Here is a 60,948-nt window from a genome sequence, read left to right as displayed (position 1 = left end):
CACCCGACCCATCGGACCTATACGTCACTTTATAAACATGAATATACAAATGGCAATAAGTCTACGCATTGTTGTTTTTTATATAGGATAGATTGTCTGCACATAAAAGCTGAATATACAAATTTTACAGTTTGCCTAGGAAAATTAGATAAAAGAAAACCAGTGCAATCTAAGTCTTACATGTACATGTCTAGTAATCGATCATTAAAGCCAATGCTAGTTAAGAATTCGGTTCTAAGTTTTGAATAAGATCTACAATGGAACATAAATTGAAACTCGTTTTCAATTGCTTCTACAAAACATAAAATACATAGTCTATCGTTTACTTCCTACCCCTAAATCGCCCTGTTTCTATTCTGATAGTAAGACTATACCTAAATTGAGCAAGTATAGATCTGTAAGGTTTGGTATGTCCATTGTAACGTATTTTTCTAAATTAAAACCACGTTTAAAAGACCTTCAGACTGAAAGTTAGAGATAATTGTTTTCTTTAAAAGATTTTCGAAGAAAAAATACATCATCTGCGAATTACTAGGCCAAAAATTGGGGTTTAATGTATAAAAAATCGTTGTTAGAACTTGGTTGTAATGAAGAAGCCATTAGAACATTAGAATAAAATTTTAGATCATGCCAACTGATATGTTTGCTATAATTGAAAGTTCGCAGTAATGTAATTGATATTAATTCTCAAAGTAGAAGTCTGACCTTTTTTTTAAATTTCACTTAAACAAATACATGCATATTATTTTATTGTGGAAGCTGTTTACTGTTTCCGTTATGTAGAATCGCCTTTGAAGACTAGTGTCGAATGATTCTAAATAATAAAATGAATATTATAAAAAATTGAATCATAAAATAAGAGGTTTTTGTAAGGGATATCTGACAGATAGTATCACCCATCTGTAACGTAACTGTAGTTAATCAGTTTCTTCCTGGTTCATAAAATGAAAACATTGCGAACATATAATATTGGACAGCTGTGGACTATACATGTATATATACATATCGAATGTAGCAAATAATTAGATTTTTTTTAATTTTAAACTTACAATGTGACACTTATGATGTGAATCTGAAATAGCCCCAGTGCTGCATGCTGGAGGTACATGTATATCCTAGCTGATCTTATATATATGTTTTATAAAGGAATCGATATGATAATGGATTACCTCGGCGTCTTATCCTCAATTTTTAAGCCATTAATTAATAAAGAATTCAAATATTTTTTAACACCCCCCCCCCCCCCCATCCACTCACATACTTTTTTTTTTTAGGAAGCATTAAAATTATCGGTTTATTTGTTCTATAGACACGATTTGCAACTGATGGGAGTAGAAAATTAACCGAAGAATATTTATAGGGAGCCCCCCCCCCCTCTTCTTTGAAAAGAACTAAATGTGAATATTAATAATATTTTATTAAATACAACAATGTAAAATAATTCTATTCATGATTTAATGCATTGCAGCAATCGTATTGTCGAGGCTTATTTTCAAGAAATCTACGCGGTATTGAAATTGTATAAATGCATGTAAATGAAAATTAGTATTTAAATTTATATACATCTATATGTGAACTTATTTTTAATCTCTTTTTTAAATAATTGTCCTTACTTTCATGTATTCATATTTTTTTCTTTCCGTTAAAACATTCTTACAGCTGGATCGATTGCTCCCTCTCTCTCACCATTTACCATGCCACTCTTCGCGGAATTTTTACATCCATTCGGAAACCCTTCGTGTTTACCATGTGAAAATAGTAAAACCCAAACCGGAGAATGGCGATGGTCGGAATATGTTGTTAGTGCGAGTGTCGTCCTTCGTCAGACATAGCAGACGTGAATTACGGGGATTTATAACAGACATGGAATATTAGATAAACAAACAAACAACAACAATGGCTTCGGATAATCGAAACCAAGACAAAGTCAAGCTACGTGAGGGTGAGTGGAATAATTATTCATGTTTCTTATTTTTAATATCGATCGCATAAAATCCCTCTTTGTCTGGTGCCTTGTGACTCATACTGGTATTTTCGGTTTGCATGGGACAGTTTGTCGAACGAGACCAAGGCAGTTTCTATTATCCCCGGGTATTAGAATCCCATGGGTCGGTACCCTTGGGTCTGAAGCCCGGGTATAGGGTCACTGAACCGTGTCAAGTCAGTCTGGACAGGAAGCCCCTCTCAGCTGGGCCCGGTGACAGTTTTTTTGTGGGTCATAAAGTGCGATGTCTCACGGGTTTTCTTGTTTTGTGATTTTTTTTCTTAATGATGACATAACATGCAAACCGTTTGACAGACACAACATGATCAGCAAATGTGTTTTACCGTTCTCTATCAATATGCTGTGTGTTTAAGTTTGTAAAGATATCTCTTGATGGAGACTTATGAATTATTGCACGTGTTTCATCATACTTACTGTTCCTTGAACCAGGAAATGTCTTATGAATTAACAGATGAATGTATCCTGTCCTGTTTAATGGTCCATAACCATACAGGATAAAGGTCTAATATAGTAACGAAATGTGAGCAATATGCCCCAAATGTCAAGCAATACATGTAATTGAAATGGGTATAGAATTTGACAAACATGAGATTAATGTCTGATCTATCAACACAACCACTTTCATTACACTTCTCTTATCCTCTGACTGATAGTATTTCTAAATTACTTCACATGCCAAGAATAACTGTTTAAGTTGCTTGTTGGATATGTTTATATACACTCACATATAAAAAAAAAGTTATGATGTAAACAAATTGAAGACGCTTTGTATATATGTTTGGAACACTCAGCATCCCAGCTTGGCTGCGTGTGAGTGAGCTGTGAGAAACATTCAGCTGTATGCATGGTTACATACTGTACACCTCCACTAAATGTACAGTGTGTCAGCTCAGGTAAACGCTACATCATGCAGTTAAGCTTTACTGGACATTTCTTATGGCCTTGTGCTGTTGTACAGTATGTATACAAGGTTATGGGAGAAAGGCCTGATCATCTCAATCATACGTCCAGCAAGAAGGGGCTTGCTGAATTAAGTGGACGTTGATAATCCCCCTAATCTGATCCCCTCGTAGTTGAAGGGTCACTCATATGTAAGACCTCTGAGGTTTGGCTGGATATGTATGGCTACAGGATGTAAATTTACATACATATATGTCAAAGCAATTAAAGTTTTGGCATTTTAATAGGAACATTAAGTTCAGAAAAACTCGAGCAATTATGGTATGATTCAGCCATCCAAAGTGGTTGGGAAAGGCTATTGATGAAGTATGAGTTTTTGCAGTAATCAAAAACCATATGTGCATATACAGCAGCAATATAAAGGACAGCATTCCAGATATTAAAAATAATGGAGTACATTTACAGAAAATATATAATATAAGGCATTAGCTTATTGTATGTTCCCAGGCTTATATAGTATGCATGTATATTATGAAGTTTTAATTTTAAGTTTACGCAATGATACATGCAGATGGTGTATATGCCACTATACATGTATACACCCTGTTTGAACCTTTATGTGATGCACCCACAGTACATCATATTTATTCCTATGCTTTTGATGGATGTGTAACTATAGACAGACTACTGGCACTTAAACATTCAGTTTTATACAGAGAGGATTCTAGCTTCTAATTAAACACTCACTGGCTATTATACAGTAAGGATTCGCCTTCAGATGTCACTCGCTTCTGTACTGTACATTCTAGCCATCAAACAGACAAGTGTTTCCTTCTGTTTGTAGCACTCAGTCTTCAGTCAGATAATGCACTGAATACATACAAAGCAGAGAGTAGCCATTGGATAAAAGAGTCTTTATTAAAAGAGACTTCAAATAAGGTTACACAGAGAGAAAAATTACCCGGGGGAAACAAATAAGAAAAAAGCCATATACTGACTCATTGAAGCAGATAGATTAGATGTCAGAATGGTACACATACCAGACCATCTCTGTACATCACTCAGATATTCTCCAGTCCTCTCCAATTCACTGTAAACAACTAATCATATTTTATTGCTAACATTGTATGTTTATGCTGAAATTGAACCCCCATGATCTCTGTCTGTCCGTCTGTCTGTTTGTCTGTCCATCTGTCTGTCTGTTCTTCTTGACTGTTTTTTTACTATGACATTTTCCGTAATTGTCTGTTTGTTGGTCTGTTATGTTTCCTTTCTGTTCTATTGTCTGTCTGTTGGTCTGATGCATATCTTGGCTGTTCCATTGTCTGTCTGTTGGTCTGTTGTGTGTCCTTACTGTTTCATTGTTGGGCTGATATGTTTCTTGAACACTGCAATTCTTTAATGGTGAGAGTAGAATGAATGACTGTATATGTGAGTACAGAGACCTAATGGTCGTTGTTACAGAGTGCATTAGACCTTCCATAAACCATGGAGAGATGCTAAATAATTAATGTAGATACGTTCAAACCTCGTTATTTCGAACTAGATGGGACTGTTTAAAAACTTTGAGATATCTGAGTATTCGAGATATCAATAGGGTAATATACTTAAAAACAAGTGTTTGGGACTTAAAAATAACTTCGACATATCTATTGTATTCAAGAGATCGGTGTTTGAGTTACCGAAGTTCAACTGTATAGGTATAATTAGGTGTTAACCCTGTTACATATAAAAGCAGAGGGCAGTAATAGATTGATTGGGACAGGTCAACAGCTAAGTTCTTGTTGTATGGGATAAAGTGACCTCATTAAAGGACTTCATACTAATATGTTAATAGAGAAACTTCTTAGAATACACTATATGTACATCATAAACACTTCAACTACATACATACCATAGATTTAGTATAAAATACTGTCATGTACAGTATGATACCTCCTCTGTATAATTTCTACATGTAAAACATATTCTAGACTTGTAGAATGTGTTTGTGAACAGCAGTCTTATTATAATGTACATTCAAAACGATGCTTAATATTAAAATTACATTGTAAGTACAAAAAAATATATATATATAGAGTTTTAATATACCTGAATCAGCATTGCTGGAAATATTAAAATAATGATATAAATATAAATTAACTGCTTCAGGTAGCCTTACCCAGATTCTCCCTACAAGTGGAGTACATGCATGTACAATGACATGTAAAAGTTTATTATTTGTTTGACTTGATATTGAACTATTTGATAATTAACCTGAACTTTTTTCAGGGAAGGAGAAACGACAGATCAGTAAGCTGAAGAAGTTAAAGAGGAGGATATCTGCCAGCTTTGGCCGATTATGTAAGTATGGGGTGTAGATACCTACATAGGAACGCGGTCTATATAGACACACATCTGATGGGCCTTTCCCTAATCTGTTAATGTAAAAAACTAAGTAGATCAGTAATACATCAGTTGGGGCCAGACAGAGAAGATTTGCTATGGAAATAAACAATACCTGACTTTTACAAGATTTGTCACGAAAACAAACAAGTTTAAGACATATACTCGATATGAATTTTATCTCGTAATACATCAACACAAGAATGTCTCTCCATTAGTTATGAATCTGTGTACTTTGTGCGCAAAATTTTAATCTGAGAAAAAAAAAGATCAAAGAATACATCTAGATAAAGAAAATGGTGAAGTGATTTAAACCTTTAGAAGATGAATTTGAATCAGTTATTGAATGGCTGTTATATTTCGATAGAGATTGATACATAAATTCTGGTGCAATTACAGACATATCTGTTCATGAACCTGATATACATGTATTAAGTAAAATATGTAGAGTGTCGCTGACTTCTGTTGGTCTGTGTTCTGTACCTAGTCTGTCGTCTTCTTGCCAAACCAATGATGAACGGGGAGCTGTATCATTATGAAATTCAAACAAACATGATATTCCTCTCGAGTTATCAATATAAGAAAATGGCTGTTGTTATTCTAGATTTAGATTCTGCTGCCTTAGTTGTAAATTTTGAAATGTTTAAGATGATGGAATAATCTGTCCAAGTAGAGATGTCTGCTCTGTTTATTTTCTGTCAGGTTGTAATATTATAAGAAATTTAGGCTACGTTCGGCACTTAAGCTATGAAACTGTGAATTGTTTCGGAAGTGAACAAGCATGTTGATGGTAATTTGTTTTTACGGAAACATGTGCATTAAAAATTTCTAGCTATACTTAGAGTTGGAAGAAGAACTTCTGTATTTTAAGTGTCTTAGATATTGTGAACATCATAGATAGTTTTCATCATGTTCATCCTAACTGCTATAACCCGAACTGGTGAACAGACAAACTATGCTGGCAGTACAGAACTGAATTTTGACATCAGAGAACTTCGAGTTTGCATGTAATATTTATTTTTTGTGATAATGATTAATTAAAATGAGATCAGAATGAAGAATTTCTTTTTATAGCATATGTGTTGTGCTGAATTTGTGATTTACTACATGTACAATGTGTTTCTGTGATCAGGCTTAAATGACTTCTGTAGAAATGTTAATTGAAAAGAATAAGAATTACTGACAGATTTAAGTACCTACATGTAAAACTATTAAGTATTTCTTGGCAAGCCTGCAATATTTTCCACTAGTTTGTACTCCACGTAATACGTACTCCAAGTTACTCAAGTGTTGTTGGAAGGATTGAATCATTATTTTTCTATGCAGTATTTATGCTCAGTTAGTCAGTGTTGTTGTGACAAACAATTTGGCGTGTTGTAGCAGGAATTGTCTGTCTGTAACCTCCCTATCCCTCCACAAGTTCCAGATATTTCTCTTCCTTGGTCTGCCAACCCTACACATGGTTCCAGTACCATGAGCCACTGACTGGAATGAAGATTTATAAGAAACAATGAAGGTTGGGTTATTTTTTATAAGTTTTGTCAGCAGCTGTTTTTGTTTGTGTATGTTAGACCCCAGACTTCGGTGCCATGTAGATACATGGAAACTTGTTTATATATGATCAGACAGGCATGTGTATAGGCAGCATTACACATTGCTGGAGAAGTCAGTTAAGAAATGGAAAAATGATAATTCATTATATTAGCTGGAGGTTGAAGGAAAACATTAGATGTACATAGGTTTTTAGTTAATAAAAAAAGATCATTTATTTCCAATTTTGGGCCTAGAAGGCATACAAGTTTACAATTATTAGAGAGTGACTGTCTTAAATGAAAGATTGGTTTATATTTGTGATTCATTTTAAGTAAGAATCTTTATGCCTCCAAATATACTGTTAACAGTCTTTGATTGATGTTTCTGGCTCCATGTTTATAAGAAGAACTCTGGCAATACCCTTCCTTTATTTGATTCTTGTAATAGTCATACTAAGTTCATGAAAAAAAAAATATTTACATTGACTGTTTTTTTTTAAAGAGTATTTATCTTTAGGGCCTTTAGGGAAGAAAATTGATGAATGGAATGAAAGTTGATCACTCATTGCCGAACATTGAGCAAGTTTAATTGGTTCTTGTTGTCAGTGGCTGCCAAGTTGTTTTCCTCATTATAGAGAAAACTTTTTCATGTATATGTTTTCTTATTTTGGTTCAAACCATCAATCCAGCCAGTTATAAAAAGACTTGAGTGGCATGTCTTTAGCAGATAAGGAATTTTGATTATTGTGGGTGAGAGCTCTTGGTCTGCTGTGCAGAGAACGGTACTTGGTATATTGATGTTTGGGAGTCTTTTGCTGGGTCCATCACTCTACAGAATCAGATACAGACTGACAACTGAAGTCTCGAAGGAGCATTGATTTCAGAGAGACCAACATCACCCTCCATCCAAAAAAAAAAAAGAGAAAACGTTAATACGTTGTTTGCATCGGATAGGTAGCATCCTCTCTCTCCCCCCCCCCTCCCCAATATATCCATGGTCTTAGATATTAAACATTTGAGTGACTGATAATGTAATATCAGTGTATGTGTATAGGTTTAACTCTTTTCTCCTAGAGGTTGCCATCCTTTACCCCCTCAATGACGCGTTTTGACGACCCTGGCCATGTCATCAATGACGAGGTTTATGATAAGGTTTATAATATTTTGGGGGGTAGGGGGGGTGCACTAAATTTTTGACAGAATCCTTCATCCAACTACTAATACTCAATTATGCTTTATTTGAATTACCGGTACGTCTTATACAAATTGCATGTTACACTATAATAGTACATGTAATCTATATCAGATTGTTCATTATCAAGTAATGATTGAATTAAGGGGAAAAAGATGGCACAAGGAACGAAGCAGCAATGTTGACTTGCTGCATAATTACACTTGCTTTGCAGCTTCTGTACATTATTTGTATTTCTTCTGAAGCATGTTTTAAACAAACACACTCCTAGAAGAACATTGCAAAGTGAGATGAAGTTTTTAACATTTAACAGGCGAATTAAAAGAATTAATGTCTGCAACTGAAAGTATATCACAGTTGTTGGGGGTGGGGGGGGGGGATTAGTCTGTTTACCACAAAAAGCATCTTAGTTCTGAAATTTTTATTTGTATGGAAGCTTGAAGAAATATGTCAAATTTTAACAAATTTTTAGAAATGTTTGTTAACATAAAAACACTTGAATTATCATATGATTGGAAATTTTATTTTCAAAACATTTTATTATGGTTTTAATGATCAGAATTATAGTTTATTTTAAAATTCTCTGGGATCTTTCGCCTGTTAGTTAAATTTTATTTTATATACATTGTTAATCTACTTTACATGTACATGTACATGTACCATTCCATTATTTCAATATTGCTATTAATTATATGTAATAACCTATGCCATAAGATGTATGTCTTGTGCAAATAAAGAATGTATTTTTTGACATCTATGTATATATAGGTAAAATAATTAAAATCTATAATAATTACTAAATGATCCTGCACCTAATGCAGATATTAGCATGAAACATGTCTTTCTTTAATAATTTAAGTTTTGATGAAGTCAAAATGCAGAAAAAGAGAGAGTGCATTTTACACTCTGCAATTACCTACCTGTGTGTGCTGATTTGATTGAAAAATGATTGATGAATTATAAAGGGCTATGAAATTATTCATCAAAATCTACAGAATCTTTAGCCATTTTTTTTGGCTGTTGATTGATTTAGATACACATGGTATATGAACAGAGCCCCGCATGTTTGCTTAATAAAGTATGTCTAGACGTGGTGTTAATACAGGGAAATACATACACATTTTAATGTTTTACATGTGTGAAAATCTAAGAGAAACACTCAGATCAAATTGTCACCACTATACAATGTGTAAGGGAACATTAAAGGGTCTTTTACCAACAGCCATTTTACAAGACATTAAAGGTACATAATAAAGCAATGATTGATGAATTTTATCTCTTCCCTTTGCACTGTTAAAATAAAAGATACCAATTCTTTTGTTCCAGACCCTGGCTTATTATATTCATGTATAGGGTATTGGTCTGTCTGTCTGTCTGTCTGTCTGTCTCTCTCTCTCTCTCTCTCTCTCTCTCTCTCTCTCTCTCTCTCTCTCTCTCTCTCTCTCTCTCTCTCTCTCTCTCTCTCTGCACTAATGAATTGAAGTGATAGAACATTAGCACCAAATGTATTTTTTCAAGAATTATTTAATGCTCTTGGAGCTCAGCACAAACCTAAAAATATTTGAAAATGCCATAATTTTAATGACCCCATGGAGTAAACAACGAGGTAATTCTTTTAGAAAAGAAGTTAAGAACGGCTTGTGTTGGCTGACAGGTGCCCCCCATTGACTGTCAGTCTCCCCCTCTCTAGGCTCAGTGTACAGGGGGCTGTACAGACAGAGAGCCGAACCAGCTCCCCCCTCATCTGGAAGTTATAATCAACCCTCCGAAAAGTTCACTCTTGATTTCACAGACTTTTCCTCTTCATTGTATTTTCAGCTCTCTCCAAGGAAGACACAATACAGGAGAGCGATCAGGAGGTAAGCTTCCTCTAATTATAACCTCTACTGTTTTAGTCTCATATTTATTGAATATTCTTTTATAATTAATTGATATCTTGATGCATGTTTCTTTTAAAAGTTTATGTGTTTTGCCATTATACCACAATATAATTTACCTACAACTTCAACTTGTGAAATTTCTGTCAGCACCTCAGAAATAGACGAATGATCAACTTATTTAATGATATCACACATACCTAAATGTACTTGTGATATTGAATATTTCTGCACAATAACTTAAAGAAGTAAATAGATTGAAATTTTGTCATTAAGTTGATTAGGAATTGATCTTTCAAAACAAAAAGAATATGCAGAAAAATTGTTAATTAAAATTATTTACAAAAATAAATAAATTTGAATTCTAGTGTAATGGATGTTTGATGGCTGAGTGACTTCTATATCGTAAATAATCTATACACTGCACTCAGATCATTCCTGACGTGGTTGAATTACACGCTTATTGTAACCACTTATATTCCTTATAGACGAATTGTACGAAGGCCATTGCTTTTTGTCCCGTTAATTAGTGTGTGTGTCAGGAGCTAGCCAATGAATAGGTCTCATGCTGTCGATTGATGCCCTTACCCTCGCCAGGGTCGAAAACTTCATGAATCATTTACAATTCAAATTGGCATCACATTTTTTTATTGAAGTGTTGGCCATTTTAGGCGGACAATTTGCTAACTGTGAGATTGATAAAAGCCACAATTGGACAAATTGGCAGGCTTCATACATCAATTTCTATTGATATCTGTCTCAGAAATCAAGGGTTCGCCTCAAACAGATAGGCATTTTATACTTTAATTCAATCCAATGGGTACATCTCTGTCCTCTTTTTCTAATGAATCAAGTACTCAAAGACCCATCTCAATTAATTGTCAGCAATACCAGTAATGGAATCCCAAAATTAGACATGAAAATAGCTGTACTTAACAAAGAATAATGGCTGTTTTCTGGTTCTGTCTTCGTTGTAGTCTGATCCCGGGTTTCAAGGAACGAACGGTTATTCCACCTTGGATACGTCTCCGCCAAACCTCGCTCTCCAGAGGTGTAGTTACAGGGATGACTGTACGGGCCCTAACGGCATCAACCCCGCCAACCGACACACGGGGGGATATCACACCTTAGGACGCCCAGCGGTGGTACCTCGAAGCTCAGGTAAGGAACCACCCAAGTCCATAGTTATTTAATGGACCTGTGCTATCCATTGTTATCTAGTGGTACGCCAGCATGTGCTAAAATTGGTGCATGTGATAACATAGGTTACCATGCTGGATTAAAATAACAAGCCAGGTATGACTTATCTTGTACATGCATAAAGTGTCCAATTGGTCTTTAAGAATTTGATTATTTGGAACAATTGCACTTAGCAAGGACATTGCAACCTTGACCTACTTGTAGATAAGGTCACCAGGTGGCCCCTTGGAGACTCAATCTATATCCATATATTGATACACTGTTACAGTCATTGGTATTTGTGCTTTGTTAGTCATTATCCTAAATATGTAATTACATGTGTCGGTAATTACATGTAGTTGAGGAATACTATTTTTGTGGGGGAAATAATCTAATAAATAGACTGGGGTATTTTTAGTGAGTGCTCGGTGATTCAACATCAACAGAATGACTAAGAAGTACAAATCTAGATTATTCACCTGGCTTATACACCTGACTTCATTTTAATTTTGCTGTATAAACTCCTTCTGAATTTATTTCATACTCATTATAAATTTATGTAACTCTTCAGGGAATGATCTCGAGGTATGAAAGGTCACTGCCCACACCTGAGAGAGACAAGCTTCTGACTGTGGATAAAAGTAGTCTTAATGCTCTCAGCCGGTCTGAAGTATCCCGGTCTTTCATAAACTTATTCTTAATTCCTGATTCAGCTTTTTTTTTCAACACAAAGCTAAGCGACGGTTTTTCTATGGATGTGTGGATATTTTTTGTGTTAATTATTCAGTAAGGGGTCCCAGCATTAAGAAAGCCCACACAGGGTCCCCAATGTTAAAGAAAGCCTGCAGTGGGCGGGGATGATTATTATGTAATTGGCATTTTAAGTCGGGCTGTTTCGTCCTTGTTATTGCAAGTAGGACCTCCACATTCCTATTATAATTACGCTGCACCTTTTTACTCTGTGTTGACAGTAGCATCTTGTGTATTGTAGCGACCATCATGAGTACGTCATGTCAGCAATAGAGCTAAGTGCCCCACCCAGAGAGAATTATAACTCACAATATAAACCCAAACTTGACTCCTTGATGTTAATTTTACATTAAGGTTCATTATCAAAGAAGTCCGTGATTCCGTCTTTGGTCTCCGAACCTTTCACTCAAATCATTGTATCAAACATTGACAGAGCTGTATGGCTAATGTTGATAAAATTGTGACCGTCCACTTCATTATATTGATCAAGGTATTGATTTCTGAACACAATGACAGAATGCTTCTATTACAATTCCTCTTTCTCTTAATCTCTGTTAATTGAATCATTTCCCAAGTACTAAGAACTTTTTGTTTCATTTCTGTGACTGCTGAATACATGTCTGCCCTCACGCCAGATGTTGCAGGGCAAATTTACTGATTCGTTGCAACTATGAAGTTTTTGTAAATCATTTCCTGGGTTGAATAAAATGCATCTGTGGAAATTTGTCTAGAAAAATCATCTGGGTTTCATTATTATAAATCTTATTGGGTTAAAAAGAACCAGTTTCGTTGTTAGAGAATATCTCTCCGATACTGGAACATTGTAATTCTACCCCTGACATGGCAGATTCCTTGGCGCAATTAATGAAAATTTATTCCAAGTGCAAGTTCTCATATCTATAACATTCATTTAAACATAATTTCCAAAGGAATGAGATAATTCTTTCAGATTACATACATATACTTATGACACATGATTACAAGTAACATAATGACATTTTATCACAGAGAACGATCTGTTATACATCCATCGTTTCTATTGACACGCTGGCTCTCTTTACAGCTGCATTTCTTGCAATGAGGTTTTTTTTTCGGTGTGGTGTGTTGCCATTTTTCTCAGATCGGGTTCTGTATTGGCATGCAGTGTCAGAGTCTTGTTTCCCCTGACACAGGACGTGGTGAGATCTCATTGAATTATTGATGGCCTGATTCGTGGGAGGGTGAGGAGAATAGCAGAATCTCCCTGAAGTCTGTCTCCTTTCACACTCCACTGTCCGTATTGATTCATCGCAGAAAATGGCAGAAGATGGAAATTTTTTTGTAATATTGTAGAGTCTTAAATCATCCATATTTAAGAAGAGTTGAATTGACACCCTCTCACTCTACAGAGGATGTAAGAGGTCAGTCTGGACATGGTCCTTCATTATGTGTGTCCAGATATGTTGATGACCCTTTGTTTTTTTAAATTTTTTACTCTTTATACTAAAATGAACATACCTCCCTTTTTTTTGCGATGTTCTTATTTTTGCCTTTTTCACATTTACTTTCACATCTCAAAAAATTCAATGCGCAAAAAATAATTCCAATATTGTTTGCTTTTAGAAAGTTTTTAATTGCGAACTACTAACACAAATTAAAAAGGTTACATAATTTACCCCATTTTTACAAATTTTGTGAAATGTGAAAAAAAATCAAATTAACAGTTCTTTCACTTTATGATCATCAAAGTCTTGTGATTTAATTTTAGCTGCATGTTAAATATCAACCCCACCCTCAGTGCCCTGTTATCCACCCACCAAACTGTAGAGGGAGAGAAGTTACAGGGAAGAAAAATAACACCTGACTGTTTTAGAAGGTTTTATCTTACCTGAATGACAAAGTGCTGTTCTAGGTAATAATTAAAAGAGGTGTCCTGACAGCTGTGGAAATTAATGACAAACTCATGAATTGCTATGAGGGTGCGTGTGGACTAATGAAATAGATAGCCCTCTGTAAATAGTCATCAATGGAGTTGGACCTCTGTTAGAATATGAGATATTCTGATGTTTTTACCTACATGTAGGAGACTTCAATAATTTGTTTGGTGTTGATTTTCTATGATTGATATAACTACAGCTATCACGACAAGCTGTTCTTCATTTTGGTAATCCAACTCTTCTCCTGTTTACAATTTCTTAATCAATACATCAAACTCTGTCATTTTATTGAAAACAGATAGGATTTTATAACTTGACTTAGCCAAGAGTTCTTATATCCCTCACAGCGAATTCTGAAAGTATGACCATTTTTAAAAAGAAAATGTTAATTGTCATCTCTAGACTACCCAAAACAGTCCTGAGCTTGATATTTTTATTAACTTTTCAAGCACTTCCAGTTGTTAGCCAGTCTATATACTTTTTTCTATCAAATAGGTTAAAAGTTTTGAATTTATTTTTTTATTGCATGAAGAAAAAAGAATTTTCTTACCAAAATAACCTTGATTTTTGAAAGGGCAAACAAGCATTCACTGTTGAGGACACATAGATTAAGGCTCTCCTCCACCCACCAAACATCACAAGCACTCAACCAATGGGATTAGCTTCTTACTACATGTGCTATCAAATGTCATCAATTTCATATTCACCTTTATCCACTGAATCAATGAAGGACTGATTGGTGTATAGACTCTCTGTAAAACTGATGTGATAATGTTGACAATCTCAGCTATACGTGATTGTTATTTAATATTGCCAGCTACATCCAATAGATACCGATTGTTATTAGATATACCCTGACCACAATCAAAAAAATGCTTCATACATTGCAGTTATGGTAAATCAATTTTATTTTCTTAGCCAAGAAGCATGCCCCAGTGAAGCGACACCATTCGGCAGGGGACATGTTAGATGGACTAGAGATTGAGGCAGGAGCGGACGGACACAAACACGAGAGGCCTCGCTCCGAGGGCCACAAATACATGAACCAGTTCTCACCCAAAAGAACCTCCAGCTATGGGGTAGGTTAGAGAGGCCATTGAGGGTAGGTCAATACATGTAGCAGGGTCCACTCATGCTGTGTTCTGTGAGGGAGTTTTAATCCAGGGTCAGGGACTTATCATAAAGGTCAAGGTGTTATACAGTAAGGACATTGGAGGTTAAGAAGACCAGTATTAGGGGGAAAAAATTAACTGTTTAATACTGTTACAGTAGTAGGGTCAAAGGTAAAATATAGCTACTGCATGAGAGTAACAATTGCAGATGATTGTAGTTTGTTGTTTTGATCTTTTGTAAGTACTAGGATAAATGAATTCTTCCATCCTTACACACCAAGTCATGATAAGTGAAAGTCAAAGATTGATGGATAAATATAATAGATATAGCATACATTTGAGAATAAATGTCACTACATGTAACATGTTATTTGTCTTAAGTTCAAATTTAGATACAGTCATGAATAAAGGTTAAAGGTGAAGGTCAGGTTAAGGTGATAAGATATGATTGGATGCTATCATACTCTTGCTTTCTCTCCAGGGTAACTCTCCGTTTGGACGGGCAGATTCCTACCAAAAGCTGGAGCAGCTAGGGGAGGGGTCGTATGCAACAGTATTCAAAGGATTTAGTTCGTAAGTAAAATCTTTGTACCTAGCCATGCTTATAAGTAAAGTAATGTATCTAACTAAGCAACATTACGGTGCATGACTATGTTAGTCAAAACCTGGATGTTTTTTACAGTGCTTCAATATCTTTTCAAGAAAGATAACTGAAAGCAATTCTCTTCAAATATTTTTTTCACAATCCTTGTAAATTACTTGTTTCAGATTAACCAATCAAGTGATAGCTTTGAAAGAAATCCGCCTACAGCAGGAAGAGGGAGCTCCTTTTACTGCAATACGAGAAGGTAGGTTGGTATACATATACGGGAAGGTAGGTTGATATGCGTGTACTAGAAGGTAGGTTGATATGCGTGTACGAGAAGGTACGTTGATATGCCTGTACGAGAAGGTAGGTTGGTATACATATACGGGAAGGTAGGTTGATATGCGAAATGGTGTAGATGTAGGGGGATAGTGATACATTATAGTACAGACATTGAAACAAAAGAGTATGTACACATGGTAAACACATTGATATGAGATACTTTTCACACAGAAAACTACATGTACGATTAGTCATAAACCATCATTCAATGCCATTGGTCAATGCTTATATTGGATTTGTGTTTGATATGCAAAATAGTATTCATTTCATTGAAGTCACCTTCAAGTTGATGCATAATATAGAACCAGTAATCAAAGTACACAATTCTAGCATGCCTGATCAAGCAAACACACACTGTTAGTGGAATGATAGTAGATTGTCAATCTCCTCGTTGTCTATGACCTTTGTTAAGGTCAAGGTCAGAAGTTCTTTTCTGAAAATTTGGTCAATATGCAGACTGCACTCAGCATACAATGAATTTCATGTTCATCAGAAAATTTCATTGGCTGAAGTAATATTTATTTTTTTGTTATGCATGTATAGTGTAGGTTTAGTGCATCCAAATTTTTTTCTGTCTGACAAATGTTTTACTTCGGAAATGTGGCTTATGCACTTAATGTGTGAGATATGGATAAAATCTGAACATATAAAAACAAGATAAGATTTTGTTGCTCACGGTAAGAGATTGCAGCGATCGTGCACGGAGCTCTGTCCCAGAATCTGTAAACCACTCTCACTGGAGGTGTGCTGGAGGTTCCTATCTCACTATCATGTTGTGTACAAGGCAGCAATACATTGTCGTTAATATCTGTACCATGCAATAAAACCCCATTGACTGCTATCACAATATGTAATCATTTATTGGAGAGAAATTGAGGTTCAAGAAGAAAGTCATGAATAGACCTCCTAGAGTTAACACTGAGTTAAACTCACTCTGTGTTGATCACTGTAAAGATTACCTTGACCAATAAGAGAGCATCAAAATTCTTGATCATTTCATAAAATGAATGTACATGTACCTTGTAACACACACACAGGTGATAATTTACAAATCGATATCACCTAATAATTTATCTTGATTACCCTGTAACGGTAATGATGTTTTATCTAATAATTTATTTACTTGATTGTCTCTTGATTAACGTGTAGTGAAGTTTTGTCTCTCTTTCAGCCTCCCTCCTGCGGGGATTGAAGCACGCCAACATAGTGACGCTACATGACATCATTCATACCAAGGAGACCCTGACCTTTGTATTTGAATATGTAGTAAGTATACATACATGAAGTTCATAGTCGCTAGATATTGTAGTTTATAATTGGAGCAAGCACTGAGAAATTGAGTTTGCTGATCCACTGGTCCTATATAAGAAGTAGATGTTCTGGGTAAAATCCTCTCCTGTCCCAGGTCCATAGTCCAGGAATCGGTCCACTTGATAGGGCTTGATGTAGACATTCCATGGGCAGATTTCCAGATGACGGACCAGTTTTAATGTTTGGCAGTAATTAGAGATGTCCCCAGGGCTCCCCAGACTAGGGCAGGGTACCAGCTGTATTAGGACTAGGGCAGGGTACCAGCTGTATTAGGGTGCCTACAATGAAATCACAGTCTCTGTTCTTACTGACGTGTCCTAGAATTGGGTCATTCTTGTAGATGCTGGATTCTGTACAGGATAAAGTGATCGCAGGATACATTTGATATACACCAGATTTGTTATTTTGTTAGATCAACTGAAACTGGAATTTATATAAACGGGTACACCAATGATGTATAGTGTTAGGTTTAATGACATTTATGGCCCATTATATTAGGTAGATACTGCTGATGAGCTAGGTTTTTAATTAGGTGGCAGAATCAAATCAACTCTTTGTTTTTTCCTATTATTTTATCTGTGTATACATGAATATGCTTCTAGGGCATATGAGCAGAGTAGGTAATAGTCAGTTCAATAATCTTGATTTTTAATCTCTTTTTCAGCATACAGATCTTAGTCAGTACTTAGAGAAGCATCCAGGTGGTCTAAACGCATTCAACATTAAGGTAAAGCATATGATTTAACTTTCAGGTAAAGCTTGCAATATAAGCTTGTGACCAATGAATTGGCAGAACATTCAGTACAACATCTATGATACAAAGACCTTAATCAACACAGGCTGATACATGGTCGTTTTGTTAGCTTTACGTGGTTTTAACATTAAAGTTAGTTGATCTGAAATTTTTATTATCTTCTAGTATTTTGTGCTATCGTGTTGTAAGATCTAAGCTTTTTTGTATAATTATTAATTAGTTCAGACAGTTTTAAGAGTCCCTAAAATAAATTCAACCTACTGTATAAGTAAGTGAAAAAGATTTTCTTACTGCTTAAGCTAAACTTGATTTTCTTTATTGCAGTTATTTTTATTCCAATTGCTCAGAGGTTTGAACTACTGTCATCAGCGCCGGATTCTACACAGGTCAGAAACAGATCAATTACATCTGTACCCTGTCATAACATTGGTAGCTTAGTCAACTCCATCAATCAATTGCTTGTTACGTTATATACACAGTCCACTGATCAATTCCTATGACTTGTTATAAACATTATTCACCAATGAATTAATCTCTTACAAACACTGTTCCTAAATCACATTCAGTTCACCACAAAAATCATCATCTACTGAATAAAGAACTATTATCTATGTACATGTTACCTGTTGCTACCATTGTAAAGTATTACTACATGTATACATGTAATGGATTCTAGTAAAGTCAAACATCCTTTATATTAAAACAAACAATAAATGCTGAAGGTTTCTGTTACATTGTAGGGACTTAAAACCTCAGAATCTGCTGATAAGTGAGGCGGGGGAGCTCAAACTGGCCGACTTTGGTGAGTTCACAAAAACCAAGACCAGTTCATACAAATGTATCATGTTGTTTTAATCTATAATTTAATCTATGTTTTATACCAGGTATTTTTAACTGTTAAAAAGTACTGGAAATATTGCACTTTTTAAACCAGAATATTTAGTTGCATGCTTTAATGAACTGTTTGTGTTACAACATGTAATTTTAAATTTTGTGTGATTTCTTGTAGGTCTAGCTCGAGCCAAGTCGATCCCGAGCCACACTTACTCTCATGAGGTGGTGACTTTGTGGTACCGGCCACCCGACGTCCTCCTAGGGTCCACCAACTACTCCACCTCCCTCGACATGTGGTCAGTACACCACAGATAACACCTAAAACTTAATACTGTATACAGATGATTTAATACACCGCCAACAAAACCCAACACTGCAATCTCAGGATAATTCAGTATACTGCCAAATAAATACCAAAGCAAAATATACAGTCTCAAGATAATTCAGTAAGCCACAGACAAAACCTAATACTAAATACACAGCAGATTAAATACGAATCAAACTACTATATGAAGATATATGTAATTCATATTGCCACCAATAAATTAGGAAAACCGATTTTGTCTACTAACCTCAAATGTGGTGTTTTGTTTTGTCTACAATATCTCAATATGGTGTTTTGTTTTGTCTACAATATCCCAGTGTGGTGTTTTGTCTACAACATCTCCATGTGGTGTTTTGTTTTGTCTACAACCTCTCAACATATCCATGTGGTGTTTTGTTTTTTCGACAGCATCTCCACGTGGTGCTTTGTTTTATCTACAACATCTCTATGTGGTGTACTGTTTTGTCTACAACATATCCATGTGGTGTTTTGTTTTTTCTACAGCATCTCCATGTGGTGCTTTGTTTTATCTACAACATCTCCATGTGGTGTACTGTTTTGTCTACAACATTTCCATGTGGTGATTTGTTTTGTAGGGGTGTAGGCTGTATTTTCACAGAAATGATCTCGGGCAGTGCAACATTTCCAGGAATGAAAGATGCATATGATCAACTGGACAAAATATTTAGGGTATGTTACATTGACTCAATAGCATTCCATTATTTTAAATCTAGAATATATTATGTCATAAATGATTTTTAACAGTAGCATATTTATAAAATGTAACTATTGTAATAAACATTGAATCATTTCAGTAAACAAAATTGCTATCCTGGTAATTGCTTTTGATTATTCTTTCTTACCTGATTTATTTAATTACAAATTTAAAGTATTTGTCTGTGATAAATCAATGATGTCATGTTTATTTTTAGGTGCTGGGAACCCCAACAGAAAACACTTGGGAGGGAGTGTCTAAATACCCTCAGTATAAAATAAGTAGGTGTGCACATGTTAAAATATCATCACACTTATTATTCCCATGCACATTTGTCACTCCAAGTACTTTAATTAACAAACATTTTGACATTCCCTCAATGCATTCATTTGGCATTTAGATATATCTGAATTGTATGCATGCACTGCATTTTGGAATCGGTTATATTTTTGAGAGCTATTGTCATGACTTCACCAAAATTCAAGCATTTAGATTCATGGGCAGTTTTCATTAAGACTGTATTTTGATGAAAACAATTTGTCATGACATAATCACCAACACAATCCACATGTTTATTATAAATGACAATTTTATGACTTTCACCTTTTCACTTATGCTTTATTTTTTTAATATCAAAGGTGTTTCATTTTTTAAATTTCTGTATTTTATTTTCTTTCAGAAAAATTTGTCATGTACCCAAAGTTATCCTCATTAAGTGAAGCAATTCCCAAACTAGTTTTCATCCCCCATGCTGAGAGCCTCGCTGTGCAATTCCTACAGATGATTCCTTCCAGGCGAGTGTACGCTCACCAGGCCCTGCATCATGAGTACTTCGGAGACCTTCCTCCCAAGCTGTTTGAACTCCCTGATGGTATGCAGGTTTACTTTGTATTATATCTCTTGGACATCTCACAAGGTGGACAGCTCTGTATTTCTTTTCTCATTGGTACACAACAGTTGTCATTGGTACACAACAGTTGTCATTGGTACACAACAGTTGTCATTGGTACACAACAGTTGTCATTGGTACACAACAGTTGTCATTGGTACACAACAGTTCTCAATGGTACACAACAGTTGTCATTGGTACACAACAGTTCTCAATGGTACACAACATTTCTCATTGGTACACAACAGTTCTCATTGGTACAAAACATTTGTCATTGGTACACAACATTTCTCATTGGTACACAACAGTTCTCATTGGTACACAACAGTTCTCATTGGTACATAACATTACTCATTGGTACACAACATTTCTCATTGGTACACAACAGTTGTCATTGGTACACAACAGTTGTCATTGGTACACAACAGTTCTCATTGGTACACAACAGTTCTCATTGGTACACAATATTTGTCATTGGTACACAACATTTCTCATTGGTACACAACAGTTCTCATTGGTACATAACGTTACTCATTGGTACATAACATTACTCATTGGTACACAACATTTCTCATTGGTACACAACAGTTGTCATTGGTACACAACAGTTGTCATTGGTACACAACAGTTCTCATTGGTACACAACAGTTCTCATTGGTACACAACATTTGTCATTGGTACACAACATTTCTCATTGGTACACAACAGTTCTCATTGGTACACAACAGTTCTCAATGGTACACAACAGTTGTCATTGGTACACAACAGTTCTCAATGGTACACAACATTTCTCATTGGTACACAACAGTTCTCATTGGTACATAACATTACTCATTGGTACACAACATTTGTCATTGGTACACAACATTTCTCATTGGTACACAACAGTTCTCATTGGTACACAACAGTTCTCATTGGTACATAACATTACTCATTGGTACACAACATTTGTCATTGGTACACAACATTTGTCATTGGTACACAACATTTCTCATTGGTACACAACAGTTCTCATTGGTACACAACAGTTGTCATTGGTACACAACAGTTCTCATTGGTACACAACAGATATCATTGGTACACAACAGTTCTCATTGGTACACAACAGTTCTCATTGGTACACAACAGTTGTCATTGGTACACAACAGTTCTCAATGGTACACAACAGTTCTCATTGGTACACAACAGTTCTCATTGGTACACAACAGTTGTCATTGGTACACAACAGTTGTCATTGGTACACAACAGTTGTCATTGGTACACAACAGTTGTCATTGGTACACAACAGTTCTCATTGGTACACAACATTTGTCATTGGTACACAACATTTCTCATTGGTACACAACAGTTCTCATTGGTACACAACAGTTCTCATTGGTACATAACATTACTCATTGGTACACAACATTTGTCATTGGTACACAACATTTCTCATTGGTACACAACAGTTCTCATTGGTACACAACAGTTCTCATTGGTACATAACATTACTCATTGGTACACAACATTTCTCATTGGTACACAACAGTTGTCATTGGTACACAACAGTTGTCATTGGTACACAACAGTTCTCAATGGTACACAACAGTTGTCATTGGTACACAACAGTTCTCAATGGTACACAACATTTCTCATTGGTACACAACAGTTGTCATTGGTACACAACAGTTGTCATTGGTACACAACAGTTGTCATTGGTACACAACATTTCTCATTGGTACACAACAGTTCTCATTGGTACACAACAACTTTCATTGGTACACAACATTTCTCATTGGTACACAACACTACTCACATATTTGACATTTTCAACATTCAAATATTACATGTCCAACAAATTTATAGAACTAGATTTTGACCCGTGCGTGCACAGGTTGACATTCATTGCATATAATATCGGACATTTACAAAATAGATACATCGACGCACCATATTGTTGACATTTACATAACCAAGCTTTAAGCCTACAATATTGCTATTAATTTCACTACACTCTGCTTGGTTATAATAATCTAAGCCTAGTTATAATAATCGAACTGTGTCTCGGGACAGGCCTTTACCACAATTAAAATACCTCCCATATACCCGTAATGTAGCAAAACATTGCAGAATCGCTCGGAAACGATTTCTGAGAAAATTAATGAAGCTGCATTGATAATAACAGTCAAATTATTCATAAGAAATCATATTGAGGCTGTAATTACCTTTCATTTAAAGATTTAATTCATATTGATAAGAAATTCAACACTTTTTGACCAACGTTTTTTACTCGCTTCGCATTTACACATCATGTTGACATTCGGAACTCTCAGGATTTTTCATAATAAATGCACTGAGTTAGAGTTATCTCCCGTATTTCCTTTGATGGACAGAATATATGACAAATTTGCCATAAAAATTTACACATATTTGTATTATCATTCCTGAGTATCCTTGCAAATGTTATATTGTGGAAACATAAACTAAACAGTCTCTCATGATTTAGCGTGAATGTAATGCGCATGCACAAGATTGTAAAATCCAAAAAATCCAGATGATTTTCGGATTTTTAAAGGAATTTTCATTGATTATTAATTAGCGAAGCTTGATTGAGAAAAAGTAAAAACAAATTGGTAACCTTCAAGTACCAATGATGTTTAAAATATATAAAACAAAAGACAGTACTCTTCCGATTTCTTGGTATTAAAGCCAAAAAATTCGAGTCTAATATTTTAATGTAGTAGTTTAGATAGTTCTACTGATTCTTGATATTCCTGATAGTTTTTGATATCTCTACTATAAACAATCTGTTATATTATTTTGTATTACTGCAGTCATTGATTCCAATGTACAAGTGCATTTGGAAAATCATGTTTTGTTTTACACTTGTAATGTTTGATGAATCCATAAACCACATGTGATTATTGTAAAAGTAGTATTTGGTTACATGTACATTGACATCTGTATTCATTGTAGCTGCCTCTATTTTTAACATTCCTGGCCTCAAGTTGTTACCAGAAATGGACGAGCTGATTAACCAGTCCCTGACCCCTGCCAAACCTCACGAGAGGACCCGAATACGCACCACCCTCAAAGTTTAGTCCTGACCCCAAGGGGGCTCTAGTAGTACTGGTGAGTTGTACCCCTTAGATGTTAAACTAAACAGCACTGGTGTTTCTTAGGGGTAGTGAAAAAGCGATATGATTGTGTTTTCTGCAAGATTGTATAATACAAATCTTTTTGGTTGATGGATAGTATACTTTTTGATCATTTTATAATTTAATGAAAAATTTGATGTCATACATTAATGATTCAGAGTAGTGTCATCATCGATCAGATATTTTTCAGTGGATGTGTCTTTATAAAGCTCCATTTCCTCTAACATATACTTATATTTCTATTATTTTAGTGCCAAGTTTTCCTTCACCTGTTGTTGATCCTATTCTCCACGCCAGTTCATGTTTTGTCTCCATAATCCGCCAGACTGATGCTCCTTTGTGGAAGGGCCACTCACTGTCTGATGTCCACTGTGTCACCACAGAGTCCGTACTTCACCGCGATCCAAACATTTCTGCTCACAACCTCCAACTATTTGTCAGTGGCGTAGTTCAGATTCTAGTAGAATTTCATTCACCTCAGCATTTTTTTTGCCAAAATCCGAACAAAATATTGTCTTCAAAGGACAGATTGTCTTTCTTTTTATTTACCGGAGATCTGAGAGAGTGAGAGTGCATTTTGATATGTGATGTGTAGTGCGTGATAAGAGTTTGATGATTTGTATGAGATGTAAGTGAGATGTTAATCAGATGTCAGTGAGATTTCAATGAGATGTCAATGAGATGTCAATGAGATATCAGTGAGACTTCATTGAGCTTTCAATGAGATATCAGTGAGATTTCAATGAGATATCAGTGAGACTTCATTGAGATTTCAATGAGATATCAGTGAGATTTCAATGAGATGTCAATGCCCTTGCTTTGTATTATGGTTTTACCTTGCAGAAGATTTTTTATGATTGTATTTGTATAAATATGTTGATTTGGATCTTTAGTCCAGTGTGTTCTAGTCTCCTTACTTGATAGTATTGAAACATTTCAACTTACCTGCTTGTGATCAAAATGGGGCAGATCTGTACACATTTAATGTACATTACAGCAGTGCATAAAAAGCAAAAGACATTAATTACATTAGTCATCACTGCTGTACAACTAGGCTGATGAAAAGCTCAAAGATGCATGTTGAACATGCGTTAATGAAGTATATTTAATATAAGAAGGAATTCTGCCACTGATATAAAAAGGTATTAATGGCATTGAACATGTATTTGATTCACTCTAGTCAACCAGCACACAATTATATTTATATGTTAATTACATGCTATTATTTCACTCTGTTGTGTCAGTCAAAACATTTTTTATTGTGCTGTAATAAAAATATCAACAATGGGACCAACTTTAACTAAAGTTCATAAACATGTACATCTGTTTTTTGGAAACAAATTACTACCATGAGTTTATTAAATAGATTGTTAACAAATCTTCTGATGTATTACTTTAAAGTTTTAATAAATACAAGTCTTAAATTGAACAAAAATGAAAATTGAATGATGAGTTATTGTACAGATTTAATTGGGGGGTTTAACGATCATTTGCAAATATTATCTGTTTTTAATCTTGCATACATATACTTATTTTTAATGATCTGCATGGACAGGAAAATTTTTTTATTGATCCAAGCATCAGTTGAATTCTGTACAACATGTGATAACTGATCACTGCTTACTTGTATGAAGACTCTCTGCCAGCTGCCTGTTTATCTTTGCTTTGAAGTTTGGGATTGCTGTTTAATTTTTGTGTCTTTGCTTTTTCCCTCTGCTTTATCAAATAATCCTTGGCAAAAGAAGCTCAGCCATAATTTTAGTGGAGAGGTTTTACCGAATTGTGATTTATATATGTACGTAATTGTGATAGCAAATTGTGTGGCTGATTTTGTACGAGTGTGAGTGCTAGAAAAAGTGACTGATAAAAGTCTGTTGTACATAAAATAAAAATCCATTTTTATTACGGACGACCATCTCCTTCCTTCAACTACATTTTTATAGTACTGTATTAGAGTTATCGTTCTTGGTCTAGAAAACTGTTCCAGATGAAGTTTAGATGTAATATCGTAAAATCGTTCTATCATTATTTTGTCATGTAAAACATTTAGAAAGTTTGATTGTCCTTTGCTGAATCTCACTTAAAGCCAAACACAAACTATCATCTGCCATTACATGTAGTTGCTTTTGTGAAGGAGAAAAGGTTGCAAGTGCAAACCGAATTTTATACAAATCTCAATAAAAAGGTTGATGTCATTTTGTTCTTTATTTATTGGACTAAACATGTCCATGTCATGCTCAACAATATACTGGGGGATGATGCAGGTTCTCGGCCATCACACTGTACAGTAGGTCCTGGAAAAGTTTTGTGTGGTTTTATGACCTCTACACTAGTAGCAACTCGAAAAACGTCACAATTTGCCAGATATTGTAATCCTGCAGCAGAGAGGGGGGATGATAAATAAAGTTGTTCATATACTATACAGTAAATTTATAACTAGTAGTTTATGTTACACCCTTGGTACATTGGAATGCTTTTATGATGTAATAATGAAGTGCCTGTAATACCCTGAACTTTAGGTCTATTGTAAAACATAACACAGATGCGATGTGTCTGATATTTTGTCGGGTTGATAGTGATTATTAATAGCACAAAGGCCATTCAATTTCTGCCGGATTTTATACTCGATCTGATAAAAGATTACCAAGTGTTAGTCTTAAAGTGGCTGTTCTACGTCACTTATCCTTAATGAAATGAGCAGTCCACATAGTTACTACTCTCAGTACCTTGATTGTCAAACTTTGATGCCCTCTCACAAGGTATGTATTGTATATATATTGCAAGATGGGTCCAATAGATCAATAGTATTGATAAAATTATTGATAATGCATGTACATGATTGTTATTTATCGATAATGCAAATATTTTTTTATAGCAGCATACCGGTATTATGTACGGTATATACTATTTATTTATATTTATGTAACAGTTCTGGATTAAAAATATACGTATATTTAGGTCAAAACAAATCTCTCTCTCTCTCTCTCTCTCTCTCTCTCTCTCTCTCTCTCTCTCTCTCTCTCTCTCTCTCTCTCTCTCTCTCTGAGAAATGAAGAGAATGTACCAAAAGAATAACTGGGTTTTTTTTACACAAACAAATAAAATGAAATTAAGGTATAAAAAATGAAAATATACAACTATCCAATACCATTAAAAAAAAACCATCTTAAATAAATATCACAACCAAAAACATTTTCTTACACATTCCAGTTACCACACAATACTAGTATTTCAATGATATCAACTGCAGGCCATTTGCACAGTATACATGTATATAATTTCTGTTTATGCTATTGAGTTTGTGACTTTGTGTAGCTACAGTATTGCATTGCTCCGGCAGACATATTCTCTTTTGAAAAGTGGACAGGCATAGCCTACATCCACATTTTGAGAAGTGGACAGGCATAGCCTACATCGTAGGCTATGCCTGTCCACTTCTCAAAAGAGAATACGGCAGATAGAGCGATTATCATATATAATGGACTAGCACTCTTCGTTTATGGCGATCCTGTCTAGACAAAACCATTTATGTTAAGACTTGACATTGTGTCTAGAATTCATCATTGATGAATAGTCCGGCATCTTGTCTAGACATCCTCTATAGTGAAGAGAATGGAGATCCTGTCTAGACATCCTCTATAGTTAAGAGAATGGAGATCCTGTCTAGACATTCTCTTTAGTGAAGAGAATGGAGATCCTGTCTAGACATTCTCTTTAGTGAAGAGAATGGAGATCCTGTCTAGACATCCTCTTTAGTGAAGAGAATGGAGATCCTGTCTAGACATCCTCGTTGATGAATAGACTGACGATCTTTTTACAATAAGCTTGTCGTCTAGACATCATCATTAATGTATACACTGACGATCGCCTCTAGAATTCATCAATGATGAATAGATTGGCTATCTTGTTCAGACATCATTATCATTGATGAAGAGACTGGCGATCTTGTTTAAGAATAGACTGCCTCTACTAGAGATATCCTCGTCGGTGAATAGACTGGCGATCCTATCTAGACATCTTCGTTGATGAAGAGACTGGAGATCTTGTCCCGGTTTCTGATGCCGATGATCGCGCACAGGGAGAGGACGATCGTAAGGATGATGGCCCCGCCCACCCCCAGCAGGGTGTAGTTCAGCGCAGTGAAGGGGCGGGTCACGTACTTCACATCATCTGTAAAAAAGACGATCCCAGGATCAGTGACAGACCAGGATTCTCTCCCCTTGATCTGTGTGTAATAAACATTATAACGGTCGCTGCGACAAAATTAGGTCATTTTATCTACTAATAGGCTATTGTTTTAACCCCAATGTTAAAAGGTCCAATTTAAACTTGGCTGGTATTTTAAGGAGCTTATCGTTACATACGACCGATACACACCTCTTGTTTGACCTGCGTAAATTTGCGTCACAAAGTTAGACTTCAAACACACCGGTGAGGATTAACAGATCTTAAGAAGTTGATTATGCGTCCTTGACCGAACTCAATCTGAGTTACATGTATGTCTAGCCAATTTACGCGCTGTTTATTCAGATAAAAAAGGGTTTTGTTATTTGTTTCGTTATTCCAAGATAGAGGAATATCCCAAGGATTTAATTGTTGACAATGAATTTGAACACTTGTATGTAAAAACAAGAGTTTTACACAATGAAATTTTGATGAAAAATAATAATGCTAATGAACAATGAGTTCCATAGGATAAAACTAAACGTAATTAATTTGAAAGGTGCTGGGGATGAGCGATTTTGATTCGTTAAAAACGTAATTGTGTACATCCGAAAAGTTTTTATATTGAGCGATCGACTCTGCGATTAGAACGTGAATTCGTTCTAAACGTGAAAGCTTCAATCATATTTTACTGTAAATAATAAATAACATTATGTCTTTAACTGGTTTGACCCTTTAACATCAATGATCTTTAAATTTGACCCTCGACCTTAGATTTATGTCCTGTCGATAAATGACATGAAGAGCAGCCAGACACTTAGAAAACCAGAACGCTACCCTGGACCACGCGAACACACGCACACTAGCCGGGCGACCACCGGGCTACCCTTACCGTTTGTTTTGGCCCAATACGCTATCTTGAATCCTCTGTAGTTATTGTCTGAGTCATCAGAGGAGAAGGAGATCATGAGGGTGCTAAACTTGGAGTTGAGGGTGGAGGTTGGGTAGCCTGACCCACACCACGAGGCTAGCTCGGGGTACAGGCTGCTGATACCTAAAAAAAAACAGTGGCCTCAATAGTAGACTGTGCAAACAGTAGGTCACCAAGTCTTATATATTGCAGTGTATTCAAAAGTGATGTCGTTTCTTATTCATAATTCTGTGAAAATAAATTTTATCTCAGTGAGACTATATCTATTTCAACCTAAGTTACTCAGTAATCTGAGTAAAAAAAATTGACCTCTTACCGATTGATATGGCGTATACATGTAGTTAATTTTGTATTCAAGCGAACTGGTATTTTGCCAATTAAAATGATAAATATATAGGTAGTAATACGTACCGTCGTAAACAGAGACGACGTCATTGTAGCAGGCCAAGGACGGCTGAAGGTCACTGTCCGTGACCCGGATGTAGACGGAAGGATTATAGATGGAGCCACTGGCCGAGATCATCCACGTCATCGAATTAGAACTGTCGATAGGTTATAATTACTGTCACTATACATTATAATTACTGTGATATTACAATAATTACTGTCAGTACAGTTTAAGTAAGTACTGTCAGATTACAATAATCATACTGTCAGATCGTGATAATTACTGTAAGTGTATGGTAACTGACAGTACACAATATTAACGCTCAGTACTCTGATGATGGTTTCTGTTGGAATACACTAATTATTATGAGAATACAATAAATACTGTCAGTACAGTTTAAGTAAGTACTGTCAGATAACAACAATTACTGTTATTTCGTGATACCGTAATTACTGTCGGCGCGTGATAATTACTGTAACTGTGTAATAATTACTGTCAGAACACAATATTAACGCTCAGTACTTTGATGATTGTTTCTGTTGGAATACAATAATTACTATCAGTATACGATAATTATTGTCAGTACGTTATATTACTGTCAGTGCAAATATAATTACTGTCAGAACACATTAAATACTGTCAGTACAGTATATTTGGTGTCAGGGTACAATGTTTACAATAATTACTGTCAGTATACGATAATTATTGTCAGTACATTATAATTACTGTCAGTACAGTGTATTAGCTGTCAGGATACAATGTTTACAATAATTACTGTCACTATACTATAATTTCTGCCAGTGCCTTATAAATACTGTCAGTATAAATAACGATTGATTTAAACAGGTTAAATGAAAGATAATAGTCCATATATGATTATTCAAATTTTAATATTGTATGCAATGTTTTAATGTCGTGGGCGAACAATGGGATTTCATGTTAATTATACAGACTCTACTTTTACAAGAGGTACAGAGAGCTGAAAAATAAAACAAATAAAAAATTGTTTTGCAGGTAGTGTAAGTGTACTCACCTTCCGTAGAATTGTGGGTAATTAGGCGAGGTTATGAACTGAATGGTTTCATTAGCTACCAAGTTCTTGGTTTTTGCCACTGAAATATTGAGAGGCGAACTCCATATATTACAATACAGATAAATTCAAGAAATCTCACAGCGAATATACCATAATATGACAATAAGTTTAACCCCCATTGATAGGTTCACTGCAACATGATAATGTTTTGGTATCTTACAAAAAAAAATGATCTTCGTGACAGTAAAATGTCAGAGGCGTGTATTAATAAGTAAATACATGTAGTACAGTGGATATAGTTTAATTGCCCGAGCTATAAAATAGAGCTTACTGTATTAAAATTAGCAAAATCAATTATACGTGTAACTTCCTGAGCAAATCTAAAAATCACCCCCAAGGGGGGGGGGGGGTGTTGAGGAATTGAATGGTAAATTTGCCATGTAAATTCAATAATTTCAAATTTTCCAGGGGGTGGGTGTAGTTCGCATCTAGATCCGTGCATTACTTTTAATACACTTTAGCTTTATCACTGTAAAAAAATTATTATGCATTGATATATGCTGATAGTACCAATTACTTACCGACAAAGTCAGAAAGGAAGTCAATGATAAACGGTATGAGGAACACAGTTTTAGAGTCAAAAGTCAGCATTGCTCTTATAACTGAACGGTCGCCTGCAATATCATGCCTTGTTCCTCTCAATTGATAGTATTCACACCATAAACATGTCTTCCTCACACATTCACAATCCCAGGGAGTTGGGAATCAAATCTGTGACATGGATACTCCAATGTGTTCATTTACTGTCACTGCTATTTCATTAATGACGTGTAGAATCAGATACCTCTATTCTCAAGAGCGAGATTATATTTCAATATTGTCATTTAATGTTATTCAATTGTTAAACTGCAAAGATGAGAGATTTAAAAAAGATCTGCAATCCGATTAACGCCATTTAATAATTCCGGGTTTACTTATCAGCGAAATTAAAATATTTTTTTTGATATCCATTTACGAATGCGATTAATTCAGATAATGAACAAGAAGGCTTTGTTGTGCGTTTTTAGCCTATATTGTGACTGCGGTCCGACTAGCTGATTCAGTTTACTTAATATATTCTATTCAGAGCTAGTTCGATCAATTGTTCACAATTTACATTCCGTGAATTTATTGTAGAATGAATAACAAAAACAAGTTTAAATTCTTCCGGACCAGTGCCGTGCTAAATCACAGCCCGTTGATAGGGCTTGTTGTGGCAATGAAGAAACTCGATCTTATCGTAACAAATCTTATATAACATCACAAAGAATACCAAACTTTACATCAAGGAACACATACATGTAATAAATTCGATTAAAATATTCAACCAATCGAAGAATACATCAATTATACTTTTGAAAAAGGGTTCGTAATTTTCATACTTATCAATTTTCAATGTATTTTTATAAATTCTAATTAATTACCAATTATTCTGGTTCCAATCAGAGGAAAATGGGAGGGGCTGGGTGGCAAGAAGTAATTTTCCAGATATGATTAATCTAAACATGTTTTATTATTCGAGTAATCAAATGGATTGGGTAACATGCAAAGCCTATACTATACATGAACACATTCATACCTACATTTATAAACGCACACCTCATTTAATCATACCGACAATATGATTCTAAAAGGATCCAAGTCAAAAAGTTTAGCAAGTTTACATTGTGTTCGAGAAAATCAACATTTAATAGAGAGCAAATGGGGTTATTAGTTTGGTTTTTTTTTTTCGTACTTGGACAAGACAGTTGTAGGTCTAAGAACTAGATTTGAAATGTCACAGATATATACAAGTATAGTGCGTTGTTCGAACTAATTAGATTTGCTCATAAGAATCGATGAAATATTGATGGGACCGGGATTTGTTCATTTCCCTAATACACTTTAATCATAGCCTACAAAAAGATCGAGTTTGATTAAATCTTTGACTAAAAGTGTGCATCCCTTTTCTGTTTTATTTGCATGTACATGTATGTTGTTCAGTTAACTAATTATGTAGATATTGAATTTTTTTACTGTTGGCCCGCTGCAAGTTAGTAAGCTTATGTAATAAATGGCATATTAACATTTATTAGTTGCTTCTTACTGATTGTCACATTGTGTTAAAATTATCTTGACAAGCAAAATATATACATGTATATACTTACTATTTTGGTATTTAAACAGGATTATTTTATTAATATTACGTTGACATGCAAATCTTAAATAAAATATCAATCGGGTGTTAAAGGGACTTGGACACGATTTGACTTCAAATTTTCAAATCTTATTTTTCCATTTTCAATGTTTATATTGATAAATATAGAAGTTTATAATGCCATGTCAAAATTTGAAAGTCAAATATCAAGTTATAAACAAGATACAGAGTTCATCATTCTTTGTTTTGTAAACAAAGCTCGAATATTGTCATTTTGTACATTTGTCTTGTATTGGTGTAAGTTTCAATCAAGTGTATCTTTCTTTTATTGATACATGTAATAGTATTTATGAAGATATTGAATAGTTTAAATTGTTTTTTTCATGTCATTTTGTCTAAGAAATGGTAATTCTCTACATTACATTTTTTGTAAACAGCTATAAGACTCGAGCTTTGTTTACATAAGTTCAATCAGTTCTTACCTCTGTATCTCGCTTGCAACTTGACTTTAACATTCAATATTTTGGTCAATCATTTAAAATGCACCAGTAAACCATTTTATACATAAAAAATAAAAATAAAATTTTTGATCTCAAATCGTGTCCAAGTCCCTTTAATATAAACAAAATACATGAAACTAATGTGTCATGTATTTATAAATACAATTTTGTCCGCATATCGGCCTATGACTTTCAAGATACTATAACGTTGAGAAGCAACGTACATGTATATATATATCCTTGTGTGCCCATATTTCGACAGTCTTAATCTATAGGTCCTCTTTTCAGATAAAATGAGCAATAATTTTGAAAGCTAAGATATTTATCATGAATATCAATCATAGCTTGCTGTGTTAACATAATTTGATTAACCTTTTTACATTTTTCATTTCAATATACAAAGTATAAATTCATCAACAAAATTACGGGGGCCGCCATTACTGGGTCCTAAATTCGACGATTGCTCTACATTGTCTTGTCAGTTAAATTCATTCTCACAACATCACTTGTTTTTCATTAATGAATCTTTGGTCCTTGCAGACGTTACACCATGTGTTTCGTCATAGAGTTTATAGTTTTGTGTTAAGATGATTTAAATTCAGGGTAATGGTGGATTAACAAAAGTTGCTGTTTTTTGTGAGGAAAAATTCATAAATTAATTTCTTTCTTGTTTGAAGTGCATTTTAATAAATACTAGGCCAGTTGATTGCTAGTCTATCATAGTATCATATGCATGCGAAATTTCTCTTATTCCTGCGAAAAATAGCGAGATGTAAACAAAAGATAAACACCGTTGAAATTTGGACCCTGTTGATTTTAGGACCTTCGACCATACGTCTGTTAATATGAGCTGCATATATTAACATAATATATTTACATCTACAAAGTATTAATCCCTCTATTTCTTACGGAAACCTATAGTTAATTCATAGCTCTATCGAAACAGCCAGACTGAAATCTACACGCCCCGTTTATCGATTGGTCGAAATCTACAGCTGCTGAAACTGATAAAAAAAACTTACAGGGCAGATATAGACACGCCCTGTTTATCGATTGGTCCAAACCTACAGCGACCTAGAAAAAATCACGGACTGCACGAAATAATCATGACGATGTCTGACTCAAAGTTTCACAGGAGGCGATATGGCTGTTTCTTTTAGCTAACGTACTTACGTACATTGACAGTAATTTAGTGAATTTTACTTACTTTTCATAATCAATTTATCAATTAGCTAAAAGAAAGATGTTAAAATAAACAATAAAATGCTTTCTTTGATGATTCATTCGGGTTATGAATGTAGCGATCAATGCAGAAAAAATTTACATAACCCGCTAACGCGGGTTATGTATTTTTTCTGCAATGTCGCTACCTTCATATCCCGAATGAATCATCAAAGAAAGCATTTTATTGTTTAAATAACATATTGACATAAATGAGTCGAATATATATGAATACTTGAGTCGAGAACAAAAAGAAATAGACACACGGAAGAAGACATATGATCAGGTCTATGTACGACGGAGAGCTAATCAATATTTTCTGCTTAGTAAAAACACATTTTTGTCAATGAAGTAAAACTTTGTTATTCTCTCTTACCTCGAAGTTCAGAGGATCTAATCGAAATTAGTAGTTCTTTTTCCATGCAATACAGGTATCATTTATTAAGAATATGTAAAAATTGTATACTTAATAGAATTGAAGATGAAGAACATTTTCTTATCCAATGCAGCAAATTTACAAAAGAAAGAGAGGAACTATTTAATTTAATTTTATCTAAAGCAAAACATTTTACTAGTGTGCAAGATAAACAAGAATTATTTTGGATTTTAAACTGTGAAGAATTAGATATATTAAACTCTCTTGGTAAATTTTTACAAAAGGCACTCATTTGCTTTAATTTGTATTTCCTAGTCAAATATTGGTTTTTAACTTTTCAATCATATGATCGATAAACTATTTCAGATTTGTATGTACATTTGTATTTTGACATATATATGTATGGTGTTAAACATAAATATACAGAAGACATTGTATTCAGTGTACACACACACACACACACACACACACACACACACACACACACACACACACACACACACACACATATATATATATATACACACTATTTAAATGTTCATGTCTGTCCTAGCTCTTTCAATCATCCAACTCTTTCCCTTTTGTATATGTTTATTGAATGTTTTATGTTCATTGGATGTTGCATGTGCAATCTTCATGTTGCCCCTTGAGGGCCCTTACTTGGTAAATAAAGAAATTGAAATTGAAATATATACATGTGTATCCTTTTTTTTTTTAATGTCCCTTTATATACCCCTCCCCTCCCCCTAAAAATGGCGAAGGTGCAGTTTCTTCAAATTTCATCTTTAATGGGAAAATTTGAGGAAAAAAAATGTCTGTTCCGAGGGCACCCTCTCCCCCGCTCCCCCCTTCCACCCGATGCTTCTCACTTCAACTAAACTTGCAGGTGGTTTTTGTCATATATTTGTAAAATTTGTAGGCGTAATTTTTGTTATTTTTTTAAAATAATATTTTATCCATCTATTTTACATTCGTGCATCTAGAAAGCACACCATATTTGTGTCACATGCGCTTTTTTTTTTATTTCCGGAGAGAGAATTTTTTCGTGTCACGTGACATCCGTCAAAACATAAACAAACATGATCATCATACAAATGAAAGCCGGCGATGTGTCGGTAGAGTGCAGAAAGGACTCATGTAACGACATCGATATATATTAAACTCACACAGAAAATAAATGAAATCTAAAGGTGTGTAAATAATATCATTGTTTCCACTGCTGTGTTTTGAATTAACCCAAGGCTTCGCCAGTCACAAGACTTTCTTAAGCATGCCCTTGATCAGGCCAAAAATTTGGGACATCGTTTTCACGTGACTCTGCTTCACTGCTTGGCTTGACTTTTCAATCAATTGCAGGTGGATTAGGATATGGTCTGATTTAGGCACGTTTAGGATACCTAATTGTGCTGAGGAAATTCTTTGAAAAATGGATTTCGTATGTATAATGCTGTGTATTCAGATATTATAAAGTTTTAAATCTAGGAACACAATATATTGGTTACAGTCGGTGCCTAGGTAATACACGGAAAAGTTTTATGTGTATTAAACTATTTTATGTTACTAGTGTATTCTATGACTGTATGCTTTAAAGATAATTAATTGTCAAAAAAATTAAATATATGCATGGTTTTTTTTCAACATTGAATACAATGTTGAGCTGTTCCAGAAAGTTAAATGTTCATCAAAGTGCAAAGTTATACTCAATAACATATTGAATTGATTGAATTATTGGTCATTCTTGAACCTGTGGTTGTTACTAAATCCACTAAAATTGATTTCCTTGAATCTTGATAAAACACACCTCAATATCACATTCAATTTGATTCCATTTCAGACTCTCTATACGTAGTAATGTACTTGTTCACATAAAATAAGAAGGTTAATTTATTCATGATATGTGTGTACAGCTGTGAGCATGACCAGGGATTTCACCCCCTTGTTAAACTAAGGAAGTCTAAATATTGTATATCATAGTATATTATAATTATATACTGATGGGTTGTTCTCATGCCCAAAGTTGTACTTTCTGAAATAAACATCATGAACTGACTACTAAGATGACAGTTAATTAGTGGTATGATTTATCAACAGGTGTCCTCCCCCAGCGTTCCTATGTCTGTTGACACCAACTCCAGCAACGGGGACTCCATTCCTGATGTTGTGGGACATTCCGAGACTAGCGTCCACAGAGTACGGCGCTCTGTACAGAACGACGACGGACCATACAAAAGACTCAGCACATCGCTCAAGATCGACAGCGCTTCCGACTTTGGTTCTGGACGTGCGGATGACGAAGCCAGGGGATTCACACAATCAGAAAATGACATTGAGTCAAATAAAATACATCAAAATTACCTGGTATGTCTGAGGTTTAAAACTACTGTGGAATCATTAAAATTCGTGGGGGCCAATTTTCGTGGAATGCTTAAATTTTACAGGTTCATGGGGACGTAATTTTTTTGGTATTCTCATATACAAAATGAAATATGACTTTATTGCCTTAATTTATTAATTTGTGGAGGATGTTAATTCGTGGATAAGAGGTACCCACAAATTTCAAGGAAATTGAGTCACCATGAAATCTAATGATTTCACACTTATTACTTTATTGAGTAAAGAGGTATTTATGTTTTGCTACATTTGACATTTGAGGCTGTATATGTTAAATCATATCTGAATCAAGAAGATTGACACATTTATTATGTCTCAGTTTTGAAACTGTGCCCTAGCTTGCTCTCTTCACAGTCTTTGTAATTTAGGAATACATTGGTTAAAATGAAATGAATTAAAGTCTTTGTAAATATATATATAGTTCTTATCTGTACTATGTAGAAATCTGCAAGCATGCAGGTTATTTTTTATTTAGAGAAAGTCCCTCAATCCATTGTCATGAAATATATCACTCTTTTCTTAGTTTGGATTTAAGAAGTGGAAAAGTCATGTGACCACTCGACCTCTATCGACCCGATCAGAGATTGTCCAGAGTCTGTATGCCGATATCAGCGAAGTCAAAGAAATCAATGGTATGCATAAGGATCAATGTTTCGTAATCAATCTGTGAGTAATGTTTTTATGGTAATTTAATACCAAAAAAAGGCAGAAAACTCACTAGGGCACTTGGACAATTCTCATTCAATGTCAGATTATCAAACATGTCCGACACCTCCTTATGTACCGGTATATGCATAAGCATGTTATCAGAGGTTACTGAGCGATGGAGAGTAATTCTCAACATATCATTAGAACGAGAACTCAAGCTTCCCTTTGTCATGCTCTCAGTCCAAAGTTTGAGTGATCATGGGAATTGTTTCATTGTACATGTACATACAAACACTGCATGGTGACACTTTCAGAATGTTTCTATCGTTTGCTGTAGTCAAAAGAGATGCATGTATGAAGTAAGATAAGAATAAGTCCTGTACTTAATAATCATCAACTAATTAAATCTGTAGCCAACATGGCAATGGATGTATCTTTTTAAAGTGCATTTTAACTTCAATAAGCACAAATTACCATACAGATATATTTGTACAGAATGCCTAATGTTCTGGAATGATTGAATGTTATACACATTGAACATTCTACATCACATTAGATGAGTCTGTCTATTTTCTTTGTGTCTTATTAAAGTCTTTTTCACATCTTTTACAAGTATCAGAGGATGCTAAAGAAACAGGTGAGAGGGGAATATATACCCACATTGTGCCCCCCTACCCCCTGGAGGTGTATGTTATTGGTTTCAAACTGCAGAAAAGTTTTGAGAGCATGCATGATGTCTGGATTATTCATATTTTGGAACAAGTTAAGGTCAGACGACACGTTCCTCAATTTTAGATAACCTTTTCCAGGAATTTGTTCATGGTTTACTACTACTTTGACAAGCTTTTTTGTTAGGGTACCTTACCAGGCATTTCTGCAAAATGCTAGAGTATGCAATTTCCTATATAATCTTTTTGAAAATACACTTGAATTGCTGATATAAAAATAAATGCATCTACAGCACAGCGAAATTCACTATATTAGAACTATATCTCCGCCGGGGCGGGGCTTTGAACTGACGACCTCTAGAACCTATATGCTTCTGGCAGTGAGCTGCCACGGTTCTAACCACTCGGCCATCTAGACATATAACTAAACTAAGTCAAGTAAATTTTGATCATTTTTAAAGTAATTATAAAATTAATATTTTTTATTGGAACTCTTTATTACGAGGAGATACAAAAAAGATTCTCGAGGAACGTCTCGTCTGACCTTAAAAGCCTTTTACTTATAAATGTTTACATTCAAAGCTCAGCATTACTGATCCCATAATATATTGGACTGGTATGTGTGTTAATTGCCTATGATAAGACATACACTAACATATGTACATCTTTTATATATGTATTATGCATGTTCAACCCCATACTGGTAATATACATATACTAAAACCAAGGTTCAACAATTACATGTAGTTCCGTATTCTTGTTGGTTTGTTGTTTTTCTTCAACCCATTATTAAAACCCCAAAGTCTGGCCATAAAGCTGACATTTTTCATACTCTCTCACAGAGGATCACTGATATAACCTGAATTCTTCACAAACTAGGGTCCTCCATATCAGGAGATATTGTGTACCTCCTCCTTTATTATCAATGGGCTCATTCTCTAATGCATCTATATTTGTGGGAATTTATTCGTGACATTTATTTTCAGTTTCTACCTGTGGTTTTTGGAACGTCCTGTATGCGGTGCTGTTTGGGTGGTGGGTTGCGGTGGTGTACTTTGTGGTAGGAGGATTGATGTATGCCACGGTCATTGGCAAAGACTATGGTAAGCCAGTCCAAAGGAATGATCCATTCAAATTTTCTGAGAAAAACAAATCACCATATGTTTTCATGCTCTGATTTTCGTCATTTATTTTCAGCTTTCTTCTGCTTCAGGATGGCTCATTATTTTTTGTGGCCATTTGGAAAATTTGTTTACTTGGTAAATATTTGCATCTTATATCCAAGTAGCTAACATTTACTTTTGTAATTAGATAAATAAAAGCATTAGATGTTATATCTGGCATGTAGTTGTTTCAGTGCTTACATGGCGGCATAGTTCTAAAGATTGAACAGTCACACTTAGTTCTTTTGACCTTGACCTCCAGGTAAAAGATGACACCGAGGTCACGTCTGCTAAAGTGAGTGCCTCCAACACCCAGGAAACAGAAACGAGTCGTCTTCTGAAGGATTCCTCCGACTCCAACACCAGTGACGTGTATGTCTGTGAGGGATTCTGGGTATGATCATTCATCATTGTTATCACTTAATTAAGCCTGCAATGATTGCTTAGAATTGCTGAATTCTGTATTAAGAAGATTTACAACAACCTTACATTGACATCAAATCATTTTACATGGTAGTGAGGATTGAAGATAGTGAATATAGAACTATTGTATGTGACTATGTTGTACATATGTATTACAGAGCCGGGGTGTATCAGTTACTGTGCTGTCAGGGCAGTGGTACATACATGTATATATCTATATTGCTTTACAGGGCCGGGGTGTATCACTATAATGACTATCTATATTGTTTTACAGGGACGGGGTGTATCACTATAATGACTATCTATATTGTTTTACAGGGCCAGGGTGTATCACTATAATGACTATCTATATTGTTTTACAGGGCCGGGGTGTATCACTATAATGACTATCTATATTGTTTTACAGGGCCGGGGTGTATCACTATAATGACTATCTATATTGTTTTACAGGGCCGGGGTGTATCACTATAATGACTATCTATATTGTTTTACAGGGCCGGGCTGTATCACTATAATGACTATCTATATTGTTTAACAGGGACGGGGTGTATCACTATAATGACTATCTATATTACTTTACAGGGCCGGGGCGTATCACTATAATGACTATCTATATTGTTTTACAGGGCCGGGGTGTATCACTAGAATGACTATCTATATTGTTTTACAGGGCCGGGGTGTATCACTTCAATGACTATCTATATTGTTTTACAGGGACGGGGTGTATCACTATAATGACTATCTATATTGTTTTACAGGGACGGGGTGTATCACTAGAATGACTATCTATATTGCTTTACAGGGACGGGGTGTATCACTATAATGACTATCTATATTGTTTTACAGGGACGGGGTGTATCACTAGAATGACTATCTATATTGTTTTACAGGGACGGGGTGTATCACTATAATGACTATCTATATTGCTTTACAGGGCCGGGGTGTATCACTATAATGACTATCTATATTGTTTTACAGGGCCGGGCTGTATCACTATAATGACTATCTATATTGTTTTACAGGGACGGGGTGTATCACTTCAATGACTATCTATATTGTTTTACAGGGCCGGGGTGTATCACTATAATGACTATCTATATTGTTTTACAGGGACGGGGTGTATCACTATAATGACTATCTATATTGTTTTACAGGGCCGGGGTGTATCACTATTATGACTATCTATATTGCTTTACAGGGCCGGGGTGTATCACTATAATGACTATCTATATTGTTTTACAGGGCCGGGGTGTATCACTATAATGACTATCTATATTGTTTTACAGGGCCGGGGTGTATCACTATAATGACTATATTGTTTTACAGGGCCGGGGTGTATCACTATAATGACTATCTATATTGCTTTACAGGGCCGGGGTGTATCACTATAATGACTATCTATATTGTTTTACAGGGACGGGGTGTATCACTATAATGACTATCTATATTGTTTTACAGGGACGGGGTGTATCACTATAATGACTATCTATATTGCTTTACAGGGCCGGGGTGTATCACTATAATGACTATCTATATTGTTTTACAGGGCCGGGGTGTATCACTATAATGACTATCTATATTGTTTTACAGGGCCGGGGTGTATCACTATAATGACTATATTGTTTTACAGGGCCGGGGTGTATCACTATAATGACTATCTATATTGCTTTACAGGGCCGGGGTGTATCACTATAATGACTATCTATATTGTTTTACAGGGCCGGGGTGTATCACTATAATGACTATCTATATTGTTTTACAGGGCCGGGCTGTATCACTATAATGACTATCTATATTGTTTTACAGGGACGGGGTGTATCACTATAATGACTATCTATATTGCTTTACAGGGCCGGGGTGTATCACTATAATGACTATCTATATTGCTTTACAGGGCCGGGGTGTATCACTATAATGATTATCTATATTATTTTACAGGGACGGGGTGTATCGTACGTGTGGCTTATCCTAGGACTCCCTCTCATTGTCGTCACACACATTGTTGTCATGTCTGTCACCTGGCTTCTGGTCATCAGCATTGGCATGTCTAAAGTAAGTTAGAGAATGCCTAAAGTAAGTCAGAGAATGTCTAAAGTAAGTGAAAGAATGTCTAAAGTAAGTTAGAGAATGCCTAAAGTAAGTCAGAGAATGTCTAAAGTAAGTTAGAGAATGTCTAAAGTAAGTTACAGAATGTCTAAAGTAAGTTAGAGAATTTCTAAAGTAAGTGAAAGAATGTCTAAAGTAAGTTAGAGAATGTCTAAAGTAAATTAAAGAATGTCTAAAGTAGGTCACAGAATGTCTAAAGTAAGTGAAAGAATGTCTAAAGTAAGTTAAAGAATGTCTAAAGTAAGTCAGAGAATGTCTAAAGTAAGTCAAAGAATGTCTAAAGTAAGTTAGAGAATGTCTAAAGTATATTAAAGAATGTCTAAAGTAAGTCACAGAATGTCTAAAGTAAGTTAGAGAATGTCTAAAGTAAGTGAAAGAATGTCTAAAGTAAGTTAGAGAATGTCCAAAGTAAATTAAAGAATTTCTAAAGTAAGTTAGAGAATGTCTAATGTAAGTTAAAGAATTAAAGTTTATGTGACTTTTTCTTTGGGATGTAAAGTTCTGTTGGTGTACTTTTAGGTACATTGGCGTACATTACGACAGATCCTGTATCTCCCGCCGAATGAGGTGAAGACAGGGGACTCCTTCGTGATGGATCTGGTAGGATATATCCCAAATGTTACTTCTAGTCCACAATCAAAGCATGAGATACAGTGCACAGTATTTTTATGATAACAAAAACCTTAAAGTCATTAATGTAAATATATCATATTTCATTTCCTCTGGAGAGGGTGGGCTAAGTTCCTGAACTTGTGTAAAATTCTCAGTTGTATAATTGTACAATAAAGATATGTTAAAATCAATACTTTAGGTCGAATATATAAGAGAAACCTTCCAGTTTCTGTAAACACCTGAGTGATTTCTTCCTCGACCTGTTTGTAGGACACGCGGAGGAGGAAGAAGAAGGGCGAGATCCTGATGTACACACACAATGCGGTCAATCTGTACTACTACAAGTACACAGTAGATGGCATGAACATCATCTTTGTCAGTATCCTTTGTCACCTCAGCCAACCAGAGGCAACCAAAGGGAAGAAACTCTTCCTAACTTGTAGGGTATCTCCAACACACTCACAAGGAATGCTGTCATTGTAATGTGTTGAAAATATCAATGAATTACTGACTTTTGTTTGATTTGTAATGATTTACTCTAGAAACCAATATAAGGAGCTCCTTGTCTCTTGATTTAGAAGTATGCCTCATCAAAATGGATTATATTTTAACGCTGCAAATTTTCTTGTATAGTCCAGGTGTATACATTTGTATATAGTCCTTTATATCTATAATATTTTAGCAATCATTACGGCAGTGATATAACTATGTATTATACATTTGAAGACTTGAGAACTTGATCTTTTTCCTTACCTAATGTCAGATCTCTTATTCTTTGTGATTCTCTCACTGATTCTTGGATACACAGATCATGAAAATAAGCACTATTCGGGAGTGACGGTAAGACAAACTGAGTGAACACTCTCCACTGAGTTTCTTCATTTATGATGAGAGACAAACATTCTGTATAATTATGTCATTTGTTTAGGTTTTGAGTAGTGTAGATACTAATTATATTCAATTCAATTTATTACAGAAAGTGATTCTTGGTATCCTGGCCATTGTTCCTCTAACTTATTACATAGGAATGGCCATTATCTGGTAAATAACCAGGTCAATGTATTTTTCACTACATCAGTACTGGGAATTTTGCCTATTGTTACTGAAAAATGTCATGATATTAAACAGTTAAGATATTTGAGTCTTGTCTGTGTTTACACAAGATGTATATCTGACCTATTTCTGTTTCAGTATATCAGCCCAGAGTAGCTATGCATTGGGGGCGGTGCTGAATGCCACGTGTGGGACTGTGGTAGAAATGATATTGTCTGTGGTAGTCCTGAACAAGGGGAATCAATCAGGCAGTGCTTGTTATGTGGAGCTAGTCAAGTCCAACCTGGCAGGTAAGATTACTGAAATAAAGAAATTCTTATACTTTTATTCAAAATGGAGTAAGCAATGTTCATATGAGGAAAAATTGTGGCTTGGTGATATTTTTTTGCAAATAGTTGATTTGCTTTATGTGATTGGAAATGTTATTTGAGTGATGGAGTTATGGCTCCTGATGCTGCCCTGTTCTTTTACGTGCTCTGTCTTTTACCAGGAACCATCATTGGGAGCATCCTTCTTATTCCGGTGAGTCTTCTCTTACTCCTGATCCATGCAATGTTGATTAGTCAGGTTTTCTATACTATGGTGCAAACCATATTTTTTTTATTAATGACAAATTTTTGTGAATGACAGACAAATATATGTTAGGTAAATGTGCACAAAGTTTCCTCTTTTTTAATTCTTGTTTTTTTTTAAATTGGTAAATGACTCTGACTTCCTGGCCAATTCTTGTTTATTGTGGTTGATCCAGATGAAGTGAAGTGAATTTTATTGTGGTGCAAAGAACTTTTATTTTGACACTAGATATCTTTGCCTGACCTGAAAACATTTTCTGTGGCTTTTGAACACATTTAAAGGCACACAGAGAACCAAATGCACTTGATGTTAAAAACTGAGAGACTTCGTTTTACAGGTAGATTATTTCTGGCACATGTACTACGTTGTATAATGATACAGAATAGGCAACTATCTACCTGTAAAATGAAGTGTTTTTATGTCAAGTGCTTGTTTGGGGGACCTAGCTATATTAGCTTCATTACTTCTTGATGTACTAACCATCACTGATTGCCTCCCTTGGCAGGGCCTGTGTATGATACTGGGAGGGATCAAGTTCCACTCCCAGAGGTTTAACCACGCCTCCGCCGGGATATCCTCCCTGCTCCTGTTTGTGGCTGTCTCAGGTAAATCCGGGACTCGATTCTCCGATCCAAAGTTACATATCTGACTTCAGACATTGGGAATTTCTCATCCTATTTCTGTTTTCATTCTTAGATCAATATTATTCTGCTCTAGATCCTTTTGTCATTTCTTTGCATACAAATGAATTACCTACATGTTGAATATTTTGCCTTTCAATTGATATTATAAATTTTACCATATTTCCTAATTTTCACTAATTATGTGTTTAATTACTAATAAAAAAAATAGAGGCCTCCTTCTCACATTTCAGTCTCACAGTTAACTTTCTGATTATTAGCATTGTTGTATCGTTATATAGGTGTGTTTGCCCACACTGTATATTGTTATAATGTTATATAGGTGTGTTTGCCCACTCTGTATATTTTTATAATGTTATATAGGTGTGTTTGCCCACTCTGTATATTGTAATAATGTTATATAGGTGTGTTTGCTCCCACTCTGTTTGCCCGGATGTTTGGTGACTTGGAGTGTCAGAAGTGTGAGAGTATCATCTCCAACTCAACCCCCACCATGAACCAAAGTGTAGAGAGCTACTACCTCCACTGTACCCGCTGTCAGAGTGACCTGGTAAGTGACCAAAAATCGGGTCAGAGTACTACCTCCACTGTACCCGCTGTCAAAGTGACCTGGTAAGTGATCAAAAATCGGGTCAGTATTACCTCCACTGCACCCGCTGTCAGAGTGACCTGGTTAGTGATAAAAAATCGGGTCAGAGTACTACCTCCACTGCACCCGCTGTCAGAGTGACCTGGTTAGTAACCAAAAATCGGGTCAGAGTACTACCTCCACTGTACCCGCTGTCAAAGTGACCTGTTAAGTGATCAAAAATCGGGTCAGTACTACCTCCACTGTATCCGCTGTCAGAGTGACCTGGTTAGTGATAAAAAATCGGGTCAGAGTACTACCTACACTGTACCCAGTGTCAAAGTGACCTGGTAAGTGACAAAAAATTGGGTCAGACTACTACCTCCACTGTACTCGCTGTCAGAGTGACCTGGTAAGTGACCAAAATCGGGTCAGAGTACTACCTCCACTGTACCTGCTGTCAGACTGACCTGGTAAGTGACCAAAAATCGGGTTAGAGTACTACCTACACTGTACCCCTTGTCAGAGTGACATGGTAAGTGACCAAAAATTGGGTCAGAGTACTACCTCCACTTTACCGCTGTCAGAGTGACCTGGTAAGTGACCAAAATCGGGTCAGAGTACTACCTCCACTGTACCTGCTGTCAGAGTGACCTGGTAAGCTACTAAAATTCAGGTCCGAGCTACTTCCTCCACTGTACTCAATGTCACAGTGAGTGACAGTAAGTGATCAAAGATTGGGTCAGGTAGGGGTTCTTAGTCATTGTTTCATTCATTGATTCAATCAATTCAGGAGAGAAATAAAAATCAAGAAAAAGAAATTGAGAACTAAAATTTATCCCAATCTTTCATAAATATCTTCTAAGATTATTTTGGTTATATCTTGATGAGATGGGGAACTCATGGTGATTGATTAAGAATATTATAATAAAACTTAGAAAATATAAATAGAGTTCATAGTAGGGTTATGATTATGGGCTTAACCTTGTGAATGAGGTTGGTTACTATTTTGAATGTGTTCATTGATAGAATTATCTCTTGTTTTGTAGAGTGGTTTGGATGGAGACATGTCCCTGTACAACCTTCACATCAAACCGCTTGTGTACGCTAGCGCCATACTGCTGCCTATAGCGTACATCGTAGGCATGATCTTCTCACTGAAGACACACGCGGCCCAGATCAACGCTGACTACATGAGGAGTCTGGAGGAGGCCAATCACGAAGGTAAAGAACAAAAAGAGCCAAAATAGAAACACACGCTGAATATGATTAAAAAATATGCAATTTTGTCCGTTGTGACTTTATTTGTGCTTTCTTTGTCCCAGGGGAATACCAGGTAACATATAAAATAAGATAAACCTGAAATGCTCTTGTTTGGTCAATCTGTAGCTAAAAAGTTTAACTGTTCATTTTTCTAAGGCAATTTTAATGTATATGTTAAGCTCATGAAGGGCTACATCTGTATAACTATAGGGTAAGTTAAGAAGATTTCCCCTCTTATTACAGGACATCAACACAGTGTTCCCATGTGGTCACGCCTCAAAAGCCTGACCATCCTGCTGTGTTCTGCTACCCTGATTGCATTCTGTGCAGAGCTGGTCTCTGACAACATCAAGTCATTCTTCAAATCATCCGGTATATCAGAGGTAAGCCATGGTAGTCCACATCATTGTGTGTGACGATAAATAAAGGATTTACTGCTGCCATCTTTTGTTGGTACAGAGTATGTTCTGTTGTACCATCCACAATTTTATTTTTCTTTGCAGTACTTTGTAGGAATTTTAGTCATTGCCATGGTAACTGAACTACCAGAGATAATCAATGGGGCCCAATTCTCACTAGAAAATAATGTCAATCTTGGGTAAGTAGTAAATACAGTGATAACATACTTTAGAAACAGTGTTAAAAAGTGCATTTTTTAATTCTCTGTACCTCTGTTTCAGGATTGAGATCGGAACGAACACGGCTATACAGGTGTGCATGATTCAGGTCCCCATCCTGGTACTGATTGACCTCATTTATGTAAGTCACAGGTGTAACAGACGCAGATCATAATTGTCACTATGTAAGTCACAGGTGTACAGTACCCGCAACATTATTTTTTACAAGATAAACGATAGGATAGGATTCACGCACTATAGGATAGGATTAACACACGATAGAACAGTATACACGCACGATACGATAGGATGGATACACGATAGGAAAGGATAAACGATGTTCATGATAAACGTATGATCGCCATGAACATTTCAGCCCGAGATCAAATAACACAGAAAATAGCCGGTTCAATTAAAATACAACACTTGTTCTAAATAAAAATAAAATCTGTCATAAATACATTTCTTTCTGTATAAAAAAGATGATGCATTAAAAACGAATTATATTACATACAAGTTAAATAAATATTTACACAGATACACATTTCGCATATGATTTGTTACCATTGTTTTCATTACCGCATACCCTAGCCAATCGCCGAGATCATTTCAGCCCGAAATCAAATATCACACGACAAATAGCGGGTTTAATTAAAATACAACTCTTGTTTTAAGTAAATATAAAATATATCATTCATACTTTTTCTGTAAAACAAGAATGCATAAAAAAACGAATTATATTACATACAAGTTAATGTTTATGCAGGTATACACTCTGCGTACGATTTAATATATTCGATATACAGGTAAACATGTTACTTTGTTCCCAAGAACTTTGATTGTTTGCATTAAGTTTATATTTCCGCACCTTATAGATATGATTTACATTTTATATTGGTTAATTTTGATCTAAAGAATCAGGAAATTAGTATCATAATAGAGTTTTGGATAGGATTTTACCTTTCTTGTTAGATAAATTTCGAATACTGTGCTCTGGAAGACTTGCAACATTGAAATAAATTTACTTGCGTATGAAAAGGCACCAAGCGATTAACACAATAGGATAAAGGGAAAAACTGTTAAAATTGAACGATAAACCTGATAGGATTAACGCATGATAGGATAGCATTAACGCATGATAGAACAGTATACAAGCACGATACGATAGGATTAATACACGATACGATAGGATAGAATTGTAAGAAATAATGTTGCGGGTACTGTAACAGATGTAGATCATAATGGTCACTGTGTAAGTCACAGGTGTAACAGATGTAGATCATAACAGGTAGATCACTATGTAAGTCACAGGTGTGAGAGGTAGACCACATTATAAGTCATAGGTGTGATAGTGATAAAGCACTAGTCAAATCACTGTGAAAGCTGCAAGTATTATAGTACTTGTAGTAAGCAATATAGTTGATTCCATATGTAGGTCACAGGTGTGATAGAAGTAGAGCTTTAGTCATTTCACTATGTAAGTCATTAATCTAGAACAGTGCAATCAGATCAATGAGTTCTTAACAGCATGAAGATAGAATTTTTACAGAATACAATATTGATTTATATTTTTAGAATAATTTTGTGGTTTACATGACTTATTTTTTTTTTTTAGCCATTTAACCTGGTGATGGTGTTTAACGACGTACACCTGTATGCCGTCATATTCTCCGTGGTCGTCATCAACTATACCTTTCAAGATGGGAAAAGTGATTATTTCCAAGGTTTGTTATGTTGTTTTGCTTATGTTTTAACATATTTAACACATACAGTAAGTCTTGTTTTTTATAAGACAACCATCCCTAGGCTTATTCTCTAGCCCCATGAATGTTTCTATATGCATTGGTACATGTAACTATAATAATCCAGGATTTGTTTTTAGTTTGACTACTTTTATTTCCTTTTCTTTCTCACTTCAATTCAATAAATTTACTTGAGTCAGTACAATGTTCAATAATACTTATTTAAAAAGTTTTTAATGAAATACAACATGTAGTTTAATGATAAATTTCTAATAGGGTACCAGGTAGTAATGTGGTAAAAAAAAGCTCAGCTAAACAAAAAGCTGCAACATTCATGCAAAGTTGTTGTCTTTGTGTTCTCTCTCATTAAAAAGTTATGATTTAATTCATTTATCTTCCTTTATTTTCTCTCAGTGTTTACTTTGTGTTTTTTTGTTTACAGGTTCTGCATTATTCATTATCTACATAGTGATCCTGTGTATGTATTACTTTATGCCTATACCTGAACAGGTAAAATGTACATAAAGGTCAAAATTGTACATGAAGGATAAACCTGAGCATGTCCGACTTACCTTAACATGTGAGATGTGTAGGTGGAATATATCTGAACCTGTTGGATAGGCATTATAAAGTGAGGCAAACTGGATCAGGAGAGGTACCTGATTATGCATTTTATACATGTATACCTCAACAGGTGAAACCTGATCTGGGAATTTTATACCTGGGCAGGTTGGAATTACCTGATCAGAAATGGACTTATGGAAATTTACAGATATATGTGGTACTGTGCTTGTGTTTTTACATTTGGCATTTAATTTTAAGGAGGCCGATTTGGGTTATTTTGTGTATAAATTACAATAGTAAGCTCTTCATTTTTTTTACTATGTAATTTACACCAGCTCTAGTTTATTTTTGAAGTTTCAAAAAAGTCTACCATCTGGTTCTTTTAAGGGGCCGTCTCAAAATACAGGAACATTTACTGTAGGAATATGTAGGAAATTGTCATTTTTCAAACTTGAAGCAGATTAAAAAAAATACTACAATAGCGATTTTCCTCAAATTATGAAATGTAATTAATAATAAAATTTTCTACCTTATCTGTAAAAAAAAACTAAATTCTAACGTCTGGTTTTTTGAAGGGGTCATCTCAAAATGCACCAAATTTTACGTATATATGGAGTATTTCAAATGTAGATTGGTACTGTGACAATGGATTCATTCAAAAATTTAGAATAATAACCCTGATGATAGCATTATTCTGTATGTAAAATTCCAAAGGCATATGGGTTTAACTTTTTCTTTTATGTTATTTCTTATAACATACTCCATTTTATCATAAGGTCATTATAGCACTATGATAACGCTCATCAACCAAACAATGGAAAAGTGTTTAAAAAATAAAATTTTCCTTAAAAAATTGAAATATATAATCTGTTTTTTTGTTAATTGTGTTCAAAGGATATCGAAAAAAAAAATCATAAACGGTTTAAAAAAGCTGTATTTTACTAGAAATTAAAGTCGGCCTCCTTATATCTTTTTGACCAATTTAATTTTGGTCTACAAATGTCACTATGTTGGTATTTACTTATGTTTGCTGTTTGTTAATTTTTTGTACAACTTATTATACACAGAGGTGTAGTTTATGTTGAATTTTATTTTTATGATCATAAGAGAATTAACTTTATCACTTTGATATTACAATTTCATTGCATTTACTACATTGATCTGATACAAGCTAATAATAGCTATGCAACCTGTATTTATTTTTGTTTGAAGTTTATGTACTTTGCCTATTTATAAAACACCCCTTTTTCAGAAATTTGTGGCTCATGATTAAGTATGTATTTTACAAATGTTTAAGAGTGCTTTGATTTTAGAATTTTTATCAATAATACCAGAGACATTTTTTTTATAATATCAGGATTTTGTTAATCCTTTCTCAGCCATAACGCATTAAAAGCCTACCTCAGGATTTTATGATATAGGGTCTGCAGTGTTGTAGAAAAATGGTTCTAGACTATATTCTGTCAGCAGTGTAGTTGTATAATGGTTTTGTAGGAAGGTTCTGTGTTGTATTGGGACTCCATGGTGTAGTGTTTATTGAGAGTAAAGCATTCTGTACTCTACTGGAGCCTTTTCAGTATGCATGTTCTGTGCTCTGTTGGGAGACAGTGTTGAAGTTGAAGGTTCTGTGCTGCATTGGATAGAAGTTGTGCAGTTGGTACTAGATACTGTGCAAATATTTGAGATCTGTGCTACATTGGAACTTGGTGTTTAAGGCTGTGGGTTATGTGTTATATTTGGAGTCATTGTTGTAGTATGAGTTTTCTGTGTCATATACTCAGAAGTTGTTATATCTGGTTTTTAGCTGTGTTGAATTAAAGTTTTGTTTATGTGCGTTCTGCATTACATGAAAGTCATTTTTGTAGCAGTTGAGTTCTACGCTATATGTGGACTCAACATTTTAGTATATAGGTTTTGACACATTCAAAATTATAGTTTGTTGGTTTTCTGTTCTATTAGGATGCAGAGGTTGTTATAATTTGGTTTGTGCTGTATTGAATGTAAGTGTTATGTATGTAGGTTGTGTGCTACATATGAAGTCAGTGTTTTATGTGTGTTTTGTGCTATATTGTGAGTCAGTATTGTAGTATGTAGGTTCTGTGCTATGTTAGAAGCCAGTATTGTAATATGTGGTTTCTGTGCTATATTGTGAGTTAGTGTGGTAATGTGTGGTTTCTGTGCTATGTTGTGAGTTAGTGTGGTAATGTGTGGTTTCTGTGATATATTGTGAGTCTTTATTAAGTACATGTGATGAGAGAAAGAAAGAATGAGAGAGAGAGAGAGAGAGAGAGAGAGAGAGAGAGAGAGTTGGAAGGTCCAAATCAAATATAAGATAACTGTCTGAAGAGATGCACACATACATATCTGTAAAAGCTGTGAGCTGGACTCTAAGATTGCGCTTGTTACATGTACTTGAACATCGTGATTAGTACTAATTACGGTTTATGGTATTATGTAATCTTGGAAAATGATGCGGCTCATGCAATATATGGGTGATAGGAAGGCTTGGAAAGTTGTTTAACCGAATTATGCAATAAATGGAAAAGCCATTTATTGTTAAAAGAGGACTCGTTTGTCATGGGGGGGGGGGGGGGTCGAATACCGAAAGTCAGAGTACTGAGTCATTGAGTACAAATGACATGGTGCGTCTCATTGTACCTTGCATTGAGCTTTACGCAGCAAGGTTTTTAAAAACGAATACTTTAGATCTATGTGTATTAATTAAGTATTTAAGTGTAAGTAAAGGTCACTGTTCACAGACCGTCTACCTGTTTTTATTCTGTGTTCTTACAACTGATGTGATCTGTTGTTTCGTTGTTGTTGTATTTTGGTGATGACGTCATCGATCTAAGCATCGTAAGATTCTGACATATTTTGCGTTTATTGTTCCAAATATTTATTTGTTTATTTCATTTTCATAATGTATATTGTATGTATTTTTTAACGCTATTTGTGATTTGTGTTTAAAACATCATTGCAATATCTGGTTATGATATCACATGTATATCTTATACAGTTTATATAAGAATCTGAAAAAAAATCGTTCTGTTCTTAGTTTTGTACATATACTTGTAATAAAATAAAAACAAAAGTCGCTGATGCCGATTTTTTTAAATAGCATTGCTTTAGAAACCCAGAGAGAGAGAGAGAGAGAGAGAGAGAGAGAGAGAGAGAGAGAGAGAGAGAGATTGCTTTAGAAACCCAGAGAGAGAGAGAGAGAGAGAGAGAGAGAGAGAGAGAGAGAGAGAGAGAGAGAGAGAGAGATTGCTTTAGAAACCCAGAGATTTGCATCGTGATAGCTTTAGAAGAAAGCCAATAGTTGTTTTCGTTTTAACTGCGTTGATTACATTCTTATTTAGTTTCAAATACCCCCCCCCCCCCCCTTTTCAAACACTGCAATACAAAAAAAAACCCTCGATATTGTTTATATTTTGTTATTAATTTATCGATCGCACAATTGACACCTAATTCATCACTTGATAAGCAAGTTTAGCCCACAACAAAATGTAAATGAGATCTCAATAATGACCGTGATGAATGGTGCACTCTTCATAACCCTAAACGTCGACTCATACAAACATGTCTGTGTCTGTTCATTTGTATAACCTGCTTTATGTTAATGAAACACAATATCAAAAATTGCGGGAAAAGTAATCAGGTGTAGTTTCTTATCATGCGAACCAAAAATGCAAAGCAGGCCGCGAACAAAAGAAAAACAGTCTATTTCAGTAGAGTGTTTGTTTTTGTAGATTGAGTCAGTGATGCACAGACATCGGTTCTAGCAACGTTTATAACACAGCGCTGTATCATTGGAGTGCGGCGTACATCTTAAAATTACGGCGATAACAGAGCAGTTGGGAGTTTCCAAAGCAGGTTTAATAACAGTGTGTAGACTTCTTTTCAACAAGTGGATCGATCCTGTGTTTGTTTGCCCCACCTTGTTACCTTGAAAGCCGAAGGAAATTAAAGGTGTTTCGGTTATAAACCTGTCCACCTTCCTTTTGGAGTTTAATAACCATGACTTCAATAAGAGAAGGAAGGGCTGAATCCAAGGCAGGAAGATTCGACAGGAAGAGGAAACAGCAGCGGATAAAGCGCTACCGGTCGGACGGGTTCGTGGTGGGTCTGGACCTGAACAACTCCGAGGATGAACTGGACGCTCCAGACGGAAGTTCCGACGCCGTCAACTTCCTGTCTTGGCTCCGGAACCCCAGCCTCCAGAACCTGGTCAAGCTCCGGAAGAGCATCAAGCACAATGACAGCGACTGGATGATGGAGTTCCTGGAGTATGATGGTCTGGGACTGCTGTTCCAGTGCCTGAAGAACCTCAGTTCCCGGGAAAGTTTCCATCTGTCGGAGATGGTGCTGAGGTTGGAGTGTATCATGTGTATCCGGGAAGTGGTCAACTCCCAGACCGGCCTGGACTGTCTGCTGAAGACAAAGGGACGCAAGGACAACATATTCGGCAGGAGGTTTGCCTCGGGTACTACTTACGATTACTTACCTTTACTTATATTGCCTAAAGTTAGATTTATATTTATAAATGTGTGAGGTGGTTGTGAGACTGTATAGATACAAAGAGAAGCTAGAACAGACAGTTGAAGATATGTGCCTTTAGTGCGGTAACCCGCGCATACGCGCATTCCAATCCACAATCACTTGCTTTCAGGGCCCTTAAACATTTTCAATAAGCTACCTAGTTAACGTAGATTTAATCACCTCCGAGATATTCAAAAGGGCAATTCTTGCTGATAAGACACCATCCTTAGTTTAATGAATTCTACGTATACATGTACCCCCCTCTCTCTCTCTCTCTCTCTCTCTCTCTCTCTCTCTCTCTCTCTCTCTCTCTCTCTCTCTTACACTGGAACTCCTCTCTCTCTCTCTCTCACTGGAACTCGCCTCTCTCTCTCTCTCTCTCCCTCTCTCTCTCTCTCGTACACTGGAACTCGCCAGTATTTAAATTGTGCCCACGCGTACACATTGTTACATAAGTAATTAAGGTATCTCCAGTCATGCAGAGTAGTGTATGCAAAAAACAAAGAATCCACGCTTCTTTCATCTGTCTCTCCACTTACACAAGACAAGACATCACACGTCTGTCTAGATTAAGCGGTACACACACCCTACCTCATAATATTACTCTCAAACGTTATGCGTAAATGCATAAATAAACATTATACATAAATTGTGATGAATATTACCGTAACACCGTAAACATTGGCATTCAATCTTTGAGTCATGCAGATATAATGCTTTTAATGATTAATGTGACTTCTAACTGCACAAAATCCGCTTCTAGAGACAGATCGCAGGAACTAAATAAGATAACATTTGTTTAACCACTTCTATCTTCAGACTTCGTGAAGAACTCAATATATTGTATTGACGACGATACGATGTTGGTCATCATCATCATCATTAAAATTAATGCTCGTCATACCAAAATCAAAAAAGCATTTTGCTCTATATAGAGATATTATTGTAATACAAGAAATATGAACAGTATAAGAAGTCAATTTCATTGAAATTATATTCAACAACCGTTTTTCGCAGCCCTGATTAAAATCACAGATAATCGCTCTGTTTATCCATTTATTTATACAAAACCTGACTGTATAAATCCTTAAAGGCTTGTTTAACATTGCTAATGAATAAAAAGTAACACTGATATGGCTGCAAGTCACATGAGTCGCCTTAAAAGTGCACGTGAAGTCACGTGTAGACATTTACATGCAGACGAGAAGTCATTCAGTGACTGAATAACGCTTAATTTTGAGCGATTTGATTTTTATGGTCGTTTCCAGCACTGCATGATTCCATCATTACGGTTTACATGCAAATATTTGATAGACTATAATAGAGAGAGAGAGAGAGAGAGAGAGAGAGAGAGAGAGAGAGAGAGAGCGAGAGCTAGCTGTATGTATCTAACCTATGTATATGTATGTACACGCACCTGCCAAGTGTTAAGCAGGCAATTTACCGGCCATTAAATCATTCATCGACATGGAAAGAGGTTCAAGTCATTAACAGGTCATCAAAACAAAAACAAGTTTATGTGAATTTTAAGACCCATTCCTATCTGTTAGTAAAAATGTTAGACTTGAATGAGCTGAGTATTCTCGTAGCTTAATGTCTATTTTGTGTTCGCAGCTATTTTCCATTTAACATTAGAAAGTAACAGTGAAAACACTCTTTTACTAATTTGGCTGTCATAATAAAAAAAAACCTGAATCCTAACTTAAACTGATGATGAACATGGAACCCCCTTCTCCCAAACAAAATAAAACAAAAACCAGGCAAAAGCACACATTCCCCTATTCTCTTTTGAGAAGTGGACAGGCATAGCCTACATCCATGGATGTAGGCTAATGCCTGTCCACTTCTCAAAAGAGAATAACATTCCCCATTTTTTAATTAATATTGTGTGTTTTCAAAATTGTTGACTGATCGGTGTCATTGACCAGGCAGATTCGGTGACGTCCGGATTAATTTCTAAAAATTGCAGACCGATGTTTTGATCGTCTCTAGGAATCAAACAACAACAAAATATCTCAAAATTTCCGACTGCAAAAGAAAAAATAACCTGACAGTTCTATAAAATCTCCTACTTTTCATCTATTTTTAACGTCAGTGAAACTTTGATGGCGAATATTCAACTATTTCTTGTTTTGACTCTGTACAGCTCTGGAGAACAAGAACCTGATGGTGAAGATGCAGATATTTGAGCTGCTGTCTGCCCTGTGTGTCTACTCTAGGGAGGGATTCTACCTCACCCTGGACGCCCTGGAGACATACCGCGTACGTATAAACAGAGGGACCACACCCACTTACGGCACATTGTCACAGGGGAGATAAATATAAATCGCCGTTTGTCAAAAACATACAGCTAGTAAACCTGTTATTGCATAAACTTTTACACAAGGAGAACTTTACAACAGCAGTAATAAATTAATTAAAAAAAGCGACGGTCTAACGGTTGTTGAAGATTTATTAAAGATTTTTTTTATCAGCCAGTAAAGCATATCAAAGAGGGGTGACTGAGAATTATAATTTCAACAAATTACATTTAACCAAAAGAAAAACAAGAAACAAACCAAAATACAAACCAAACAATGTACTGTTATGTTTTGTTTTCAATTCATGTTAAGACCTATTGCATTTGCTTAGTTAATTTTTTCTCGGCCATTTCCTTATCTTTTCTTTATCGTCGTTATTTAACGGTTCTTTGTTAGACATGGCGGAAGTTGCCCTACCGCTTCAGCCTGCTGGTCAACGAGCTACGGTCCGCCAACCTGGTGACGTACCGCACCACCCTGATGGCGCTGGTTAATGCCGTGGTGGTGGCCAACGAGGGCCTCCAGGAGAGGGTTAGGATCAGGAACGACTTCGTATGTACGTCATCAACCCATGCAACCAAGGTCCATTCTGGAAGTCCTCAATATTTAGTTTACATGTGTTCTGTTTTATACTTGTGGTATAATGGCAGGCATAGATGATAACAATTATCATCAATTTATTACGAATAAGTAAAGCAAAGAGGAAATATTTAGATTTTCAACATAATTAATGAACATTGATTAAAAAAAGGGGGGTGGCTTCAACACAGAGACTTAAGCAAGTCTAAGATAATTCAGTAATGAAACTAAAACATTTAATCCTAAACAATAAATGTGACGTTCCTTTTCGGTTTCGTTTTCACAATTGAGTTTTTTAAATCGTAAGTGTTTATATGTGTTTTGATTGAAGACATCGGCATACTGGACACGATCTCGACCCTGCGGGAGGAGGGGGACCCCGACCTGAACTTACAATGTGACATCTTTGAGGAGGAGCTGACAGCCGACTCCGAGGCCATGGAGGAACAGAGGAAGGCGGCCAGTGTGGATATAAGCGACCCCGAGGCTCTGTTCAAGGCCATCCTCTCACGGGTGTGTATATATTGACATCTGCTATGATGATGATGATATCGATGATGATGATGATGATGATGATGATGATGATGATGATTACTTAATCAAGTACTATAGAATCTATTTTTCCTCGAGATTGAAGAGCGACCTCTGTTTGCGAATATTAATGGCAAGCGAATACAAAACGAACTTCTAGATACAATAAATTACTTACTCACAGAAATCATTCTTTGCAAAATATGGTCGGAATGATGATCCCTGATGACAGTTATGATAATCTGCTACTGACGATGATGGTTCTAATGATAATGATCAGTTGATAGAAATCATTTCAATGATTCTGACAATAAATGATTTACTGATACTGTTTTTGATCTTTCTCCTGTAGGTTGACAATTCACCATTGTGTTCATCCTTTCTCAGTGTTCTGTACAACATTTTCCTGATAGACACAAGTCAGGCTCGTAGGTCTGTTGTATTTTTCTTCGTTTAATTGGACTCAGTCTTTCAAAGTAGCTAGACATGTATTATAACAAAGCTTTCTGTCTTTTGAAGTGAACAGATCTGGAATTCAATAGAGAGACTCGTACAGCAGGTGACACAGACAGACACACAGGGAACTAGATCCACCGTCCGTAGAGAGTCCTCCCTCCATCTAACGTCTACAATACACATAGAGAGCAAGGAACACAAAGGCACTCAGACAGAGTGGGACACAACAACAGCTCCCCACCACGGGGGTCTGCTCCGTGGCAAGAGTTTATCTACAGAGTCCAAACACACGATATCAGACAGACTGACACAAGCAACCGCCCAATACAGGACTAGTGGCACATCGTCTGTGAACTCACTGGAATCAGGCGCTATCATCACGGCACCACCGCCCCCTCCCCCACCCCCGCCGGCTCCAGGCGCACCTGCTCCACCTCCGCCACCCCCTCCTCCCCAAGGGGTAGGTGGGCCTCCCCCACCTCCGCCCCCTCCTCCCGGCCCCGGAGGGATCCATCCGCCACCTGCTCCTCCTTGCCCAGGTGGAGTACCACCACCCCCGCCACCCCCTGGGGGCATGCCTTTACCACCTGGGGCGCCCCAGGCGCCTGGAGTGGCAGCAAAAGCAGCAGAGCCTCTCCCACCCCCGATCAGTACCCCAGAGCCACACTGTAAACTCAGACATATCACGTGGAATAAGATACCCAATGTTGCATTCCACAGTAAGTCGGTTTCCATTTTCAAGTTGAATCCTCTTCCATGTCACCTATTCATAAGTAATCCTGTGTAACTCCTTTATATTTTGTTTGTAGAGGAGAGTGTCTGGGGAGACGTGCTCAAAATGACGGACAAAATAAAGGTAGACTACTCTGAGCTGGAGCGGCTTTTCGCCGACAAAGAACGCGTTGCTGTGAGGCAGGAGTTACAAGTAGACCAGAAGAAGACTCTGATGAAGAGGCTGTCCTCCTCCAACGAGGCACGTAAACGATTCAACGTTGTTTAGTCACAGATACTAGTTAATCAGGCTTTACAAATTATGCTTAGACATCTCATACGGAAGTTTGTCTTTTTTGTGCAGGTAACGCTGTTGGATCCAAAGAAAAGCATGAATGTGAACATCTTCCTGAAACAGTTCCGGAAGTCTATAGAGGTGATCATTGACCTGCTGAGGGCGGGGGACCCGCGGGCATTCGGTGTGGAGAAACTGAAAGGACTGTCCAAGGTTCTCCCACAGACAGACGAGGTGGGTCTTGCAGGCGATTCATTGCCATCACCCAGTATGGCCGTGGTTCACCCGATTCTCTGTAATCATTCAATGGGTCCGATGAATGTTTTAACTTTGTTATAGTTTCTTTCAGAAGAAGAGTTCAATAAAAAAATATAGAAAAAAATTAAGATTTTAAGATAAAATAAATGGATTTTGAGGTAATTTATGGTTAAAGAAATCATATCTGAAATATTAAGGTAGATCTGATGGGTAAATTGTTGACCATCCGGCCTCCTTAAGTTTCATGTATTGGAGAAGGAAACTGTTATTTACGAGTTTTCTCCATTGTTTGGCAGATCGAACTCATTCAGCACTATGACGGGAGTATAGGAAAACTGGGAGAGGCCGAGAAGTTCTACCACTACCTGATTCAGCTCCCAAACTTCCAGTTCCGGATCGAGGCCATGATCCTTAAGGGGGACTTCAATGCCCAGCTGGGCGCCATCAGACCGAACTTCCAAGTTCTACACACGCTGTGTCGGCGACTGTTTGACAACCATTCCCTCAAGACGTTCCTCCGATACGTCCTTCACACCGGGAACTTTCTGAACAAGGTGAATATTTCATCAACTCTAAATTACTTACATTTCTCAAAGGTAAGTATGATTTTGGTGATGTAAGAGTCCAAAACACTCACAGATAGTATTTTATTTAGTTAGGGACTTTTGTTTGACGAAATGGGATGAAGAGATTTAGATCGTATTTAACTTGATAATTATTTTTGAGATAAAAACCATCAAAGAAAATAAACTGGAAACTTCTAATTTAGAAGTAAAAACCGTTTGAAATATTAAGGTTAGTATATTTAAAAACCTCAATGCGGTTTAAATGTACTGTTACAGTAGTAGTATCTGGTCTTTTTTTATTTTTTGGTCGAACTTTTGATAGGAGTTCTTACGATAGACATACATGTATTCGTGTATTTTTTTACTTAACAAAATTACAATCATACTGGTTCGTTAAAATATATAAACATTCAATGATCAACATTTATCTTGAATTTATTTGAGTTTTAATGTTTCTCCAGGGCAGTGGTTCCGGTAACGCGCTCGGGATCCGGATCAGTTCTCTGGAGAAGTTGATGAACACTAAGTCCACGACCTCCAAACGGACCCTGCTCCACTACTTGGTGGAGACGGCGGAGGACAAGGATCCGGATGCTCTGGCCTTTGTGGACACGCTGCTGGAACCTCTTCAGAAGGCCTCAAGGTAATCGTCCATTGGCTGGTTCTCAGTTAATTCTGTAATGGGATCGGTTTTATTTTATATATTGCATTTACATCTTTGATTTAAAAATGTCTTCTACAAAATTCATAGGTGCACTTTTTTTTAACTAAATAAATAATTTTATGTAATAAAGGTTTACAATGGAGGGTATTACAGTGGAGTTTAATCAGCTGAGGAAGCTTGTACATCGACTGAAGCGTCAGTGTGATCACGTGGAGGATGACGTGAAGTCTCAGTTTACAGAGTTTCTGGAGGTAGGGGGCGCTGCTACGATATAGGAAATACTTTACACCAGGACAAATGTTTATTAATTATTCAAATTAGTCATACATATACATGAAATGAACTCAAATTTGAAATTGGTTCCACTGCTGACTATGATTTTGATTTTCAGGAAGCCGACGCGGACCTGGAGGAAACCCAGGATGTGATAGAGCGGATACGGAAGCAGGCCACTCGCCTGGCGCAACACTTCTGTGAGAACGAAAAA

At 35.9% G+C, this 60,948-nt stretch overlaps 4 protein-coding genes across 7 annotated transcripts in view; 3 read left to right on the top strand and 1 right to left on the bottom strand.

Moving 5' to 3' along the window:
- Nucleotides 1-1,770: 1,770 nt before the first annotated feature.
- LOC128192853 (cyclin-dependent kinase 14-like) lies at nucleotides 1,771-25,936 on the top strand. Of its 2 annotated transcripts, XM_052865853.1 has the most exons (17): nucleotides 1,771-1,942; nucleotides 5,177-5,248; nucleotides 9,833-9,873; nucleotides 10,869-11,052; nucleotides 14,655-14,815; nucleotides 15,330-15,421; nucleotides 15,617-15,696; nucleotides 16,948-17,042; nucleotides 17,752-17,814; nucleotides 18,166-18,227; nucleotides 18,582-18,643; nucleotides 18,851-18,971; nucleotides 19,597-19,690; nucleotides 19,933-19,996; nucleotides 20,395-20,586; nucleotides 23,560-23,715; nucleotides 23,993-25,936. In XM_052865853.1, the coding sequence occupies exons 1-16, from the start codon at nucleotides 1,897-1,899 to the stop codon at nucleotides 23,682-23,684; spliced, it is 1,554 nt and encodes a 517-aa protein (XP_052721813.1). In that variant the 5' UTR covers nucleotides 1,771-1,896; the 3' UTR covers nucleotides 23,685-23,715; nucleotides 23,993-25,936. The 2 variants fall into 2 exon arrangements, with proteins under 2 accessions (XP_052721813.1, XP_052721814.1); XM_052865854.1 differs by lacking the exons at nucleotides 23,560-23,715; nucleotides 23,993-25,936 and having other exon boundaries at nucleotides 19,933-20,000; nucleotides 20,395-20,576.
- Nucleotides 25,937-26,033: 97 nt separating this feature from the next.
- LOC128192854 (embryonic protein UVS.2-like) lies at nucleotides 26,034-31,567 on the bottom strand. Its single transcript, XM_052865855.1, has 5 exons — nucleotides 30,839-31,567; nucleotides 30,258-30,336; nucleotides 29,248-29,378; nucleotides 28,798-28,959; nucleotides 26,034-27,911 (listed from the first exon to the last, which is right to left on the bottom strand). Exons 1-5 carry the CDS (start codon nucleotides 30,906-30,908, stop codon nucleotides 27,751-27,753), a joined length of 603 nt encoding a protein of 200 aa, XP_052721815.1. The 5' UTR covers nucleotides 30,909-31,567; the 3' UTR covers nucleotides 26,034-27,750.
- A 2,915-nt stretch (nucleotides 31,568-34,482) lies between these two features.
- On the top strand, nucleotides 34,483-52,186 carry LOC128156601 (uncharacterized). Of its 3 annotated transcripts, none has more exons than XM_052818796.1 (21): nucleotides 34,483-34,585; nucleotides 36,622-36,888; nucleotides 37,445-37,553; nucleotides 39,224-39,340; nucleotides 39,435-39,496; nucleotides 39,663-39,794; nucleotides 41,762-41,875; nucleotides 42,449-42,529; nucleotides 42,812-42,920; nucleotides 43,305-43,381; nucleotides 43,518-43,582; nucleotides 43,733-43,884; nucleotides 44,085-44,116; nucleotides 44,673-44,772; nucleotides 45,213-45,358; nucleotides 46,426-46,600; nucleotides 46,883-47,022; nucleotides 47,143-47,237; nucleotides 47,320-47,398; nucleotides 48,872-48,980; nucleotides 49,441-52,186. In XM_052818796.1, the coding sequence occupies exons 2-21, from the start codon at nucleotides 36,643-36,645 to the stop codon at nucleotides 49,521-49,523; spliced, it is 2,223 nt and encodes a 740-aa protein (XP_052674756.1). In that variant the 5' UTR covers nucleotides 34,483-34,585; nucleotides 36,622-36,642; the 3' UTR covers nucleotides 49,524-52,186. The 3 variants fall into 3 exon arrangements, with proteins under 3 accessions (XP_052674756.1, XP_052674754.1, XP_052674753.1); XM_052818794.1 differs by lacking the exon at nucleotides 34,483-34,585 and adding an exon at nucleotides 35,589-35,720; XM_052818793.1 differs by lacking the exon at nucleotides 34,483-34,585 and adding an exon at nucleotides 35,589-35,965.
- A 1,020-nt stretch (nucleotides 52,187-53,206) lies between these two features.
- LOC128157177 (inverted formin-2-like) overlaps nucleotides 53,207-60,948 on the top strand; it is an 8,467-nt gene continuing 725 nt past the window's right edge. Inside the window, exons 1-12 of the mRNA XM_052819607.1 lie at nucleotides 53,207-54,045; nucleotides 56,248-56,363; nucleotides 56,798-56,957; nucleotides 57,312-57,493; nucleotides 57,864-57,943; nucleotides 58,031-58,686; nucleotides 58,777-58,940; nucleotides 59,043-59,207; nucleotides 59,528-59,785; nucleotides 60,259-60,440; nucleotides 60,592-60,712; nucleotides 60,853-60,948. The exon at nucleotides 60,853-60,948 is cut by the window's right edge and continues 69 nt beyond it. Of these exons, the coding sequence (XP_052675567.1) occupies nucleotides 53,580-54,045; nucleotides 56,248-56,363; nucleotides 56,798-56,957; nucleotides 57,312-57,493; nucleotides 57,864-57,943; nucleotides 58,031-58,686; nucleotides 58,777-58,940; nucleotides 59,043-59,207; nucleotides 59,528-59,785; nucleotides 60,259-60,440; nucleotides 60,592-60,712; nucleotides 60,853-60,948 (2,646 nt within the window). The 5' untranslated portion in view covers nucleotides 53,207-53,579. The remainder of the gene's footprint in view (nucleotides 54,046-56,247; nucleotides 56,364-56,797; nucleotides 56,958-57,311; nucleotides 57,494-57,863; nucleotides 57,944-58,030; nucleotides 58,687-58,776; nucleotides 58,941-59,042; nucleotides 59,208-59,527; nucleotides 59,786-60,258; nucleotides 60,441-60,591; nucleotides 60,713-60,852) is intronic.

This window comes from Crassostrea angulata, chromosome 7, assembly GCF_025612915.1.
Source record: "Crassostrea angulata isolate pt1a10 chromosome 7, ASM2561291v2, whole genome shotgun sequence".
NCBI classification, from domain to species: Eukaryota; Metazoa; Mollusca; class Bivalvia; order Ostreida; family Ostreidae; genus Magallana; species Magallana angulata.
The sequence above is the reverse complement of the archived record's forward strand: the minus strand, read 5'-3'. Positions and strand labels throughout refer to the sequence as shown.

Coding starts and splice junctions, on each gene's coding strand:
- LOC128192853 (XM_052865853.1), top strand. CDS start 1,897: ATGGCTTCGGATAATCGAAACCAAGACAAAGTCAAGCTACGTGAGG. Junction 9,874..10,868: donor TACAGGAGAGCGATCAGGAG/GTAAGCTTCCTC, acceptor TCTTCGTTGTAG/TCTGATCCCGGGTTTCAAGG. Junction 15,422..15,616: donor GTATTCAAAGGATTTAGTTC/GTAAGTAAAATC, acceptor TACTTGTTTCAG/ATTAACCAATCAAGTGATAG.
- LOC128192854 (XM_052865855.1), bottom strand. CDS start 30,908: ATGCTGACTTTTGACTCTAAAACTGTGTTCCTCATACCGTTTATCATT. Junction 29,379..30,257: donor TACCCACAATTCTACGGAAG/GTGAGTACACTT, acceptor ACCTATCGACAG/TTCTAATTCGATGACGTGGA. Junction 28,960..29,247: donor CGTCGTCTCTGTTTACGACG/GTACGTATTACT, acceptor GTTTTTTTTTAG/GTATCAGCAGCCTGTACCCC.
- LOC128156601 (XM_052818793.1), top strand. Junction 44,117..44,672: donor GGAGCATCCTTCTTATTCCG/GTGAGTCTTCTC, acceptor CTCCCTTGGCAG/GGCCTGTGTATGATACTGGG. Junction 47,399..48,871: donor TACTGATTGACCTCATTTAT/GTAAGTCACAGG, acceptor TTTTTTTTTTAG/CCATTTAACCTGGTGATGGT.